The sequence below is a fragment of the Melanerpes formicivorus genome, unplaced genomic scaffold, assembly GCF_026170545.1.
Source record: "Melanerpes formicivorus ecotype bairdi unplaced genomic scaffold, bMelFor1.0.p_v2 SCAF_37, whole genome shotgun sequence".
NCBI lineage: Eukaryota > Metazoa > Chordata > Aves > Piciformes > Picidae > Melanerpes > Melanerpes formicivorus.
The window spans coordinates 4,559,758-4,630,777 of record NW_027142389.1 but is presented as its reverse complement, the minus strand read 5'-3'; the positions used below and the strand labels follow the sequence as shown (position 1 = coordinate 4,630,777).

General features: G+C 44.7%; 2 protein-coding genes across 5 annotated transcripts in view; one reads left to right on the top strand and one right to left on the bottom strand.

Annotated features, from left to right (window-relative positions):
- The window catches only part of LOC137450774 (connector enhancer of kinase suppressor of ras 2-like), a 199,007-nt gene extending 194,822 nt beyond the window's left edge, over positions 1-4,185 (bottom strand). The window contains exon 1 of the mRNA XM_068157671.1: positions 4,111-4,185. Within this exon, the coding sequence (XP_068013772.1) occupies positions 4,111-4,177 (67 nt within the window). The 5' untranslated portion in view covers positions 4,178-4,185. The remainder of the gene's footprint in view (positions 1-4,110) is intronic.
- Positions 4,186-27,326: 23,141 nt separating this feature from the next.
- HDX (highly divergent homeobox) lies at positions 27,327-66,926 on the top strand. Of its 4 annotated transcripts, none has more exons than XM_068157657.1 (10): positions 27,327-27,469; positions 33,551-33,697; positions 37,460-38,587; positions 43,036-43,089; positions 51,870-52,016; positions 56,552-56,759; positions 59,905-59,984; positions 61,762-61,845; positions 65,561-65,683; positions 66,283-66,926. In XM_068157657.1, exons 2-10 carry the CDS (start codon positions 33,551-33,553, stop codon positions 66,406-66,408), a joined length of 2,097 nt encoding a protein of 698 aa, XP_068013758.1. In that variant the 5' UTR covers positions 27,327-27,469; the 3' UTR covers positions 66,409-66,926. The 4 variants fall into 4 exon arrangements, with proteins under 4 accessions (XP_068013758.1, XP_068013760.1, XP_068013757.1 ...); XM_068157656.1 differs by lacking the exon at positions 27,327-27,469 and adding an exon at positions 29,527-29,937 and having other exon boundaries at positions 61,765-61,845; XM_068157655.1 differs by lacking the exon at positions 27,327-27,469 and adding an exon at positions 29,528-29,937.
- The last annotated feature ends 4,094 nt before the right edge of the window (positions 66,927-71,020 follow it).

Here is a 71,020-nt window from a genome sequence, read left to right as displayed (position 1 = left end):
TAATTTTCAGCTGCTTAATAGCATTCCATTCTCCTAAAGTCACAGCTGTATTTCATCTCATTGTATTCCATTTCACTTCACTGGATTGCTCTGGTAAGTTAGCATTTACTTGGACAGAGGTGTCACTTCAGTGGAAATGACTGCGCATTGTAAATGACCTGCTTGTAAACTGCTTCACTCGGGAAGCACAAAATCTCCAATGCTGCTACTTGTGATAGAGCAAAGAACACCTTTTAGATTCCACCTATGGTGAAAACACAAACTATTGTGCTTTTACTAATTATGAGTGAAAGCAAGAGGCAGCAGTAAGACATCATGCCTGCCAGAGGCACCCCAAACCCCCACATTCTGGCCAGGATTATCAGCCATTGTGCATGCCTGCGTGTTAGAACAGCCAGCCTCTGGCTTAGCAGTGTTCACTCCAATAACCTGTTCACAGCTGCCAAGTGTCACTGAGTTTCACAGCAAGTTCACAGACCAGAAAGCAGTCAAAATCTCCAGGTAGAAGCACTGCACATGTAAAAATTGAAGTGCAGATTCTCATTTACTCACACTAATCTATCAAAGTGTTTAATAGGTTGCCCAAGGAGGATTGCACAGGGAGGTCATGGATGCCCCCTCCCTGGAGGTGTTTAAAGCCAGGCTGGGTGAGGCCTTGAGCAAGCTGGGCTGGTGGGAGGCGTCCCTGCCTATGGCAGGGTGGTTGGAGCTAGGTGATCTTTAAGGTCCCTTCCAACCCAAACCATTCTGTGAATCTATGAACCTATCAAAATGAACGACAATGAAAACTGACCAAGTCAGAAAACTACTCTGATTCTTCCTGGACTTGCAAGACTGGTGGGCGATGTTCATCTTCCCAGCAGTGCCAAGACAGAATTTGAGCCAGGCAAAGTTCTTTCACTTGCAGTACCTTTTGGGTCCATAGAACCTATCCCCAAGAAAATATTTGAGTTCTGTATGAAATGTGTACAGCCCAGGAGGAATAGTGGCTTGCTTTCTGAAGCAAAAGCTAGTTAGAGACATTTAAAATACTGCAAAATGTTTTGGGGAAAAAATGACTGGTGACTGAAAGCTGTGCTTAAAAATGGCTTCAGAGTGCATGGGTCTTGCTCCTTTGAAAACTTTCTTTTTAACCACTGGGCCTTCTGCTCTGCATTTGCTAAACTTTACAAAATGTTGTTGTACAAAGACAGTTTCTTCTACACAAAGGTATCTACAGCCTTAACTTCTAGACCCTCTCTAAGCCTCCAGGATCAGTTTCTAAGGACTCGCGTGGCCTTTTCAGGTTGTCCATGCCATCAGTTCCCAAGCCGGATTCCAGCTGAATACACTCCCAAGAGAGGAACTGTGGATAAATACAAGATGCCAACTTGTCATAATAATGTTCCTTAAAGCCTACCAATTTTTACTTTTTTGGCAAGTAACATTTCCTTAAGGAAAAGAACAGAAGGGTGTCTCCTCTCGGCTGGGGCTTCGGCTACAGCTGCTCCTCATAACAGCGTGCTGCCAGCAGGACGCATTCTGGGTAGCCAGGTCTCAAATTATTAACATCATTTTCATGGCTTTCTTCCACCCCCTCCTCGACAATTTGATGTTGCTGGTACTGACTGCTAGTTAGTTTCACAACGTGTACTTGGCTAAAAGTAAGTTACAACAGCTTAAACAATTACAGTAAGTTCAAGTTTAAAAAAGACATATTGCTCTCATTCCCCTGGTGGGATGTAATATATGGATTTCAATTTTATTACAAGCAAAATTCTATGACAAATAAAGCTAATTGACTGCATACTTGTAAGCCAAAAAAAGAGTGGAAAAAAACCCAGAAAACCAAAAAAAGGTGTACTACACTTGCAATATTTGCTATAGTCTTTGTTAACATGTTGCTTTCCAGAGCAAAGATAACCTTCAACATTCCCAGCAGAGGCATTTTCCTGAAATACCTTCCCCATATCTGTTAATGCTGTCCAAGTGTACCTGTCAGTATGGAAGACATACATAAAAGCTACCTTATCACTTAAGAATCACTACCCATGCAGACCTTGGACCTCTCTAATGCCTTAATAGCTACTTAGCAGAATGACTGCAGCTAATGGAGCTGACATACAGGATGTATGTAAATGGCAAGCAAGCAGTGGGCACAACTGGGTGATTTTTGTACAGTAGGGCATTTAGAAGCAGTTTTCAACTAATCCTGGTGTGCTTCCATTTGTGTGTGCTTTGCATTTCTAAAGGGGGACACTGAGTTGAAGAAGGGACTTGTGATGCTGGCATGGAGAACACAGGCAAATGTGCAACTTTATTGTTTGTGGATCTGTAGCGCTTGTGCTGCCAAGGAAAATATCTATCTTGCGAATGCTTCAATATTCCTTGCATTATCCTGAGTTATGCTTAAGCCCAGAGGCACATAACTGCCAATACTGTCTACTCCAGACATCCCTACGGATGCTGGATGCAGTCTTTGTACAAAAATTGAACTGTAAGGCAACTCCATACACCTCAAAATCTTTTGCTTGTGTGACCTTCTTGCCTCTCTCATGGTATGCACTGCATATGTCATGGATCAATGTTCCCCAAGATGTAGTTAGTTTGTATTAAAAAGGATTAAAGACTAGCAGGAAGTATTTTTAAATGTAGCAACAAGTATTATAGCCACCCTGACAATAAATCACATTGCAGTTCCAGTAATGAGCTAAAACAGCAGAAGGATCTCTCCACTTTTTAAAGCTTTTAGGTACTGAAATTGAAGGTGTGGAGCTGAAAACTCTCCCCTGCATGTACATTAAGAATTGATTTCGAGTAATGACATTGGAGTATGGGAATGAATCCTGTATCTAATGGATTTTGGGATCCATCCCAATGACCTGCTTAAGACCATCCAGTTAATCTGACTTCACAAACACCTGAGAAACAAACTACAGACACTGCCTTTGATACCCTTAGCTTCGTAATGCCTCGTGCTTGTGAAAGAACAGATTGGAATGTGTCTGATGAGCACCTAAATGGTCCAACTTCAGTTAAGGTTGGAGACATAGCTCAGCAAAATGAAATCAAACCATTTCCTTACTAATGATAACGCTTAGAGAGCTTTAAGGATATTATAGCGGGTGTCCAATTCAGCCCTGCAGTAAGTTCAGTAATCACATTACAGAAATTATTGCCATGAGTAACAGGCAAACAAAATTTGCACCTCTTCTTCTTACATAATGGAGATCCCCTGTAGCAGGAATTATTTGTCTGTAAGACAGACAGCTCCTCAGCAGCAATGTAAAACCTCAGCGATGCATCCCGCTGCAGAAATTCATTTTTCCCCATTCAGGAGAAATTTCAAACACTTATCACCATCACCACCAATCCGCCACCCTCCCCGCCGACCCAGCCTGCTTGCAGCACAGCCCAGCATTATAAAGCAAAACATGTCACTGCTCCTGGTTGCGAACGTGCAGGGAAAGCGCCCTTGCTGTCAAGTTGTGGGGAAGAGTTTCTCCGGGAAGCGGAGCTCAGCCCTGCGCGTCCCTCCCCACCCCCCGCCCCGCACTCCCCACGCGCGGCTCGGGCTGCACTGTCCGCGGTACCGGCGGCGGACGGGGACACGAGTGCACGGCGCACGGCAGCCGCGCCAGCCCCAGCGGCTGGGCAGCCTGAGCAAACCGGGACATGGCACTGTAGGCGCAGAATCCCTCGGTCCAGCCCCCGGCACCTTATGCTCCTTGTGGTCCCCTAAACTACACGCGAGTGCTGCACAGCCACTGCATCAGATCACCTGATGTGAGCGAAACAGACCTAATCAGGGCAAATTTAAAGCAGCCAAACGTAATAACGTTACACTGTGCAATGCATAATGGAGCCAGCAGACACAAACACTTTATGCCTGCATTTATCAACGGACACATTTGATCCCCGCTCAGCTCTCAGCAGAAATTCCAACAACATGCTGCACAGCTTAAACAGCCTCTCTCTCTCCTCAGTCGTGGCTCTAAAAACTACTGTGCAAAGCAGCATAGGGATTATTAGAACTGAATAAACTCTGCCCAAAACAAAGAATGCAAAGAGCAGGTATGTAAATTGCAAGGATCCAAAGTACAGACAATACATGGTAATAAATGATCATACCTTTCATCCAATCCACTACTTGCTTGGGCGTCCACTTGCTAATAGGTTCCATAACGAGAGCCATCATCAGATCACTTTATCATTCACACCAAAATCAGAAAAAAGGAGAGGAAAAAATGTCTCAGAGCATGGCTGGGCTGAGAGAGCTGTAGGATTTTACAGTGCAGTCCAAAGAGAAGATGATGCTTTGTCCCTCCAGGTTTCTCCTGCACTGATTCAGTAATGTATAAAATTACACTGCTTGATCAGCCCTGGCACCTCCCCCACTGCACACAGCCTGCAACACGCTGGAGCAGAGAGCCAGGAAATGGTGCAGTACGTATAGACTTACTTACAAAAGCCTCTACCCAGTGATCTACTTATTAGACTGGCACAAATATCATTTTATATTACAAAGAGAGCAATTCGAGCTGGAGCTATTCCAGACGCTGAGTTTTAAGAAGCTTTATTCCAACAAGCTCTGGGATCTTCATCAGGGAAAAATATCACTACTGTAAGTTGATAGCAGATTGTCTTGGCTTCATTGTGAATATGCTGACTGTCACTCAGTTTAAAGAGAAGAGAGAAATATCAGAATATCACTTGGCATCTGGCAAAATGCTGAGCATCTCCATCTTCACAATACAGAATGTTGCTGGAGTCTCACACTAGGCAATCATGCAATCCAGAATGTCAAACGCAGTACAAAAAGTCTTACCCATGAAAAAAACTGTTGGAAGGAAACTCTTTTTTTCTGGCCACAATCAGAGCCAATATATTTCCCCCTATGAGCTGTTCATTTTACAGTGAAAGAATGACAGCAGCGAAGAGTCAATTTCACTACTACAGCACTTTAATGTAGACAAGTATAGCAAGTATTGTGATTCAAAGCCCTGGGACCATTAGTCAATCTCTCCCTTTTGCTAGGGAAGGGGAAAAAATGTAACAAATTCTAGTGCTGAAGTTTAGCTCCCTTCCATGAGATGAAGGTGAATGACTTTAATGAGTTGTGCCAAACAGCACCTTTTGGACCCCTTTGTGACTCTTTGCTCCTCATGCAGAGCAAGTTCTGCATCATGTGGCTGAAGAAGTGCGGGTTTTCTGTTTGATCCATTGTCTGAGATATGCAACCCCACTATTTTATCTTAGGGGGAGAGACTCAAATTCCAGAAGGAAAGACAAAACAAAGCAGTTCCACCTTTCTTTTCAGCAATCTTTCATCTGTGCCTTTTCTTACTGCAGCTGCTCTGAGTTCCACCAGCACATCAGGGTAAGGAGATGGTACTGTTACCATGTCTGCCTCACTTCCCTAGAGCTGTGTTAATGTACCCAGGCTAAGATCTGTCCTCTCCTTCTCACATGGGGGAGTATACAATGCAAATGGCATATTTATGCAGTGCTGTTTCAGGGTTCCTCTTTAAGGCTATACAGATGAGGATGCAGGCAGGCATCCTGTTTTTCTTCCCCCAAACATCTCCAAAGAGATGTTCCAGTCTCAGTTCAGTGATGCTCTCTATCTTTTTTTTTCTTTTCCTTTTTACTTTTCTTTGGGAAGTAATGTGATTAGTATTCTATGATGTATTTTGAGTGCTCAGAGCACAGATCTCCTTTACAAAAGGATTCACATCAATTCTCCTTCAAGAAGGCTGTTTCCAGCTGAACAGCATGTCAGCTTCCTCTATGAGCTTTGGGAGACCACTTTCCATTGCTTTAGTTCTGTCTAAATAGCTGTTTACAATGGACATAATAATGACAAATATTTCAAGTACACAGTTCTTCTCCTTTTAGGCAACAGTGGATTAGAACTGAGATACAGAGAGCAAATATTTCTGTTAGCTCTTGGAAACTGTAGAAGCCATTTGGTTTGGGGCTATGCTTTCTTTAAACCATTCTCACAAAATGATCACCTCTCTTTGATTCTTTTAAGTTCAATATGAGCATGGAGGAATTTGAGATAAGACATGCTGTGTGTGAATTTAGTCTTTGGACAGAATTCCATGAAATAATCTTCATTCATGATTGTTTGGACTACTTCCCTAATTCCTGCAATGTGACAGGCACCCTGTCAATGTCCTTTTGTCTCTCATTTCCTGCCCTGGCTTGACTGGGCAGACTTCTGGTTTGTTTGTTTTGTTACATATTTTGACATATCTTTGAAAGAGGATGGAGCCTAAGTTCAAAGCCCAGCAATGTCAGTGGCCATCCTGCCATTCATTTTAATTGTCCTCAGATGACAAAAGAATCCCCAAGTGATGACTTTGGAATCAGTGATTCCATTTTCAGAATGAGAACTATTTAGAACTTCTCCATGTCCTGTGACTGAGGCTCCCCACCACAAATCATGGAATCATAGACTCCATGATGCTAGAACTTCTCCATGTCCTGTGACTGAGGCTCCCCACCACAAATCATGGAATCATAGACTCCATGATGCTAGAACTTCTCCATGTCCTGTGACTGAGGCTCCCCACCACAAATCATGGAATCATAGACTCTATGATGCTAGAACTTCTCCATGTCCTGTGACTGAGGCTTTGCACCCCAGAGATGGTTTGCAAGTTAATTTACTGTGGTGCTAGTTCAGGCAGTAACCATAATTTGCCTGGAAGATCTTGACTATTAGACAAACCCCTGTGGTTTTCTTTTTTAACAGCAGCCACAGTTTGTCTGTATTTTGGGTGGGTGCAACCTTCTGGACAACTGTCTGCCTGTTTTGTTTATTTGTTTGTTTGTTTGTGGTTTTGTTGGTTTGTACTACTTCTTGGGATGAAACATTTGAAGTTGTTAAAAAAGGTAACTCTGTTCCTGTCCTTCCTGAGCAGACGATTTATTCAGCCTCGTTAGCTGTTGCACAGATTGCGTGCACAGCCATCGTTTCTCACAAATTATTCCAAATCCAGACAAATTCTTCTTCAACCTTTACTTTAAAGACTTGAACCTAACTTTAAAGACACATAAATGTCTTTAAGGGACATGGTTTAGATAGAGTTAGAGAATGGTTGGGCTTGATGATCTTAAGGATCCTTTCCAAGCAAAGCAATTCTATGATTCTATGAGTATGTTCATAATGGTAGTCCATGGACAAGTGTACCTGGCCACTTCCTCTGTTTCTTGCTATCTTAGTTCAAGAAAGATTTATTTCTCACACACTGTCATAAGAGAGTATCACAGAAACATGAGAAGCCTTTGCTACATTGGAAAATGAACCTGTGGCTGACCACAGATCTCAGTAACGGATACAACTGAGCTATAGCTGAGGCCAAATGGAGCCAAGATATGCTCAGACTATTTCTGTAACCACAGTTCAAGTCAGTTCATAGCACTTTTTAATATAGGCTGTCCAGTATGCCAGTTGAGGTAATGACTCTGAAATGAGTAATCACGGAATAAAGCCACCCATCGCACCGAGCTATCGGCCTATTGCTGACGTGCTTCTAAACATAGCTGGGCTAGAGTTAAATCACCTGGCAGTTACTGCCAGCTATACATCACTGGACTGAAATCAAGTTTGAGAAGTCACTAAACAGGGAACTTTTCTAAAATGTAAGCAAAACTCTGTAATCCCTGAACCTATTCCATGTGGTTTGCTGCCCATTTATTGCAAGGCTTCTGCCTAGATCAGTCCTCTCAGTCTGCCTTGCACGGCTTCCTAATACCACCATAAGAGACAATGCATCCCCATGATTGTGTTTTTCCTTCCAGGCTGAATATCCAAACCAACAAAAAAAAGAAAAAAAAAAAGATCAAGGAACATCTTTCTCACTATTATTCTATCTAGGTCATGTAAATGAGAAATACTTTCTGACTGAAGTCTGCATAGGCATCAGAGCAAAGTAAGGCATCTGAGACAGAGGCAGGAATCAGAGCTTTCACTATAGGATGCAGTGCTGTTGTCAAAGGCCTATATGAACTAATATGGTAATTCAGGCCATAATCACTGCTATCATCTTTGACAGCAAAGGCCTAGGGCTGAACAGACTGGTGGAAAGGTTTTGAGTCCCTCCTTCCCAGCAATAATGCTGGTAATTCTTCAGCTTTTGAGCACTGCCTGGTATCTCTGGGATTACTAATTAAACCATCACTCTCTGTATTTTCATGGTCACTGTGGGAGGCAGTTAAACATTCTTGTGTATTTCATGGCCAAGGATAACTTTCCAATTAATGATTATGTTCAAACAGCTACTCTAACTCTTAGGGCAACCATCTATTTCTTGCAGTTTTCATTTGGTCACAATTATTGTCACATCCTCTGCTGAAGAAATGCCTGCATGTTGGGAACTAAATCCTCTGCAAGCGGGTTAAGGAAAGCCTCGACATCGCATTTGATAGCCACAAAGGAAAACATAAGCACACAGTTTCAGGTTAAATAAGTGATGAATTCCCTGAAAAAAGCAGGATGCAAGGTTTTAACATTTATAATTCATATTATTAATGGAAATATGAGGCAGAGCTCGAAGGAGGTGACTGCTGAAGGCTTGGTTCTCGTTGAAGGGGTTTTATCATGTAATATTCACGCATCACACAGCTGCTATTTTTGTGGGGAAATACTTTCTGGATAAAGCAGAATGTAGCTGAAATACTGGGTTTGATCAGTTAGCTTCCAAGGGGGGATCTGCCCAATGCTGCTTTTATGCATCGTAACCTTTGAGACTCTAAACCTTTGAGACTCTCATGTTTCAAAGATGGAAGAAAGAACACTGCCCTTGGCAAATTCATCTGAGAAATGAAGTTTGTGCTATGAGGAACAAGCCCCCAGTTTACATTTATGATAGGGATCAACAGACATTCCTATTTAATCATAAACTTTTGCCTTGCTTAATACTGAATTTACAGGCTGAAGGGTTGGCTTTTGGCTGTCCTTGCTTTTATGTTCAGAACAGCTGGAGAAGGCTTCCTCTGCTTTGAGCAGCCTATACAAGGGCTGTAAGGAAAGGGTAAGTCCAGATCCAATTCCCAATGAGTGTTAACAAGAAAATGCTGCGTGATAGATCATGGAACTATTGGAGAGAGTCCAGTGGAGGCTACAAAAATGCTGAGGGTACTGGAGGGGGACTCTTATGAGGAGAAGCTGAGAGACCTGGGGCTGTTTAGCCTGGAGAAGAGCAAACTGAGAGGGGAGATCTTCTCAGTGCTGATCAATAGCTAAAAGGCAGGGGTCAAGAATATGGGGCTAGACTGTTTTTAGTGGTGCTCAGAGACAGGACAAGGGGTAACAGGCACAAACTAGGATACAGGGGGTGCCACTTAAATATTAGGGAAAACTAATTTGCTGTGAAGGTGCTGGAGCACTAAAAGAGGTTGTCCAGAGAGGCTGTGGAGTCTCCTCTAAAAACATTCTAAACCCATCTGGACACAGTCCTGTGCAGCCTGCTCTGGGCAACTGCTTCAGCAGGGGGGTTGGACTGGAGGATCCCTAGAGGTCCCATCCAACCCCTCACCAGGCTGGGATTCCTTAAAACCAAACCAAACCAAACCAAACCAAACCAAAACACACACACACACACACAATATCAGGATTAGTCCTACAGATTGTACAGTAACTTCCACAATAGGTTGGATATACTTTTCCGACGCATGCATCAGCTGTTACAGGGAGGTATTTTTGCCCTGTGGAGGCATTAATCCTTATCCTTCTTTCTCCAAGCATCTCGACTGGGACAGAGCGGTGAGGGGCTGCCAGGGGAGGACATTGCCTGCCCAGGCATCCCGCAGAGCCGCGGGTGACGGCGTTAGACATTCTGGAGTGCCATCTACTGGCACCCTGCTCCGGGCACCTGCCACGGCGAAGCCCAGAGCTGGGCAAAGCGAGCACCGCCTGCCCTGGCGCAGCTATCCCAGCAGCTTCTTCCACCCGCACGATTTTGGTTAAGGTGTAAGGATGGGTGGAAGCAGCCCCCTGCGACCTCACCTGCCTCCACTCTCAGCCAGGTGAAGCTCATTAAAATTTTGAATTTTGCAAGCAAGAAATGTTTTGCCTTGTAAACTAGGAAGCTGTTAAGCAGTGCGTGTTTATTTACTGCTGATGTTTATCATCACAACATTTTACAGTAGTGTTTTTCCCTTTTTTTCATAAGAATTCACTGCTGTCTCTGCAATTCAGGCACAGGTATTGTGTTTCTATTCCAGGTTTACATGGAGTTTCATTAGAGCTGCATCTTTTTCATGCTCCATTAGGTGATATAACTGTTTCATTAATGTGTTACTGATAATATATGGTATCTGACAGTAATTTGGAATTAAAACACCCATAACAAATAGTCTGGAAATAAAGGCTACCATTGCAAAAATGCAACACTCATTTTTTTTTCAGGACCACAGAAAAATGATTTCATAATAACTTGCTAAAAAAATGTCTCTTGGCATTGCTGAGATAGTTTTGTGCTGTGGTTTTTACTTTGGCTATCTTAGAGTTCCCAAAGCTCTGACACCTCTGGAGATAAAATTCTTCTGTTTAGCCACAAAACATGTGTAGTACGGTCAGAGGTGGCACAAATTTCATCCTCCTTTGTCATCACTTTTATCATAAAATCACCTTTTATTTCCAGAAGCTACCCTTTGGGTTTGCTACAATTCCTCAACATCAATGGTGGTTTACACAGGATAGATTCTCCAGCTTACATATCTCTAGGGGAAAAAACCTATCACATTCTGCTCCCCTCGTCAGAGTTTCAGTGTACCCCAAGCATGTTAATGTCAAGGGTGTCTAAAATCACACAGAGAATTAACGGAGATAATATAGTTCTTGTGTAACTTCAATCCCCTGACTGAAGAGGACCATCTGCTTTTAGTCCTCTTGCTAATATCATATCACCAACATGTTTACAGCCTTCTCAACAGCTCCAAATAAGAGGGCATGCTCAAACCTGTGAATCACTGTGACAGTCTTCAAAGCATAACCACAGGAAGAAAGTACCTTGAAGAAGCACCTGTCAAATACACTTCTACCTTGCAAAAGGAAAGGATGCTTTCATCCAGGGGCTTGTACTGCCAGAGCTAGTCACAGCTTCCTCCCTGCAGACAGGCAGACTTCCTGAAGATGCAGGTATTTGGGGAAGGCTTAACTTTTAGCTGCTGGAAAACACAGAGGAGTGGTAAAGCAAGGTGCCTCGTCTGCATAATTTACCCCTTCGGTTTGCCATCTTGGTAAACAGAGAGAAACTGCACAAAGATCCTTTGTTATCATTTCTCTGCACAGAATTCCTCTGGGAATAGCTATAAAGTGTTGCTAATTTGGGAACTGGCTGGAGAGTGTAACTAAATTAAGGAGAAACAGGAAAATATCTTGCAGCAATTCTGTTTGAGTTTCACATGCAATTTGTTTCCTTCATTCCTTCAGAGGGGATTCTGTTGCACTGGGCAGACAACTCTATGCTCAGAATGGATTCACTCTCCCAGTTCGGTGTTCCAAACCCTTGGGCTTACAGTTTCAACAGTCACAGGGAGAGCATGAGAATTTCTGAATGCAAAACTGGACAGTCTCTGTACAAACTCACTCCAACTGAACAGAAATCATCAGTCTGATGGCACAACTGTTACATGTGCATTGGTGGCCTCTGTTCTGTAGGTATTATCTAGATCAGACCACAACTTCACAACACTTCTTTTTGGCCCTACAATCTTTGCATCTATGAATACTAAAATCTGAGCAGCTGTTAACCCCAGCTTCTTTCAAGAAACCAAGACATTAGGATATTTATTGCTATGTTTCATTTCCTGTCATTATATCCATATTTGTTTGCATACAATATCATTTATATTTGCTTTCCTCCTTCTTCTAGTAAATACATGGAAAATATTTATGTGATAAAACCAGGAGAAGTGTTCAATCTATTTCCTTTGCAAGAATCATACAGCCATGCATAAGCAATAAACCATCTGCTTCTCACAACATTAGGTAAACCATATTACTTTGGAAAAAAACAGTGATAACAGCAAATTTGACAACAGTAATAAACTTCCAAAGTCTTGACACCAGATTTCCCTTGTTATTCATTACCTGCTTGCTGGAAAGTAGGCTTTGGAACAAAACTGTCCCATGCTTCCTGGGAACTTGGTCTCTACTCTGCGTAGCATCTACTGTTTGAAGAACAGTCCATCAGCACTGGAGCCCAGAGGAGGGCTGTGAAAATGACCAGTGGGCTGGAGCACCTCTTCTATGAAGACAGGCTGTGAGAGCTGGGGTTGTTCAGCCTGGAGAAGAGAAAGCTCCAGGGAGCTTTAATAGCAACCTTCTAGTACCTGAAGGAGGCTATGTGGAGGATGGAGAGAGACTGTTTCCAAAGACCTTCAGTGAGAGGACAAGGGGCAATGGCTTCAAACTAGAAAAGAGCAGATTTAGACTGGATGTTAGGAACAGGTTCTTTACTAGGAGGGTGGTGGAACACTGGAATGGGTTGCCTGGGGAGGTAGTTGACACCCTGTCCCTGGAGATGTTCGAGGTGTGGCTCGACAGGGCTCTGGGCAGCCTGATCTAGTTGAGGATGTCCCGGCTGACTGCAGAGGGGGGTGGACTGGATGACCTTTGGAGGCCCCTTCCACCCAGACCATTCTATGATTCTATGAGTTCATGATTCTATGATTCTGTGGCAAATGGGGCTTGTTTTGCCATGGAGGGACACTCAGTCTGGTGGTAGAGGAGAGAAGCTCAAGTTGAAGCATGCATCAGATCCTTGGGGTGCAATCTAGTCAGTGACAGGGAGAGGCATTCCACTGGGAAAGGACATTTTATTCTCCTGCGCTTCATCATTTCCTCCATCATCCCAGGGTAAAATTTGCCTTACAGAAATATTTGAACACAGGCTTAAATATTAAAAGAGTCATTTTGCCTTGCAGAGCTATCTGATGGGGTCACTCAGGATGTGCTGCCAAGGAGAATATCAGGTTCATAAAACTGTAACAATTCTCACTGTGCCATCTTCATTATTTCCGTGTGACTGTTGGTCCAGGCTTGTCATTCATGTTGCCAAGTGACTGGTGACAGGCAAAGCTTTTCTTGAAGGCATTCTCAAGATGGCTTTTTCTTTATCTGAGCATCTCTGCAAAGCCTTGCTATTATTAGGTCTTTCTAATGCCTTGGATAAAACCTCAGAGATTATGCTCCTACTTTATACTCCAATAGCCTCTTCATTCACGATGTTTAGTTAGACTAAATATTTGCTTGGAGGACTGGCTGTGCAGTGCCCACAGAGATATTCCCAGAGCGTGACTACAGCCATATTTTTTGTTGCCTTAATATTGTGAACATAAAAGGAGATATAATAATCTGAAAGCTAGAAAATGAAGATTCATGTAGGCTGCTGATACCTGCCAGACTAGCCTAATATCAAAACATTTGCTGCAGCCTTCACCATGTTTGCTTTAGAGAATTTAACAGGTGAAGATTTCTGTCCTGCCCTTGGTGAGTCTGAGAAGGACTGGTGCATGAAACACCAGCTTTAAATGCAGAGCTGGAAGTTTTTCATCCTCTCTGTAGTAACTGACACAAGTAAAACATTAATACAATAGAAGGATGCAGACCCAAAAGGTCTCTTCCCTTCAGCCTGTCTTCCCAAATTAACTTGCTTTGACATTTAAAGAGACCAAGAAGGTGATGCTGATGTGTCCTGTCGTATTTTCTGCTGCCTCCCAGAAGCACGCTCTTTGCTCTGAACCAGGAGCCTTTCCATTAGCAACCAGTTTTCCTCCTGTAATTCTCTTGTCAAGACTCTTCCTTTGCTCTTTCTACTCCACACAGCTCTGCTCTCTCTTAATGGTAGCTTTATTTTTAAAGAGCTTGGGAAGCAAACAACTTGGTGTTTTCCTTCTCTCTTAACAATGCACTTGGACAACCCAAAACCATTTCAGACAGCAACAATAGATGCTCTGATCAAGCAGGGGTAGGTATAAACTAATTAACAAGAACTGAAAAGCTCTGTAGCTGTGTTTCAGGCCCAGCTTTCATTTCTCTCTAGCTCTCCTGTAGTCACAAACAGCATGAGCTCTGCTCCAGAATAAAGAGCTGCCATCCAGAAGCCTTGTTTATAGCAAGAGACGACAGAACCCCCCTGCCATCGGCAGCTCTTTCTCACCTTCCTCGTCCACCCCGTGGAGTTTCCTCCTTTCTGCTGAGTGTCTGTGAGACAAGGACAGTCTCAGCAGTAGGTTCTTCACCCAACAAGGCCATCCACAGCCCTGACATTAAAATCTTGGAATGGTGTTTTAAGCTGTCCTTGTTTTGGGGGTTTTCAACAGTTATGGCAACTCTTTAAATACTCTCTAACTTCTGATGATAGCCAAACTACTGAGGGTTTCCTTCGGACTCGTGTCCTCCAAGTCCTTCTAACAGCTATTTTCTATCCAGGTCTCCATGAGGAGTCTGGCTTCTCTTTCACAGAATCCTCGGGGTCAGGGAAATCCCCATTTTCAGCTCTTCTCTTAGAGGGGCTTGCTTTCTCTAAGATAATGTTTAGAAATGCTCCCTAATAGCTCCCAGTATCAAAATGCTCAATCCTAAGAAAAGCAACCAGGACTCTTTAACAGAGATAAGACCATGACCAAACCTTGCCCTTGGACTCCTGCTGCATGTCCATCAGCAATTCCCCATGTCACTGAGTTTTACTTATTTTGTTCCACAAGCTTTTGTTATTTTCCCAGTCAATTTCAGCCCACCAGCTGCAGGACAAAGGTTTTATCTGAAGAAAAACAGCTCCTGTGGTTTGAGTTGTTGTGGTTTTATTTTTAAGTTCAGGGCAGTGACAGCAGCAGCAGCAACAAATTTTGGCCACAAAACCTCTCGATAGGTGGTTAGCACTGTGAGCCAGTGCTGGCAAAAGGTGAGACAGATAAAAAAAACCTGTTAAGAGCCTGACAGCTTGATCCTTGTTTCACAGTCCTTGTAGGCAAGGCCATGTGCCTTCTGCCTGGGAAAGCTCGGTGACTTTGGTGACTATTTCACTCTAATTTCAGACTGGATTCAGCTTCCAGTCCTCATGCCTTCTTGGGTCTGCATTTTGTTATTAGGGAGACAAAAATAAATCATAATAAACATAGCTCAAACCCTTCTCCCTAGGTTTAGCTGAGACCAGGACTCCTGCAGCTTGATTCAGCTCATGTTCCACCTTCTCACTCACTTTCAACTCAGTCCCAGTTTCCTCTTTTCTTTGGGATAGGTTATGTGCGTCCAGGGACAGTGCTGCAGTGTGCTGCTGGCTGAAGGCATCAGTGCTCACACCTGCAGCATCAAGCTCAAGTTTAAATAAAGATTTAAGCCATATATTCCAGTGTTATCTCCCTCTTCATCATAGTTCCTCCAAGGCTACCTCATGATAATAACTTTTCATGGTGTAAGCTACACAGTTAACATTTCCTTAACTCTTGGGGGAAGGAGAATAGCTGTGCATCTAAAATTAATTAGAAAGAGTGCCAAAAAAATATTGATTTCATTCATCTCTCTGTAAAACTATTAGTAGCAGTTCTGGCTGTTATTTAGAAACCCATTTTGCATCCCAAACTCAAACACACACCGTCACTTGTGTTTAATGCTGCCTTCACACCTCCCTGATGAAATGCCACATTTCTGCTTTATATCTTTGGAATAAATCTCTACATATCTTTGGAATAAATGTCCACATTTCCACAACCACCTCTCCCTCTAAGTTCTCACACCTCCTGTACAGCTCACCAGTTTTGTTGTATCGCTGATTTTCTCACACTACATCATCACCAAACTCAGCAGAACATTTTTCACATTAATTGAATGTTCTGCCCATACACACAGATATTTATAATCTCCTGGGGGAAAAGCTGGTTTAGTGCTGTTGGGTTTTGCCTTTTCTTTTTCACAGCACAATTAATTTTTGTATTTCTACTTATTCACACAAAACACAAGAATTAAAAATAGCTTGGGCTGAAAACCTTCTTGAAAGCTCTTTCCCCTAAAACTTTAAATTACATGATTTTACACTCAAACAAAATATATGGATCACTGTCAACTGTGAAAAAAAGTGACAGAAAAAAAATATGAAGTTTGAAATATATTATTTTATTGCACATAGTGATGGCATCTGGTTGTTAGTACAGTTTGCATGATCTTGCATCTGGGTCGGGCCAGTCCCAGGCACAAATCCAGCCACTTCAACTGGATCATGTTTCTAGCTGGCTTAGGAAAACAATATAATTCTGTGTTAACAATTATCACAGTAAAGCTAAATTTATGTCCATGAGGAATTTTGTTGCCTGGAGTAAAAATTCCTTTGGGTTCATAACTTCCCCTTTTCTTCCTACAGGCATAAAAATGATGGGCTGTGTCACTTGAAATGTATTCATGAATTAATACCACTTAAGCAAAGCATAAGGGCCTGGTTTGACTTGGAAAGTGGTTATGCTAATTAGCTTAAATTTGCAAGAATTTAACTCAACTTGACATTTAGTTTGAAAGGTCTACATTTTCCTGTCAAGTTCAGATAACAATATTGCTGGTAGGATATTCCTTTTTACCCTCTGTCCCAAATGATGCAACAGAGACAAAAAGTTCATTTGCAAATGTTTACCTAAAATGCAGTGACTTCCATGAAGGCCTATGCAGGCAGCTGACACAGATCCCAACTAGGTTGGATCCCTGGCAATAGCATCTGCCACAGAAGTTGGGCTGTTTGCTTTGCTTGAATCCTCCCTGGCTTTAGATGCTTTCAAATCTTTTCCTAATCCTTACTGAAGGGCATAGCTAATTAACCTGGGAATGGTGCTGTGCTGCTGCTGTTGCCAGCTAAGGTGAGATACCTGCACAACACTGAACTCTCTGTAGATGTATCAAGTAGCTCAAGGAAAAATATGTTTGCAGTGGGCACAAAGCCACCTTTCTCTCTCTTCCTTTTAAAATGTACAAAGGGTATCTCTCTGACTACAAAGCATCAGAGACATACTGTTTGCTGAGCTCTACCTACAATATCTGACTGATGAGAACAGTTATGAATTTGTCTATTTCTGTGCTTTTTACCTCCAAAGCATGTTAGTTCTTCAAGACATTCATTGCCCTGCTTTCCCTTAGCAAACAAAGTGATATTTGGTGTCTCCTTTGTAGCCCAACGTTAACGTCACTGTTAAAAAGCTGTGCTTTGAAATGCTGCTTTCCTCTGCAATGGCATAAGTATGATATTGTGTTGACCACTGCTTCACTCTCCAGTTTTTTAATTCCCAGAGTTAGGAATTGATTAGTTAATGGAGCTAAAGCTCGCTGGCCCGCAGCGTGCTGCACCCTTTCATTAGCTGCGAATCCGAGATAAACACAGTGATTTAGGTCTGCTAAGCAAATCCATCAGCTACGTAGCATGACAGCTTGCTGCTGCTTTTGCTTCTGGATCTTTATTTGAATAGACTGCTGACAGCATGGGCTTTTTGCTTTTTCTTATTTCCCCCCATATTACATCAGAAAGCTTGGTTTAATCTTAATATGATGTGTTAAGGCACAGTGGAGGTAGCTGCTCTCTGGGGGCTAGGAGTAATGGGGCAGGTCTCACAGGTGCCCAAGAGGGGGTGGCAGGGTGTCCTGGGCTACAGGCTTGGAAGAAAGATGTCAGGAAGGCAAGATGACAGTGTGTAAATCTGTCTGATCTTTCCAGAGCCCCCTGCACCTTTTCTGGTTCAAATGATTAGTTTACACTGGGGGTTTTGAGTCATTCCAGGGGAGCTAAGACACTCCCACAAATCAGTGCTATCCATCTATCAAGTGATGCAAGTTGTTGGGTGCTTCATTGCAAATACACATTTCTTTGACTTTTTCAATTGGTATTTTTTGAGGACACTGACAAGCAGCAGGAAACTGTAAGTGGTGGTGGTGCAGACCTTACTCTGCCTTTAAACTGTTGTGTTTGAACATGTCCTGGAAGGGCACCACACCCCAAACCACAGGTCTCAGTTGCATTTAGGAGGCCTGCCCATATGTGTCATGGTGTGTCACTACAGAGGAAGCAGTTAGCACATCATTCTCCACATCTTTCCATCTGTTTGTGCTAATGTGGTTTTTGCAGTCTGGCATTTCTTCAGGAGAAGTCATTTTCCAGAACAAGCCACATGGTAAATAAAATTCTCTTTAATGCAATGTTGCCCTGGTTTTATTCACTGCAAAGTAGAAGAGCACAGCTCACTCCATTGCTGACACTGACAAATCTCCTAAGGTTGGGTTTACCTATAGTAGTTTCAAACAACTTAAAATATCCTCATAAAATATATAATACATAATAAAAGACATATTAATGAGATTTTTTGAAACATGAAGCCTTAAACAGGGGCTCATTTTAAAGCTTACCAGTGCTTTTCTGGCCTTTAATTCTATTTACTATATGGAAAAGATAAGGTGGAATGAAAATGAGAGATGAAGAATTGTACTGGATGAAGCAACAGGATTCCAAGACAGAAGACCTTGGGGGACAAAATGAATCAAAATGACTGTGTGAGTTTAAAATACACTACTATTTCATAATGAAATATATAAAATACATTATGAAGTACAGAAGGTTTTTTTTCATTGGAAAATACAGAGGTCAAAATTAAGTTATTGAGACTGAAGAACACTGATTAACCTTGATTAAGGTTAACCTTGATTAACCTTCATTAAGGTTAAGCTGGAAATTCCCTGATCAGTAATACATTGATAGTGTGTGGAAACTTGAATTGCCACAGGAAATCTCTAGTGCCTTGCAACATGATAAACACAGAACTTCTATCACCTAAACTACTGATTGAATTCCAAATGAGCAGGCTGCTTCATATGTGTTCTTCAGCACGAAACATCAATTGTCAGCCATTGTCAAGGACAGGATATTAGGCTAAAAAGGCTCTCGATAGAGCCCAACACATTTGTCCTGTGTTCCCGTGTCCTTATCTTGCTTTATAAGGAGACAACTCTATTTCTGCACCAAATGCTGCTTTCAAGTGCATCACTGCAGCAGCGTTGCCTTATGATAACAAGAACAAGTGACAGAGGTGAGGCCTGTATCTAAAAATTATTTGGCATCCTGTTGTAACTCAAAGGAGATAAAAGGGCACTTTCCAGATACAGTTGTTCAAGAAGCAGCATCTATTAGGAACCCAACTGTACAAACTATATTGCCATTAGATAGATGCAGTGATTGGGATAAGGGTATACCCTTCCTCTGCTCTTAAAATACCTTCCCTTTAATGTTACATCACTCCATTTGGTCTGGACTAAAATTAAACAAGATATGTATGAAGGAGGTAGAGCAGGTTGGAAATAATAATGGGGTCCTGCCACAAGCAGGACTTAATGCAGCCCAGAAGGTAAATTGTATCCTAGGCTGCATCAAGAGGAGCATGGCCAGCAGGTCAAGAGAGATGATTCCCCTTTACCCATCTCTTCTGAGACCCCACCTTCAATACTGTGCCCAGTTATGGTGTCCCCATCATAAGAAGGGAAGCAAGCCCAGATGAGGGCCACAAAAATGATCCAAGGGCTGGAGCTCCTCTGCTGTGAGGACAGGCTGAGGAAGCTGGGGTTGTTCAGCCTGAAGAGAAGACTCTGGGGGGACCTTAACAGGAAGGCTGCAAAGGGACTTTTCATAAGGGTGTCTAGAGACAGGACATGGGGGAATGGTTTGAGGCTGAGGGAGAGAAGGTTTAGGCTGAATCTGAGGAAGAAATTCTTGAGTGTGAGGGAGGTGAGACTGGAATAGGCTTCCCAGGGAGGCTGTGGATGCCGCTTCAAGGGCAGGCTGGAAGAGGCCTTGAGTAGCTGAGTCTAGTTGAGAGGTGTCCCTGCCCCTGGTGGGGTGATTGGAGTAGATCATCTCTGAGGTCCCTTCCAACCTAAGCCATTCTGTGAAACAGTGATTAATACAGAAGTGCCTGCAAAGCTTTGAAACCAGTGTCTTCTCTCAGTGAACAAGTAATTTGCATTAAAACATGGTTCCATATGTTGCTAAAATAAAATGACAGAGTTAGTATAGAAGAAAAATTCTTTGGCATCAAACCATCGATACTGCATTGTTATTGTTATCTCAAAGACAGAGATGGAAGATTACTTTGTAAACATATTTCTTAATGGGATAATTTTCTAATGACTGATAGAAGCTTGTGATAAGATTTCATCTTGCACAGCCTTTTGTTGCAAAAAGTGATGCTGTGGGATTGGACACAGTAGGGTGTTTGATCTACAAAAGACCAGGGCTCACTCTCAAGGAGAAGAGTCAAGAGTTAGGGCTGGGCTGGTCACTAGACAAGTGACAGATATCTCTATGAATCCCGCTCCTTTCCCAAAGGGAAGGGAAAGGGAATAAGGGACAGAGACTTATGGGCTGGAAAACAAAACTAAACCAGCTTGAATGGAAATAATAATAATAAAATGAAATAGATACAAACCAAGATTGAACCCAAGAGCCTGATGGCAATTGTGTCACTGTCACCACTGAAGCTGTAGCAGAAGTGCCCAACTGGACTCAGCAGCAGGTGGGTCCTGGATTCAGGAGCTGGATTCTCTAAGTGGATCCAGGAACACATAGATTGGGATGGAAAGCAGAATGGATAGAATTCTCCTTGGATGGCAGCCACTGAAGAAGAGGTTTGGTCCTAGTGATCCCTCAGCTTTATACCTTTCTCAATCTGCTGGCCACACTTTTGATGCAGCCCATGAATTGCACTTCTGGGCTGTGAGTGCACATTGTTTGCTCATATCCAGCTTTTTCTCTACCAGTACCCTCAAGTCCTTTTCCACAGGTCTGTTCTCTATCACACCATCCCCCAGCCTGTATTGATAATGGGGATTGTCCTGACCCAAATGCAGGACCTTGCACTTGGTCTTGTTGAGCTTCACTCACAAGGCTCACCAGGGACCACTTCTCCAGGTCAAATTGAGATTCCCTCTGAATCCTTCAGATATTCACCCTTATTTGAGGAGAATGTGGATCTGCTGAGGAACATGAAATGCTTTGTACTGCTGTTTTATTTGTATATTTGATCTCATGGCTTTTGTATTCATCTTTGCTTTTATGCCACTGTGTCTTTTAGAACTAAGTCTATGCTATATTCTGTCATTTGATTTCTTTCCTTTACTTTGGTTTGCTGTGACTGAGGACAAAAGTTAGCTTGACTAAATCAAACAAGATAACAGAAGCAGGGAGAAACACTTGAAGAAACTGGCAGGTGATGGCTATTTACTTTATTCCCAAAGACTCAGGACAACAATTGTGCTTATCCTATTTTTAGAGATAAAAGCAAATGCTTTTCAGACTCTTTGAGGACAGAGAAAGAATCCAGCTACAAGAAGGACAGGCATGAACTTCAACGGACATGCAATAGAAGTGTGGATCTATAGTTAGAAAAGAGAGGTGTCCCTGCCCACGGCAGGGAGGTTGGAGTAGATGATCTTTAATTCCAACTTAAGCCATTCTAGGATTCTGTGAAAAAAATAGATGGGTTCTCTGCCCAATCCTTTGCTCCCTCACGTCTTTACTTTTATTACTTTGGGGTTTTTTTTTGTGTGCAGCTTTTTTATATATTCCTGAAGTTTATATTTTTCACAGCTTGCTGTATGAAAAATTCTTAAGGGCAATAAAAGGAAACAGCATTTCTTATTTCCATAAAGGTATCCCAAGAAATAAAAAAATGGAACAAATCCCTAAAATATCTACTCATCCAGGCCCTTTCCCCCCCCCCCCAGCACCAGCTGGTCTTTGTAAGGGACACATTTGCAGACTTGGTTTGTGGGAGCTTTGTTTATGCACTGGGTAGGGATTAACAACTAATTTTAATTAACATGGCAAAACCAAAATCAAAGAAGATGGAAAAATTTGCAAATCTTGTAAGACCACTAATTGTGGCTGTGTTCTTAGATGGAGAGAAGGCGCCACATGGAATTTTCCATATTAACATTTTTAGCGAGGTTTACAGGCCATAATCCTCTCCCCATCACTATTTCACAAGGAATTTCCTGATTTAGCAGATCTTTAATTACACCCTTGGGCCTCTCAATCTTCCATGTGTCTTTACAATCTTCCTGCAAAGCAGACAAATACCACTGTTGTCATTTCAAGTGTTCATCAAGCAGGAAACCTGTGAAAGAGCAGGCAACAAAACCGAGGCCTTGGTTTTCTGGAGCAGCTGAAACCTGTGCAAAGCCAATGGCATTCGGATGGCAACACATAAATGAGTAACAGGTCACTTGGATTCTGCAAGAAGAAATGGTGTCAAACCCATCTAACTTCCCCTCCATGACAGAATCATGAGCCTCATGGAGACAGGAGGCAGTAAACATTATATGTTTTGACTTCAGGAAGGCTTTTGGCACGGGCAGATGTGGCTTTCTTGTAGCAAAGTTGGGGAAACAACACCTCAGAACTGGCTGAGGGACTGCAGTTTTCTGACAAAACGAGAGGACCAAGAAAGGTTTTATGTGGTCAGTCCTGAGCCTGAAGTTTAATAAATCTCTTCTGAGGGTTTAAGTTATTGAAGATTCAGGATGAATGTTAGCAAAAAATCCCTAGTGGGAGGACAGTCAAGCACTAGATTAACTGCAAGCTTTTCAGTATCGAATTCTCTCATCCGTTTGCCCAAGCACGAGTTTGACACTGCTCCTTTGGGGGCCAAGGGGACAGATTCAATGACGAGATTAGGTCCCTTTTGGGCTGATGCTATAGAACTACATGATTTAATGCCTTACAGCAATATAATAGGCAAATTACTCATTCGAGATCAGGAAGCTTCACACCATATTGCAACACAAATTGCAGGTGAAAAATTCTTGTGCGCCTTCCCACCTCTGACTCTGTCACATCACCCTCGGCTGGAGCTTAAAGATTACATCCCTTAAGGCATCATCAGAATAATGGCATAATGAACTCAGTGAAGCTGTCCCAAGAAAAGTTTCTGTCAGTGGCTTGGGTTTGTCCCACTGGGTTTTTCAGTGTTCTTTAGATTCAACAGAAAGCCAAGACGTGGAAACAGCAGCTGTTGCTCTAAACTGTATGGCCATTGCCTGAGGGTTACACACCAACTCCTCAATCTGGGACACTGCTGGGGCATTGTCAGGGAGACTTCTCTTAGCTGCATGATCTGCTAAAAATGTGAAAATGTGATGAACTGCGGGGAAAGGATCTTGGGATGGGGGAAGAGAAGAAATGTGTGGTTTTAAAGCTGGGTTCCTGACTGTGGAGTATGAAATAGAACTTTTCAGCTATTTCTTATCCCATGTGGGAGCGATAGGACAGGGGCAGCCTGCATCTGCTGTTAAATCAGGGAATAACCATGCACAGCACTCAGGATCCAGCGCACGTCTTCCTGACAAATGCTTTCTCTGCCACGTAGAAGCAGTAACCCTTACTGAGCTAAGTAACTAATAGTAAGCTGAGCTAATTAGTTTAATGAGATAATACAAAGTAGCTACATCAGAGAGTCTCACTTTGATGCTAATTCCCTCATGTAAGAAGTCCTTTTATGTCCTGGGCTACTGTTTAAGCTACAGGACCAATTTACCAGCCTCTGTTGATTTAAATCTGTTATTAATGAATGAGAAAGCACATGGATCTGGTTGCAGAAGAGTATTTGTTTTCTTTCATCCTGCCATCATTTTTCCCTCAAGGTCTGTCTCATTGAGAGGCAATAACAGGGAAAGAAGCAAACAGTATGAAGTTCTTTCTGGAGCTTGTCCCTTTGCTGCTGGAACCTGCAGCAGCTTTTTTAGCCTATATGTTTAGTTTATTCTTCTATACTGTAAAGCATGTGTGGTTGAGCACACCTCTTCTATCTTGTTCCTACCAGTAGCATAAATAGATTTTCTCACATTTCCTTCATCTCTTTCTGCTTTTTCTGTTTTGCTTGCTGGATATCCACTTTTCTGCTCCAGTTCTTAGTCTTACCTTTTATACCGAGGCAAATTGCTGTTACTGTGATCTCTAAATCTTTTATGTGGCCACAAGACTGCATATTAGTTTCTTTGATGACTTCAATGAGCAGCTCATGTCTCCTTTAAGAACAATGCTAAGACTTTTTGATATAAACTATAGCAAAAGCACACGTGAGCCCATTGTAAGCCAGATAAGAGCCCCTGAAACATTACTTTCTATTATCCAACATTTAAAAAGAGTTTAATAAGCTGCACTTCAACCAAGACCACTATATCTTTTTCAAAGGTTTTTTTTAGATACTCTTTCACTGTTTTTTGTTTCACAAGTCTCAGACAATTTGAGAAGAAAATACACCCAATTTTTCTGGACTCACTCCACAGTGAATTCCAAATGAATGTGTTCTGTAGAAGTGGTGTAGGGGTTTTTATGGCTGCTTTATTTAATTTTTACAAGGTAAGCATGCAGTACACAGAGGGAGGGACTTATGTTGAGGGGAAGACTCAGTATTCAGTATCACTAAGGTTGGAAGAGACCTCAAAGATCATCGAGTCCAACCTGTCACCTCATGACTAGATTAGGGAGGACACTACTGCCCACTTCAGGCTTGAACTCACGACCTTCCCATTAAGGGTCTGATGCGCTACCAACTGAACCACATCCTGACTCCCCAAAGGAAATGTTATGTTGTCTCATTTCTCACGGAGCTTGAAGTCACCATCACAGTGCAGGAAATGCTCGGATGCACACCTCAGTGGTATGACTCCATTACCACCCAGAGACAGATTCAGAGGGTACAAATTGAGAAGCAGCAAAATACAAGAGTTAGGGTTTGCAATACACAGGCTGTCCATAAGATTCTGTTATTAAATCCTGACACTTAACTGAAACAATTCAAGTAAGCTAAGATCTTTAGCTCAAATTAAGCTTTACTAATCAATCACTTGATCGATTGGTTGAATTTCCAGAGTGATGAAGGAAATGGAATTACAGTGTGGACAGAACATGAACTACTACTCAACTATTACAGGATGCTTGAGATGGGCATATTTTATTTGTGGATTACAGAACAATCAGCACACCTTGCTGAAACCACAGATGAAACCTTATGTGGACATAAACAGAGTTAAACATGGCAGAAGTCAGTGTTAAAAATTTAAACTCTATAAATATCTTCCTGGGATTTTAAAATACACATCTGCTTGTCTCCTTCCTGCCTACAAACAACCAGGAACAATCCTCTTATTTCAGCCCTGTGGAAGTGTTTACCAATAGTTCTGGTGGAAGTCATTGCACAAAATGAGTCACCTGCTTTAATATTTTGACTTTGTGACTTAGAGTGTAAACTATTCAGGACAAGGACAAGGTGTGTTTCTATTGTAATTAATAGAACATGGCCTCAACTGTGATCCAGACTTTGTAATGCTCCTACAACTGAGTCAATAAATAAAGACTTTACGTGACATAATTCATCAGTCTGGATGAGCTGTATCAGTGTTTCCACTTGTTTGTTGACTAGACTTCCTTTTGGATGGGAGACTGAGCTCACAGGAGGGCTGGCACCGATGCACCTAGTTGTGCTGTGGACTCTCATAACACAGTGTTACAGCAGAAACTGAAAGCTGATTGGTAAATCAGCTGGCTCAGCAGAAATCGAAAGCAGATTGGCAAATCAGCTGGTTCAGCAGAAACTGACAGCTGATTGGCAAATCAGCTGGCTCAGAAGAGCTTAGCAAGAAGCAAGAGTTTGAACAAGTGAGAATTTGAACCAAAACAGCAAGTTAGCTGGCTCAGCAGGGCTTAGCAGGAAGCAAGGTGTCTGGGTAAGCAAGAGTTCGGACTAAAATAGCCAGATGTTGAGACCATGTGTCTTGCGCTTTGGGCCAAGCACAAAGAATTCAAAGTTGCCAAACCGTAAGGTGTGACCAGAGGTCACCCATGACCAAGTAAGGGAAAACAGAGTTAGAGTACACTTCTCCAAACAACCTCCAGGACCACCATAACACTCATAGAAAAAACTGAGCATATGCTAGAACAACTACCTGAAGGGTGGTTGTAGCCAGGTGGGGGTCAGTCTCTTCTCCCAGGTAACCTGTGGCAGAACAAGAGTCTCAAGCTGCATCAGGGGAGGTTTAGGCTGGATGTTAGGAAGAAATTCTTCACAGAGTGCTTTACCATTGGAATGGGCTTCTCAGGGAGGTGGTGGTGTCACCATCACTGGAGGTGTTTAAAAAGAGACTGGATGAGGCACTTGGTGCCAAGGTGTAGTTGATTAGATGGTGTTGGGTGATAGGTTGGACTCGATGATATCAAAGGTCTTTTCCAGCCTGGTTAATTCTGCAATTCCATAATTCCATTGGTAATTTACACGTGTATCCAGCTTTGTGGAAGTAGGCAGGCACTTCATGGAAAGAGCTGAGTATGGCTTTTCCTTGATTCTATAAAAATAGCAATTCTCTTGTATCTTGGTTAGGAGGAGGAAGCCACCATGCACCCAGCACTGCAATAAAGCAGCGTTGGCTTTCTAAACTATCATCTAGTCTGGAGAGTTTCCTCAACTCTGATTTTTGGGTCCCATTGTGAGTGTGTGCAGTTCCCATTGCACTTGTAAGATCAGCAGCCCCAAACAGCACTCAGGCGAGGTGCCTGGCCTCCAAGGTACGTGCCTGTGATGCCCACCTGAAGAGATGCCATCTCTTCTCAGACCAGGCATTATTCACCCCAGGTAACACAAAGTTTTCTTTCTTGACTTTCAGAACATCCACACAGTTGAAATCCTGATCAGTCTCAGGTTTGACCAGATACACCTCCTCATCTGTCTGAAGCAGCACAGCGAGAAGGGTGCAAAACACCGGTTGTAAATTTTATTTAGCTATTTACAAGGTATTTCTCTGAAAAGACTGATACAGCGTTACACGGCCTCAGCATTTCCACGGCACCCATCGCTAGCTGTCCGAAGCGGGCTCGTTTGACGACCCCACGACCCGAGGCACCCCAGGCCCTCGGGGGGGCAGGTGAGGTGGAGGGCACGGCCGGTAGGGCAGCTGCCACAGGCTGAGGGTGGCGCTGAGGAGCCGCTTCCGGCGCGGGGGAATAATGCCGGGCTGCTCTGAGGGAGTTGAGAAGCCGGGTGCGGCGAGGCCGCTGAGGGGCCGTCTACTCCCCCCCGGCCGGTGCTGTGGCGGACCGGGGCGTTATGGCAGATCCTGACAGCGTGGCGGGCGCGGGGCGCTGTGGCGGGCGCGGGGCGCTGTGGCGGGCGCGGGGCGCTGTGGCGGGCGCTCGGCCTCCGTGCCTGTCGCTCCCCGCTGCGGCCCCTCGGCCGGGCACAGCCTGCAACGCGCGCGCCCCCCCGGGCGAGGGGCGGGGGCGAGCACTGTCCCGGCCGGCGCTGATCTTACGCTCCTATTGGCCGCTGTCTGCGCTGACGTCACGATCATGATGAGAATTAATGATCGGAGGCGCTGATTTCATTGTGTGACGCCGGGACCGACCCAGCCGAAACCGGCTGAATCCGGAGCCCCGATCCCCCCGCAACAGCCCCGCACAGCACGGTAAGCCCGGCGCGCTGCGCAGGGGCGGTGGGCGGGCGCGACTGAGTCCCGGGGGGGCGGTCGGGTCCCCCCGCCCGACAGGGGCGCGGCGGACAGGCGGGAAGGAGGGCGGCGATGATGGTGATGGTGATGATGATGCCCCTGGGCCGGCGAGCCGGCGGTGGGGGAGGGCGGCGGCGCGGGCTCACGCTCGCGGAGCCACCCCGGGCGCGCAGGCTCACTGCGCCTCCCCCGCGGCCCCGCAGAGGCAGGGGCTGGGCACCCGCCACGCTGCGGGACTGCGCATGCCTACGGAACGCCTGGAGGGCCCGCGTGTGCGGCTTGTGCCGCACTGCGCCTGCGCAGTGTGCTGCGGCCCGGGGGCCTGCGGTGTGGCTGAGCGCATGCGCCGCGCGGTACTAGCTGCTGCCCGCCGGCTAGGAGCAGTCACCTGCGTCTCGGTCTTCTGATTTCCCTGAGCTCTGGGCCCCTTCTTACTGCTCATGTCAGTGCTGGGGCAGCACATTGAGGGTGGGCTGATACACCTGAACGCTTTGGGGGGACAGCTGAGGAGGGTAAAGTTTATCTTGGTCTCATGATGCGAGGCCTGCGGGATGCGCCCAGGGCAGATGGCCACCCCACGTTAAGTGGGCGAGAGGTGGCCAGGCTAGGGGGCTGACGGAGAACCGCGTTTTCCTTGAGGACTTAAGCCTCTCACAGGTCACACTGTATTGGTGCCAGGCATGGTGGCAGTTCAAGAGAGGGTCTTCTAGCTTCCAGTCTTTAGCCCTCAAAGGTTTGTTAGAGAATGACGGCATAAAAGTGCACTGGTTGTACAGTCTGCTGATAGACCCGGGGGCGCTCACCTCTAGGAGTACTTGTTTTGCATGTCGGCTTGCCCTATTCTGTGAAACAAGAAGCCATCCCCAGCCCTCTGCCCCTGTATTCCCCTGGCCTGGTGCTTCTGATGTTGGGTGTAAGTTCCTGTATAACCAAAAGTAGCTCCGTATCTTCTGGAGTCAAAGCAGCTCATCAGAGTAAAACTATTTTAGTATGGCATTCCTTTTTTCTGACAGAGTCTTGGAAACTTCAAACTCTTCATTTAGAACAAGGCTAATCCAGCTGAAGTCAGACATCTCATTTGCATGAGTAAAGTGGCATGGGGTGTGTAAACCTGCAGAGTTGTGGTCATAGGTTATTATGTTATTAAGTTAACTGAGGGCTGTCTAATTTGTCTCTTAACAAAAAGCTGAATTTTATGGTCAGAACTGTAAATACAGTATTACAGATGCTGTACTTAGTGGAGAGGGAAGCAATTGTGCTCTTGAGTCATGGATATTGAAAAGTAGTTTTATAAGTATAATGTACTGCACTTAGAGTTGTGGAGTTGCAACAGTTGTGGCCTGTGTGGGACAGAGGCAGCAATTAAAAATCAGGGTGATTAACCATTATTGCTTGGTGCATGTCCAGTATCTGTACACATGCTATGTAAGCTGGGGGTTGGTTGACAATTTTCTTTCTGTTCGGGGCTTGCAAAATACTGTGAGCTTTTGGCAGACATGGGAAGTGAAGTTGGTGATTGCTGGTACAGCTCAGGTTCCTAAGGCTGTACTAATAGTGTCACTACTGCAGTCTTATTTATGGACATAGTAGCTTTCTTAGTCTGGGTGCAGTTTTTTCCCCCAGATGTGTATCGGCACTGAGTCTGTCTTGAACCACTGGAGATCTGGATGGGGGGAGATAAAAAATCTAGACTGGGGAGTGTGATGATTTTTCTTGCTGTACCTGCTATGGGTGGACAGAGTAAAGCAGTAACAAGCTTACAGGCTTTTATGAGATGACTCTCTTCCAATCAAGTGCTTGTTTGGTGCTGAAGTGAAAAACCCCAAACCTCTTGGAAATGTCTTGTTGCATGTTAATCCCTGATGATTTAACAGGGTTTCATGTTTACATTTGGTTACTTTGTGCTGGTTTTTACTCTTGAGTGAATTACTGTTTTTTTTTTAATTGTAGTTTCACATCCAAGACTAATTTCTGTTAGTGTTTGAAAAAAGACTATCATTAATATTTTAATTTCCTGGTTTTCAGATTAATTAGCATTAAGTAGTATCCTACAATGACTTAGCTTCTAAGTAAGTTTACTTGGTTCAGCAAGTAAAGAGTTTTTGACACTAAGACTATAATACTATGCACTGTAAGCAGACTTCAGGCCACAGAGTTACTTATTTTTAATTTCTTTCTTTTTTAAGGCTTCTTTTTTTTTCCCTCCCTCCAGCTCTTCGGGTATTCCTTGCAGAAAAGTTCAGTAACTCTTGAGTTTATTTTTGATTCTAACCAGGGGATCCTTAATCCAGGACTGTTCACATTTCCTTGTTCTTTCTTTTGTGGTACTCCATGACACCAAGTTGTTTTCTTTAGTGTCTAAAAATAAATCCCTGGGCCTCACCAAGTCTCCCTGGAGAACTTCTTCATTTTGGATGTTGAAGAAAGTAAGTAGAGTGGAAGGAGTGGGCATTTGCAGTGAACTGTGTGGGATAATTGTTACACTAAGTACCTTTCTCATAAAGTAGCTGTGGTACCGCTTCAGAAGCAAACTCAGTTTTAGTTCTTCTTTGTTCTCCACTTGTCCTTGCTCTTGCTATGGAAGCAGGGGAAAAGGTGGATGCTGTCAAAGAAGCTGCTCAAGCAGCTGATGTCTAAAGTCCATCTGTAAGAGTAACCTTAATCTCACCTGAGAAAGAGCCAAGGTGACAGGTTGCAGTGTTAGTAGGATTGTCCTCTCTGAGGCTCATACTCAGCAGTCTTGGAGAAACTTTGGTTTCTGCAAGACTGCTGACTCTCAGAGTTCCTGTCTGCATTCTTATCACATACCAGTCTTTGATCTCTCACGTGTCCCCCATGCCTGGCTTAGCACTTGGGCTACATTGATGACTCCCAAACCACTGTGTGGAGCAAAGAGATTCTTCTGTTGCTAGGATTTTTTTTCTTTTACATAGTATTCGTTTTAGAAAGGGAGTGGAGAGCAACATCTTTGTATTGGTGGGTTTACAGAAGGTTGAGAAGTGGGAAGCCACCAAAGGAGAAAGCTGAGTGGTGTTAGTTGGCCCAGGACACACAGCAGGGGTGGAGAAAGTGCTTACAGAAAACTTGCTTTTTTTCATCCACAGTGGATTATTCTCTGCATTGTCACATAGACAGCAACATGCCTGGCCAAGGCTGACTTACTTTACTAGTAGAGCAGGCAGATATTGAATCCTTACAAATACTGCTTTGCCATGGCTTCCTCTTATTGAAATAAAAATACAACTTACATTCCTGGAATTACAGTTTGCAGAATGCTTTCCCTGAATTAATTTCACAGAGTTTCTTTTCTGTAACAAACTCTCTTTTCAGTGCCAATGTGTTGCTAGCCAACTGGACACCTGGCTTCCCCAAAGCTCAAATGCATGTTTTCTAAGCTTGGCAAGTTGAGATCAAAGGGAAATTATGGTAAAAATCCTATGTGGATTTCCAACTGGGAGTCTGAGGTTCAAGAAAGGGTGAGAAGTCCTGCAGGAACTGGAGTGCTTCACAGATAACACAAATTGGAGAAAGGAGCTTATTTCCTTTGAAGTTACTGAGATTGTTTGGAATAACACTGAGCCCATTGTGTGGGGCAGGACCTGCTGATTCCCTTGATACAGAATCATATAGAATGTTAGGGGTTCAAAGGGACCTTGAAAGGTCATTGAGTCCAACGCCCCTGCCAGAGCAGGATCACCTAGTGCAGGTCACCCAGGAATGTATCCAGGTGGATTTTGAATGTCTCCAGGGAAGGAGGCTCCACAACCTCTCTGAGCAGCCTGCTCCAGGGCTCTGTCACCCTCAGTGAAAAAGCTTTTCCTTGTCTTCATATGGAAGCTCCTCTGCTCCAGCTTGCACCTTGTCCTGTCACTGGACATCACTGAGCAGAGTTTAGCTGTGAGGATGTTGTGGGAGATGGTGCCAAATGCTTTCCTGACATCAAGATAAACCACATCCATTTCACTGCCATCATCTATCCACTTGTTTATGTCCTCATCAAATGCTATCAGGTTGGTTAAACATGACTTCCCCTTGGTAAAACCACTCCTGACTGCTCCCAGTGACCTCCTTATCCTGCATCTGCCTAGAGACAGTGCTGAGGATAAGTTGCTCCATCACCTTTCCAGGGATGGAGGAGAGACTAACCCAGATCCTCCTTTAAGTTTTACAAATTGGTAGCTAGTAATGTTTTTGCTGTCTGTTGAGGAAAGTAAACTCTGAAGTTTAGCTCAGGCCTAAAATATTTTACTCCAATTCTAGACGTGAATCTCTTCCTTTCCAGAGGTCTTCTGATCTATCTATTACCATTACATGGTATACTCATCTTGATTAATGACATGAAAGGAGTTGAGTGTCTGCTCATGCTTTTAAGCCCTTGACAGTTTTGTTTGCTCTAACCTAGAAGCAGTTCTTGTGCAGAGGTTGCTACATATTGCTACTCACCTCCTTTCCATACAAAATTTCCTAAACCCATAACTAAAACTTTGTAGCTACAAAAGCTTCCCTCGGCCCCTTTATTCTCCTCCCAGGTGATGGTATGGTTTCTTAGTCCTTAGTTTGTTCTGCATGATTTTGAGATGTGATTTTGCTCTCCAAGGCACAAAGTCAGATGCAGGGTTGGTTTTGGCCCATGCTTATGGTGTCTCAGCTGCTGGCCTTCTGTTTGGGGCAAAATTAAAGGCCCCATTCTGGAAGTCCTGTGATTGTGGGGCTCATCTATTCTTACATATAGCTTGGGGATTATATTCTTTGCCTTTGTAGACTGATCTATACAACAGGAGCATAAAACTTCAGTTTGCTATCAGGGAGTCTATTCTGTAGATGGTAATATTCAGCTGTTTGCCTTTTCCAAGCCCAGGGTATGAATTTTCATGTGTAACAAAGCCAAGTGTGGTTCAATGTGTTCCTTGAACTGCTGCTGACAGGGCTGCCTGATCCCCTGTCTCTGTGACAGCCTGGTGTAACCCAGTGTTGAGCCTGACACTGGTGGGGACATGGTGAGGGGCCTGTGTGATGGCCTGCTGTGGGGCAATGCTGCTTGCATGGAGACCACACCATGAGGAGTGTGTGAGCCCGTGGGCTGGCTTGCAGGGGAAGCTGCCCCCAGCAGGGCATCTGGGATCCCCAGTGGCTGGACCTTTGTGTCCTGGGGTGGCTGCCTCAGCATGGGCTACCTGGTCCCCACACAGCAAAGCTTTCTCATGGGTAAACCCAGGGCTGGGCTGGCTTGGCAGCCTGAAACACACACCCGCAGAGTAGCTGTTAGCCTGGGTGGAGCCGTGGGTCTCTTCAGTTTGGGTGACTGTGCTGCAAAACAAAGCAAAAGGGCAGGAACCTACATCCTGAGGTCCCATAGTGAGCACTGACTTGTTCTGCTGTAAAGTAGCCCTTAAGTGTTCTAAAAAAGCCTGGTTTATAGCCTCAGGATATGGCTTCACAGCAGCTTGAACCTTTTTAAGATCAGATTGTGATCTGGGAGGTTCTTTTGTGTCCATATTAGCATTGGCATTGAGGTGGGCTGGACCAGCACTGCCTAAAGCCTCTCTCTTTGAGTTCTTTTTCCTCAAGTTGGTCTTTGTTTCAAGTCCTTCTTCCTTGTGACTTCGCAAGAGGGACGTGCCAGTGCTGATACATCTTAGATCTCGTGCCTTCCTTTGGTAGGGGAGGGGAACCAGACCCGGAGCTGCTGGTGTTACTCTGTTTTGCCTTGTGCCTTTATTTTTATTTTAAGGGAGAAACTTTTTCTCTGGAGCTAGGGTCTCTTGGACTGAACAAGAAGATGTAATACTTGTTTACTTACGACAGGCCGTCGGTGTTGTTGCAAACATGCAGCTCACCTCTGCAGCTCCAGCCTGTCACAAAGGACTGCTGATTCTAACAGGCTTTGGGGGAAAGTAAGTCAAAGTGTTGGTAAAGGACTCTGTAAAGAAAATGTGCCCACCCTTAGTGTTCCCACAAGAAGTGTAACTGAGAGGCTGTGCGTCCTGCAAGTGTTACAGTTTTTATTCCAACTTTCAGAGTATCTTCTTTTATTTTTAGATGAATCTGCGTTCTGTATTTACTGTAGAGCAACAAAGGATATTGCAGCGTTATTATGAAAATGGAATGACAAATCAGAGTAAAAATTGCTTTCAGCTCATATTACAGTGTGCACAAGAAACTAAACTGGACTTCAGTGTAGTCAGGGTAAGTACTGAGGCCTTCCAAATCTGTATGTTAAAGTTATACCCATTCATTTCTTTACATAAAATTCTCTCTAGGGGACTGGAGTCTCTAACCTCATACCTGTCTTAAATCAGACTTCAGTACGTGTGTCTGACATGTCCATTGTTATCCAGTGAGCCTGTTTATGGTTTGTTTTCACGGAAATGTTTTTGCATGATTGCTGTATTTACCAGGGGCCTGGATTGCACAAGGAATGATTTTTGGTTGGTTGGTTTGGTTTTGTTTTTCTTTTGGGTTGTTGTTTGTCTTTTGATGATGTCTTGGTTTTTTGGGTATTTACTAAGCTGCAACTTAGCTTGCCCTATAGAAACCTTGTGCAATGTAGTCATGTTGTTAGGAAACTATTCTGAAGTTAAACAAATTTCTATAACCTGATGTGTTTGGGGGCAATAATTCTTTTGACACACTCTGCCACACTTGTATTTTATGTCACAATCATTAATATTGTGGTCCCCTGTGGTCATTTACAGTGAGTACATTCTTTTCTTATAAAAGAATGTCACTAGTGCTAGCAGGAGCTCTTCCAAAGTCTATGAGTTCCATGGGAAGGGAAATAATAATCCCTTTGTGAAACACTAGACAACAAAATGGCTGTTGTCTTGGAGCAGAAATAGAAATCATGAGGCATTGGCTGAAAAAATAACAACAGCAGTGGAGCTACCAGAAGTTTCTGCATCACTGGCCACTGAAGAGGTAGAAGTAAGACCTGTCTGTGGGTTTTTTTTCAAGTGATGTACCAGTGATGTGTTGACAACAACAACCACCTCTCCTGCTCCCTAATTCTTGTCTGGAATTCTCACCCACAAAATGCTCTGCAAATACTGAAGCTTTCCAAGTTTCAGGTGGTGGGAAGCTCTGAAAGTCAGCCAGAAGTGTAGACTGCCTGTAACAGACAATTGTAACAGGAATCTGGATGCTGATAATGCAGTCAGGGCCTATATTTGCTGTTTTTATTCTGATTGAAGGACCTAGAGGAGGCAGCCAGTCTTGTCTACTTGCAGTCCTCCTTCGCTCCCTGTCTTCGTATTTCCCTTTCCCTCTCTGATTCCCTTACTGCAGTAATGTATCATAGATTATCTTCTTCAGTTTTATTCCATTATGTGCAATACTTAAACTTTATTCCTACTTGTGAAGTGCAACGGAAACAGACCCAGCATTTGATCTGCATATGTACTATCTTTACATGATTTTACCTTTCTCTTCTTGACACTCCTCCTTTCTGCCTCTCCTAATAGCCCTCTTTTTTATCTTTTATTTTTTCCCTATAAAACTCCTGGAAAGTGATTAGTACCCTTTTTTGCACAGTATCTAGCAGAATGACTCTTCGGGTGCAGCTGGCACTGTGCAGATAGCACAGAATCCCAGCATACTGGAAGTTGGAAGGGAGCTCTGGAGATCATCTAGTTCAACCCCCCCCGGTAAAGCAGGGGCACCCACAGTAGCTTGCCCAGGATCACAATCCAGGCAGGTTTGGAACTTCTCCAGAGAAGGAGACTCCATAACTTCTCTAGGCAGCCTGTTCCAAGGCTTTGGCACCCACACAGGAAAGAATTCTTTTTCCTCATGGTCAGGTGAAGCTTTCTGTGTTCCAGTTTGTGGCCGTTGCCCTTTGCCCTGTTACTTGGTACCACAGAAAAGAGTCTGGCCCCATTCTTTTGACCCCTGACTTTTATGTATTGATCAGCGCTGGGCAGATCCCCTTGCAGCCTGTCCTCAACAGAGAGATCTCCAGTCCTCTCAGCATCTTTGTGGCCTCCTTGGGACTCTCTCCAGTAGTTCCTTGTCTCTCATGAGGTGGGGAGCCAGGAACTGGACACCCAAATGCTTGGTAGTGCTAGTAAGTCATTTGCATTTCTTTTTAGGGGAACTGTGAAGAAAAACTTCAGATTTTAGTTCTAACCAGTTGGAAAAGTTGGGGATGAAATCTCTTTTCCCAGTGCAAAATTTACAGTACAGCTATTTAATTATCATTTCTGCTCATTCAGTAAACTTACAAGATAGAAATGACCAAAAATAATCTCCTAATTTTGTTTTATGCAAGGAAGGAAAGTAGCTCGAGATCTGTGCTGTAATGTCTGTGTTTAAATTGGCTTTCTAGCAGAAAAATTTGATTGCTAGTAACTGAGTTTTTACTGTGTGCAACAAATCGTGCCTCGCAGTAGGCATTTTGTAAAACAGGACAGCAAAAGTGGGTCAAATGGAAGGGAGACTTCAGTGTACTTCTGTATGGGAGAGGTGCGTATTTTCCTGTAGAAAAACCTCTTAGCTTCCTTAGCAGGCACTCCTATGTGCAGAAAGCTTTCCTCCTGCCTTGTGATGACATGGAAGCACAAGACAGGTGTGCAGTGCCGTTTGGTTGTTATGGAGAAAGGGAGTTTATTGGTTAAACCAACTGGTTTGGGTTGCTGGATGTGGAGATGTTGGTTTGCTTTGGTCTTAGGTGTGCAGCAGATGATGCTCGGTGTGGTGCAGTGAACAGTTTCACTGTATCTCTGTGTACCTGATGTGTATCTGATCCTCCTGGCAACCAGCATAAGCAGGTGCCAAAACTGTTGCTCCTTCTTTGGCGCTTGTATCTTCTTGTTTATACCATAACAATCATTCAGGTTGGAAGAGGCCTTTTGCATCATCCAGTCCAACCATTAATCCAGCATTGCCAGGTCACTGTTAAGCCATGTCCTTCAGTACCACACCTATACAGCTTTGAAACCCCACAGGATGGGGGGGGACACACACTCCACCACTGAGTGCAGACGCACTGGTGAAAGAATTGAGCAAATCTTAACTCTCTGATCATGCAGATTGCCAGGAATAGTCAGCTAATGCTTATACTTCCAGTGTGAACACTGATTCTTCCACCAGATTGAATCTTTATCTTGAAATACTGAAGTTAATGTTTCCCTTTCATTCTTTCAGCTATATCTTAATGTGATAAGGACAGGCTTTCCTGTGTGTGCAGAGCAGCAGTGCAGTTTTGACTTGTGCATGTCTGCCATAGTGCCTGTATTTGACAAGGTTTTTTTGCACTGCTGTCTTACACAGAACCATGAACTGTCATTGCCACTTTTGGAAATGTCCATGATAGCAAACTTCTGTTTGGATCTAATCCCAGTAGCCCTAATCTTGTTGTCTTTCAACAGCAGGCTTTGACACCCAGGTCTTGATTTGTGCAACTGGCAGAGAAGGCTGTAGTCCATAGGTCTAAATACTTCACCAAATCATTTTGTAGCTGTCTGACAGAATTCTTATTTTTCTTCCTCTTGTCTAAATCTAGGAGTTGGCAGTTTCTGTTCAAAGCTGTTTTGAAGGTCTCAGCTATGTGGTTACAAAAGTTTAGCCACAAACCTCAGTGATGGGTCTGCATCCCAGGGTGCTAGATATTAGAAACTCAGGGGGAATTAGCCACAGCTATGTCAATGAAATGCATCTTAAGCACAGCTTTGGTACAGGAGGCATGGCACAGTCTCAGGAGTTTTCAGAATCTGGGGCTGTGGAGCTACAATTTGGGTTCTCTTTTGTGCTAGTGTATGAATCCCAAGTGTGAGAGTCGTGGATTTCCAGCCTGTATTGTTCAGATGCTGCATAATCAGTGAATGATTTACATGTTTGTAAACTTAGGTCTCAACCTGAACACTGAACATTTCATCAGCTCTGCTTCAAAATGGAGTTGCCTAATTTTTCTGCTTATTTAATGCTTTGCTTGTTTGTTGTTGTTGTTTGCAGACCTGGGTTGGCAATAAACGAAGGAAGATGAGCAGCAAGAGTGCTGTGGAGTATGGAGGCACTCCCCCAGGGACTGTCCCTACCACTCCCTCAGTGCCTCCAGAAGCAGCAGTTAGAAACGTGGTAAATATTGCTCGATCCCAAAGTCAGCAACCTTCTTGGACCTCTTCTAATAATAACGATGTAATAGTTACTGGTATTTACAGTCCTGCTAGCTCGTCTGGCAGGCAAGGATCCACCAAGCAGGCAAATGCTTCAGTGGCAGAGCTCCACAAAAGCTCTGTTCCCCGGCTGCCAGGGAAAGGCGACTCGGAGTTCCAGCAGCAGCACATCCCCCTAGGGCGCCAGGTACCGCACTGTAAGAATGCTTCCCTCTTGGTGGGGGAAAAGACGATTATTTTGTCTAGGCAAACGAGCGTGCTGAATTCTGCAAACTCCATCTACAGTCACACTAAAAAAAGCTATGGTGGCTCCTCAGTCCAGACTGCAGAGTTGGTCTTACCTCAGAAACCCATGATATGCCACAGGCCCTGCAAAGCTGAGCCCATGGGATGTCAAAGGTTACAAAAAGCGGATCACGCGTCTCTCTCCTCGCACGTGCCCCCTGGACAAAGGGCTAATCCCAGGGACCCTTCTTGTAGCACACAAAACCTGGAAATCCGGGAAGTTTTTTCTCTGGCAGTTACAGATCAACCTCAAAGAGTGGTGGGAGGCAGCGCCGCGCAGAAGCACTGCTCGACGGAGGGCAGCTGTCTGTCCATCGCGATGGAGACTGGCGACGTGGACGACGAGTACGCCAGAGAAGAAGAGCTGGCATCCATGGGAGCACAAATACAGAACTACTCAAGATACTGTGAAAGCAGCAGTTTTGTCCGAGTGGAGAACCAAAGTGCAGCCTTGGCTGGGCCAGGAAGAAACGCCAGCTGTAGTTCACAGCTGGTGAATGCCAGGGACATGCCTGACAATGTTCTGTATCATAACAGAGACTACCACTTGCCTGCACGGACCTCATTGCATACAACATCCAGTACACTGTACAGCAGTGCTCATCCCTCAAGAAGTACCTTTTCTCCTCATTTTACGTCTTCAAATCAACTGAGGCTGTCACAAAACCAAAATAACTACCAGGTAATGAATCAATTTCTCTCAGCTTTCATCCCTTGAAGACAAGACTGTAGGGAAGCACTGTTTTCCCTGAAAGGTGGTAGCTGGGTTCACTTTTCTGCAGGCCGTGCTCCCTTTACCTCTCGCAGTGGAGAGAATTCCTTCTTGAACAAAGATGTAGGTGGGACTAAAGTGTGGTAGCACTCCTACCTGTGTAGCTGAGCCCATGGCTGCCCTGGTAGCAGTATATTGAGGATCAGTGTGGGTTTCATCAATGGAATAGCTAAATTTTGGCCACAAGAGTTTCATACCTTAACTGTTGAGGCATGCTCAAGTCTGTGCTGTCCTGACGTGGCTTGCCAGTGCACGTCTCAGTGATGCCCTTGGTTGTTCCTGGCACAGGGATCATTTGTGAGCTGTACAGTTGCTTGCCCCTGTTAATGTTATCTGGGATTAGCTCTTCCAGCAGCACTGCTTGTACCCCCTGTATAGTTAACAGTCTCTTGGGTCTATTCTCTATTAAGGATTAGGAGCTCCTGCAAGGTTGTTCAGATGGTGGGAGACACTATGTGAGCAAAAGCTCTTCCTCACAGTGTCTAATTCAAATATCAGTTTTACATTCAATCCCATTATTTCCTCATCCTGTGACAGAGTCCCTTCAGTAATCCTGAGAGGGGAGAATTAAATGCAGGTAATTGAAGAACAGAAAAATGTTCAGAATGAGCTGCACCACAGCCACAGCTAGGTTCTTCTATTTTGGGTTATAAATAGGTGAGAGAATTGTGCAGGAAACATCCAAATTGATTTTTCCTCATGGATTTTTATGCCATCTGGTATGACATAGTCTAGAAACACTGAGGTAGAAGTCTGAAGGCTGGCAGGATGTGATAGCACACTTTTGCCTCTTAGTACCTCTAATTTATCCTGAAGGTGAACCATGTAAATAAACACCAACCCACCTTTCCTTCTGCATTGCTCACCACTGTGGGGAACAGCACTGTGTGAAGCACCTTTGCCCTTTTTGACTTTATTTTCTGACTTGTTCCTATTCCCTGAGGATTTGAAAGCAGGCTTTTGAGGCCAAGTGTGTGCCACTTTTCACTAGAGTGACTGCTTTTCTTGGGAAACCTGAGGCTTGAGGACCATACACACTTGTGGTGGGATGAAATTCCTCCCCTACCCCCCTGTACACAAGGGACAACAGGCAGAAGCAGGGAAGTTAACACAACAGCAGTGCAGCCAAGATCAAGCAGAAGCAAGTTAGTCTCTCCCAGAGCAAAGAAGCAAGAGAAGAGAGAGATTGTTTTGGTACAACTAGTTCCTTATTCTCTGCCAATGGGTTGTTTAGAACTAGCTTCATTTTCACTTTTACACCCCATAGCAATTTATTTACATTTTACCACTTTCTGTTCAAGATCTGTGAAAAACTTTTAAAGACCTAGCCTGAAACTGCCACAACACTCTGGAGGAGATTCTGTGCAGTAGAGGGGACATCTGCAGTTCTTATTTATGGCCTTTTCTAAGATGAGCACTTTAGACAAGCTGCTCTTCCCCTTTCTCCTTTCTCTTGGAGAGCCTGTCAGTATTTTCTCAGTTGAGTTCTAAAATTCATTAAGTGCTGTTTGCTTTGGACACCCCAGTTTCATAGGAGAAGCAAAGCTGTAAATGGGCTCATCTGTTTAATGAAGGGCTAGGAAAGCTGCAAGAGTTCATATGGTAGTGGAAATGGTTCTGAAGTTTCATAAAGTGAAATACATTATTGATATTTGGGTATCTCACTCTTGAACAAGCATCAGGAGGATGTATTTTTAACTGCTTTTTGAGGTTTGAAATGAAATCTGAAATAACTTTGATTTGGGATTTTTGAAGGCATGGACAGAGTCTTTAGCTAGCTAGAGGGCAGTTTATGTAGGTGACATTTTAGCTGTCCCTGTGGTGTGTGATATGGATCAGAACAAGGACATCTCTGTACCTCTTTTGTTTTACTAACATGCCTGGTTTTCTTATGAATGAGGAATTCATCTGTGCCCTCTTTGACTTCCATGCCAGTCTCTCAGGTGCCCTGTTCTTTGGATTTGAGTGAGCTCCCATTTCCTGTGGTATCCCCTTCCACAGTTTCAAACCCTGGAAAAACTGGATGGGTTGCTGTTGATTCACACATTGCTTGCAGCAGCCGTGCTGAGACGGCACTCCAGTGTTGGGTAATTTCTAACAGGGTGAAAGCTGCAGGGTCAGGACATTGTAGTATCATGGCTCAGGGGAAGCTGCAGAGGAAGTGTCCTACAGCCTGGCCACACACTTTAGTATCTTGAAGAAACAAGGGTGCTGATTTCTCCAGATCACCACCTTCCTTACTAAGAGTTTTCAGCACTTCCCAGAACAATGCAGAAGTAAGTTCTGTAGCTGAAGAGGTGTTAGTAGAGGACACTGACACTTCCAACACTCATTTACCACATTGACAAGGAAATGTCACCTGCTGCTTTCAAAGTCTTGTGCAACAAAGAGTGTACCCTGCTGGGCTGATAATGTGGTTTGGTTTAATCATCAGTTGTGCACTAGTTTAACCCCCCTCCTCCAACCCTCCCCTTGAAAATTTAGTCCATGGGCTGGCTATTTCATGTAGACACTCCCCTTACAGCTGAGGAGCATTTATACAGCAAGCTTCCAGAGACACAGATTTTGTGACAGGTGCTGTCTGAATCCTTTTGGACTCTCACAGGGCAACACTTGCATCTAGTCAGTCTCTGTTGATTTTATTGCCTGTATGTAGTCAGTCTCTGGTAATTTTATTGCCTGTGCTTAGCTAATTTATCCATCAGCACAGGAATTAAAACCCTTAAACTCAGGGAAATCTTCCTAAATTTAAAAATAGATTAAACCTGAGCTACATGATTATTGGAGTAGTTAAACATCCAAGCAGATGCTTCTTCAAAGTCAGGACTGTGTGATTTGTGTTGTGATGAAGTAATTACTGTCGTACATTGGTGGGGTATCTAATTAGCAATTAGTTATAGCTTCCTTACTGGGTCAATTAATCAAATTCATGTTAGTGTAACTTAAGAGTAAATTGAATCAAGTGATCAATTTTAATGCCTGAGCAGTTTGAGTAAACAAATTGTTCAACCTACTTCTCTTAGTCTGGCTTTGAGCATATTAAACCAGGGAGGCTATTCCTGCTGCTCCTCGAGGCTGAGTCGGGACTTAGGGAGAGTTTCCTCCCCACAACCCCAAGGTTACAGAAAGTCTGTTGAAAGTCTGTGTGTTTTTAATGACTATGTTGTACCCACTGAAGCACAGTTAACTAATTTAGCCCTGCCTTCTTCAAGGGAAGATCTAAGCCTTGCAGCCAGTGTGTCAGAATAGGATCTGGATAACAGCTATCACATGTATTTATTTAAGATTCACTTCAAGGATGCTGCTGTATATAAATGAGCTGTGAGTTTGCTTTGTTTGAGGAAATGAAACTCCTTTTTAAACTTATTAATGTTTTGGATGTCTCAAAGTGGTTTATTTACTTCCCTAGAGATTTTTTGAAGGCAAGAGCAGGTCTTTTCTTGCTAACTCTGAGCAGCACAGTGTTTTGTTAGGGCGACAAATAGTCTTCTGTGAAGAGCCTTGAACGAGGTGTTTCCTGACACTCACCCCTGCAACAGAAGCAGAATTAACCCTTCCTTGTCACAGGAGTTCCTCCATTTCATTTCTGGGATGGAACATGTGCAGCTGCATGAGCAGGGAGAACCTGTGGGGCTCAGAGAAGGACAGCAGCTGTGAGCATGCTCGAGTATGGCTTCAAGTAATGCAGGGACACAGCAACCAGCACCTGGCTGGGCCTTGGCTCTTGGTTTGTGCCAGTGCCCTGACTTTGGGACAGTAAATCTACAGGTGAATTGAGAAGAGATTTTGTAGGGATCTCAGGTGGTGTAAGCACTTTAATTAAGGTGCAGCACTGGCACAAGTGGTGCAGTACCTTTGAACTTTCCCTAGCATCTACCAGACATTGCTGTTTCTGGGACACAGCATCTTTCTGGACAAGCATTTTAGCTTGGCATTTCTGCAGCTCATGGTAGCTGTCTCACTTGGACTAGGACTGGAGTTACAGCTGTGGGTGCAGGATACCTGCCCATCTCACTCAAAAACTAAACCCAAACCAAAAAGCCCCAACCTTTGTGCCTCTGTGACAGAGCCAGGTTAGAACACTCCCATGTGTGTTGTCTTTGAAGTAGTTATACTGAGAGAAAGTTGACTTTGTTTGGCATCATACCTGTCAGAACTTGGCTGTTGGGCTCTCAAGTAACTGTTAATGTTCTACCAAAGCATTTTCACTTAGAAAAGCACTTCCCCCCCCGTATCCTCACATTATATTTGTGAATTGAATGCACAGTATTGAAGTCTTGTGAAAGCTGCTCAGTATTAGCTGTCATGGCATCCTAAGCTGCTGTTGTTTTGTTCTGTCTTCTCCTTTTCCTCCACAGATTTCAGGAAACCTTACTGTGCCTTGGATTACAGGTTGTTCCAGAAAAAGAGCAGTAAGTATCTTTTCATTCAAGTGTCTAATACACCAACTGAAGGAATGAAGTGTAACAAATGCTTTTGTGTAAATGTCACTTCTATTCACCTTGTGTGGGTTATTTTTTTCCCCTCTATACTTTGGCTAATGCAAACATTTTCTGCAGGTATAGTTTCAGTTAATAAAATTGGTGCAGCTCTGTAAAAGCAGGTCAAGGGTGAAATCCTGTGTCAAGTAAAATGATGCCCAGGTATATGAATTGTGCTGTTAGCTGAAATGCAACACATGAACTCAGAAGGACTGAGAGGTTAGAGCTCAGAATGTGGGGTTTATGTTGAAAGTGAAATGGTTGTTAGGTGAGGCAACTGAATGCTTACCAGAGTAATTCCTTCTTCAGCTGTTCCACACATGCACAGATTTAGGCCATGCTATCTGTAGTAGCTATAGCAAGTCTAATTTTATCCACATGAAAGTAATTTCTCATTAAGCAGAATCAGCCATGTTGGTGTCCTGAATTCACAGGTTGCTCCAAACCACAACACAAGCAGCTTTTGTCAGGAGGATCCCTCTCTGCAGCTCTTGTTTGCTTACTGTTCAGTGTGTATGATCAAGGGTGGTCTGCCAGCCTCTTTTTGAGGAGCTGGTCAATTCTGCTTGCTTACCATGCAGACATGCCCTGAACCTGCAGGCTGTGTGGTACAACCAAGCTTTCAAGAGGCTGTTGCATTTTAGGCCAGGTCTATCAGAAGCAATAACTTAGGGAGATGGTCATCCTCATGAGCAAGCCTAGCCCATCAGCCCCCACAAACCACTGAGCTGTCAGTATCATGCATGTTGCTGTGGCAGTGATGTCAGGTAGTGGAAGAAGCTCCTCTTGCCTTCTCCCTGCTGTGCTCAGGGATTTTCCCTTTGTATTATTTTCAGTTCAGTTTGGTTGTCAAAAGGTGAGATTTGGCAGTGTGTAGGTAGGAGTCTTAAGGATTGCCATGTCCATTGTGTTTGCTCCCAGACTGTCTCAGCTGTAGCATCCTTCCAGTTTCTGCAGACTTTGGTAGTATCCCTTATTCCTGTTTACAGAGAGAGCACTTCACAAGAGCATCTTCCAGAGGAACCATATTGTTTGACACAAATGCTCTTGCTGCTTATTCTATTTTTTCCCCCAATTTTCTCTCCTAAGTCCTAGTTCTCTTGAGCTTGTCTTTAATGTAACCCTTTTCTGAAAGGCACCTTTCCTCTGTCACTTAAATGACCTTCTTCAGACATCTGGTGAGTGTCCTAGAGTACAGTTTCACTGGGCTGATTTTATAGCACATCACTGTTCCCCCCACCCCGCCACTTCCTGCTGGTGCACTGCCACCCCATCCCTAGCAGTGGTGCCAGTACCTAATTCCAAGGTAACCCAGGTCAAGTGTCTGACCTGTCAGATGCATCCTTCTGTTGAGTTGTTCTTTAGTGGGCAGCAGGAGCCTGTGGTTGGGAGCAGTGAAGGGAGCTGATAGGATGCTGTCCCCTCCTTCCCAGCACCGGGTAGGTTGTTGAGACCTGGTGGTCATTCCAGATAGCTGACACAAGTTGGAGAAGGGATTTCTGCAATAAATGTGAAGCCTTCAAGGATATGAAAGTGCCTGCTTATTAAGGATGGTTATTAGAGAACTCTTTTTCCTTTCCCTTTTTTAATCACTAAACTCCACCCTGTTGGTTAATAGAGTGCAGTTGGACAACATCTGTTTCCAGATTTGTGGATGCATTTTCTTCAGTTTGAATGCTTAATTAGCCTTTTTCAGGAGACTGAAACTGCTCTTACACACACAGGTGTAAGACAACAGAGGGAAAAGGATCCTACTTCCGAGGAAACTTCCGTTTCAGATACAAATTTCCTTTGAAGAAGGAGCATGAGGGAACAGAAATAGCATGGATGGAGTTGTAGGAGTGCGATTATGGCAATTACTGCCATTCACACAGCAAAAAGGCTGATCTGTCTTTGGTTTCAAATGGAGAAGATCAGCTCTTAGATGCTCTGAATTTGTAATCTTTTGCCTTGATGTTTTGTTTTCCTTGCCCTGTCCTTCAACTGCAGCAAGAAAGAAATAGAAACTGTGTGGTTCTGCAGAAAGTCTTTCTAGTCTGCTCAGCTCTGCTGTGAAGTGATGTCATCCTGTCTGTTAATGAATGTTAGTCCAGAAATACCACCCTCAGCTATTCATGAGAATGTCTTTGGAAATCACAGGGTTCTGTGTCCTGTCATGGTGCATGGGCAGTGCAGTGACCTTAGGAAAGTACTGATTTTGGGGGTTTTCAGAGAGGTGCAAGAATAACAGGGATTCAAAAATTGCAGTGAAAACCATGGCTGAAGAGAATTACAAAGAGGAAATTATCCTGGTGCTGTTTTTCCTTTGAGGCTGAATATTCACTCTTTAACAAACTAGTTCAAAATCTCAAGAGGAGAGGTGAGCTGCCAGTCTGTGTGGGTAGGAAGGTAGGTTGGGAATCACAGAGTGAGATAACTGAAGTGTGTAGTAGAGTGTAGTTTTTTGGCTAGACTATTCTATTGCACTGGTCTCACTTTTATTTTTCCCCTCCTTCCTAGCTGTGTTTTGTTTAGAAACACATATTAGGAGAACATATGCAATCTTGGCTGAGTGTTGAAGCAGCTACAGCTCTTTTCAAGCTGTGTACTATGAAATATTTATTAGTTCTGCTTCCATCAGATCAAACTTCAAGCTTACCCAGCCAGTGGGGAAAGATGCAAAAAGTCTCTCTTCCAGAAATCTAACAGTTTGTGCACTCACAGTGTGTTTGCAGTAATAGTTTAAGTGTGTCTTCAGCTGGCCTTTGGCTTGCAGTCCATTTCCAAACACCTTTTTGCCTTTAGGCTGTGCAGCTTGCTGCTGTATCTTCAAAGCAAATGACTGGGAGAGAGCTGCTACTGCTGGTAGGTGGTAGTAGCAGCTCTCTCCTAGTCATTTGCTTTGCATGTGGTCTTCAGGTACATTTCTTCTTAGAAGATTGAAGTTATTTTGTGCTGGGTATTTATCTCCTCATATGATGAGAGGGGAACTGTAAAGACTTCTGGGAAGGCAGTGTCCATGTGCCAGCTCTTTGGTAGTTACAGCCACCAGCTACCTTCCGTTCCCCTCTGGGAGAATCGTGCATGGCCTGGGAGTCTTTGGGCCTTTGCTGAGTGGAAGTGCATGCAGTGTGCCTGTCTGCAGGCAGCACAGTTCTGCCAAGAGGCTTCCTTTCCACTGCACTGAGTGTGAGCATCAGTGTGGGGCCAGAGCAGCAGGACTGGTCCTGTATCAGGGGGCTGGGTGTCACTGAGAAAGGGAGCAGCTTTGTGACAGTTGTGAAACTTGAAATTAAAACCTGCTGACAGCTCCATGATAGAGTTTCTGAGCAGTAGTGCCCAAAATCTGTGGTGTAAGGTTTGTGTGCTAGAACTAACCATTACCTTGAAGCACTTCATTACAGAACATCAGAACTCAACTCTGGATTTGATTTCACTGCAATTGAAGTGTATGTATTTTTGACACAAAATGCTCAGCTGCAGCATAAAGCAAATAATGATTACATTTATACTAAAGCCTTACTTCTTTCATCTTTTGAACACCTCATTTATTAGCAACCTGAAGGTGGTGTCTGGCTTTTTTTCTGCATGTGGCCTGAAACGTTTTCGGCTCACGCATACAAACTGAGCTAAAAAAGCAGGCTGTAATAAAAGGCAAGATAAGGACACTCCACTGCAGTGCAATTATTCATACCAATTATAGGCACCAGATTTGCACCACAAATATTGCCTGCACAGTGGGTATTGGGAGGGGCTGGGCAGAGTGCCAGGAATTCTCTAATAAACTGGGTCATCTCTTACAAGAATGTTGTTATTACACTCGAGGGGTCAGGGGATAAGCAGGATTTAACCCTGCGCTCGGCAGAGCTGCTGATGCAATTTGCTCCCGAGGACTGCTTTTCAGTTTCAGTTGATGGGTTATTTTCTGCTGGGGGAAGCTGCTCTCTGCTCTTCAAAGTGTGGGCAGCAGGGCTGCTAAAGCACTCAGCAAACAGTTAACAGTGTTGAGGATAAAGCCCAGCCTTGAATCAGCAAGCAGGGGATGTGAAGAGGGGAAATGAGAATAGTATCATTATGGTTGTTAGAAGGAAGTTAAAATAAGGACTGAATTACTGGCTTGTCTTCACATGGGGAAAGTGTTGTCTTAAATATGAAGGGGTTTTTTTATCTTCTGGTATTTTTTCCTATGCTAACTGATGCTTAGCCATGAATGTTGTGACATTTATAGGGCTGTGGGTTCTTCGTTCTTCAGTTCCTCTGATGATACTAAGCATGATACTAAATTGGAGTTACATGTTCAGGGGAGGAAATCTGCCCTTCATTTCCTCCCAGAAGTCATTGGCTTTTGTAAAAGCATTATGTAATTTTGGAGCAGCTCATAATGGAGCAGTCACACTTGGGTATAATCTTCATCAAGGGGATGATCCTGTCACTGAACATGGTTTATGATTTCCCCAAGAAATCCATGAATAGTCATATGGCACAGCCAGTTACCCACAGGCAACTAGTCTGGATAGAGATTTTGGGCAAGCTGAAGTGTCATTTGCATCAGTGAGCATAAGGCTTGAGTCTGATCCTGTTAGGATGGTGCAGCAATTGAGAGCAAAGTAAGTAAACCACTTTCTTCCTCAGCACTCTCTGAGATACCATAGAGCAGCTCACACTGTGTGCAGGAGGCAGGCAGGTGGCTCCTGTGGGTCACTAAATACAGTGACCTGCTGCCCTGTTAGCAACTTCTTTGTGAGCTGGAGACCTTAAATGTTGAGAGTCTTTCTTCTGGGGCACTGGTAGAACTTCAAGTCCAGAAAGCTGATAGAGCCTCTCTTCCATTGCTGCAGAGACCTACCAGCTGTGTTACAGTCATCACCCACTGCCAGAATGTGAGCATCCAGCTTCTCAGAGGCTCAGTCCTACCTGCTTAGCTGTTTTCAGTAGGCTACTCAGTGCTGGTCTTGGTGGGGGAAAAAAAAGGTAGAAAAATGAGACAGAGGCTCCAAAGCAGACAAGGTGAAGTGGGATGAGAAGTACTTATTGGAGAACACCCTGAGTTTGCCAGGATGGGTTGAACCAGGCATCTCACTAGGGCTGCTCCTCTCAGCCCTGAGGGAGCTGCGACTTTTCATACCATCTTCTACCTACCTGCACTCCATTTCCCCCTCAGCTCTGTTCCTGCTTTCTGAACTGTTTCATGTGCTGTGTCTTGTGGGGTTGTTGTGTTTGTTGGTTTGGGTTTTTTGTTATTTTTTTCCTCTCATATCAGTTGACTGAAAAAACTTGTTCTTCATTTCCCTCTCTGACCTGTGCTCCTTATCAGAGTGCTGCATGTGCTCTGCACAGGCTCTTCAGGAATGAGTGAAAGGATGAAGTACCTGATGTGGCAGTACCTGCAACATCAAATTGTCATCTGGAGCACTAGGGATTATTGTTGGTAGGGAGCTAAAATAAAATCTTTGGGATTTTGTTTGTTTGTTTGTGGTGTGTTCCCCCCCACCTCCTTTCTACAGCAAGTGGCTGCAAAAGACTTCTTTGGGAATTTAGCTACAGCAGAGTTCTGTAACTTTAAACATCTGGTGTCCTCATCTAAAGAAGTACACAGAGCTGTTGGAGCAAGTCCAGAGGAGGCCACAAAGATGATCCAAGAGCTGGATCACCTCTGCAATGAGGATAGGCTGAGGGAGCTGGGGTTGTTCAGCCTGGAGAAGAGAAGACACTGGGTGGACCTTAGAGCTGCCTTCCAATAGCTGAAGGGATCCTACAGGAATGCTGCAGAGAGACTTTTCATAAGGGTGTCTGGAGACAGGACAAGGGGGAGTGGTTTGATGTTGAGGCAAAGCAGGGTCAGACTGGATCTGAGGAAGAAGCTCTTCAGTATGAGGGTGGTGAGACTCTGACATAGGCTGCCCAGGCAGTGTTGCAGGCCGGGTTGGATGAGTCCTTGAGCAGCCAGTCTAGTTGAGAGATGTCCCTGCCCATGGTGGGGAGGTTGCAGTAGATGATCTCTTAGGTCCCTTCCAACCTAAGCCATTCTATGATAAATTTTCATCTAAATTGTTGCAGCTGTGCCTACAACCCTGCTCTTGCAGCAGAGCTCTACAGCAGTTGTGAGGTGACAGCCATTGAGCAGTGAATTAGCTAACGAGATTTTTGTTAAAACACTGGGAGTAGATAATCAGAATGAACAGGTACCCCCCTGAAATGGCAAGGAGCTGACACTGCTTCTTTGAGTGCAGGTTTGGAAAGACACTTCCCAGGGTTCAGAAAGTAAAAGCTGAGCAGCCTCTGCACCCTTCTGGCAGTACCATACTTCTGGTATCTCTCTCTAGTCAGTCATTGTGTGCTTTGTGTCTAACATGGGATCCTTTTCATACTGCAAATATAAAGCCTTTCTCTTGGCACATATTCTTGCCCTGTGTTCTTTCAGTAGAAGCAGCAGGGAAAATCTTGTGGCAAGCAGAAATCTGACCTTCCTCCAGCTTCAGCTCTGCTTTCCTTGGGGTTTGCTCTCATCTGACTGTTGCAATAAGCTAGGTGAGAAAAGACAGCACTAGCTGGGGTTGCTGCCTCACATCTGCAGTAGTATTAGGCAGATTTCCTTTAGCTGCTCTCCTTCCAGCCCTCTGCTGTGGCAGGGCAATTTCTGTGGCATGTTCCTGAGGCTTTTTTTAAGTTGTGCTTATTAAATATGCAGAAATTCTCTATTTTATTTTCCTGATAAGTGCAGATTGCAGTTAGCTGTGTGAGTGGTGGGGTGTTGTCAGCATGAACTCTCCAGAACAAACAGCTAATGTTACTTATTTATGTTTAAAAGACACTCAGTCTACTTTAGAAGGTGCAGCTGCCCTGAGCTTTCAGGACAGCAGGATGCACCAGAGTGACTTTTTCCTTTGTACAGTTTAAGTTGCTGTCAGGCTCCTTTCTGCATTCCATCTGAAAATGAGGGAAAACTTTTTTCCTCTGAGAGTGATGGGCACTGGAGCAGGCTGCCCAGAGAGGTCATAGAGTCTCCTTCTCTGGAGGGATTCCAAACCTATCTGTACATTGTGATCCTGGGCAAGCTGCTGTGGGTGACCCTGCTTTAGCAGGGGGCTTGGACTGGATGATCTCCATAGGTCCCTTCCACCCCCACCATGAGGGATTTCCTTTTCCTCAGTGCTTGGCTGGCCAACTCCCTGCCAGCAGAGCAGGAGCCCTTACCATCAGTTACAGAAACTGCAATCCATTTTGCCAGCAGCTCTGAGGGGGATTCTGCTGCAGTGATTCGGGAGAGAACTGTGCTGTTGCTCTTTGAAAATGGCTTGTGGGGAGGAGGAACTCAGGTCAGGCATAGAAGGAAAACTGGCATTTGCTAAGGGTGAGTGGGCATCAGGGATTTAGCTTTGCTCAGCAGGGTGCTCCTGAGGTGAAGTCTGCTTACTGCACTTCATTGCTCGTCCTGGAGCAGGCTTGAAGTGTGCCAACTGCATTACCTCTAGATCAAAACTGGCTGCAGCGTGCGGGCTGGCAGCGCATCTCGTGCTGGCACTGCTGCTGGCTGCTCGGTGTTCAAGTCTGGAGGAGGCCTGCTCCAGGCAGCCCACTGGCTTGCTGCACCTCCCTCCCTGACATGGATGGGCAGGAGGGAAAGAGCTGCTCTGATCCTGTGCTTGAATGTGTGAAATCATAGCCAAGAAGACACCTGAGTGCCTAGGAGCAGCGAGCGATGGGTTACGTTGGAGTGTAGCTGGTACTTTGTTTGTGCTGCACCACCTGGGATTAGCTGAAGGATCCTAGTGCTGCACAAATGCTTTTTACCCCCTTTTAAAGTTACTTCATTCTAACTTTTAACAGTTTTTGACCCAGCAAACCCAGATACTTGCTACTGAAGTCATGATTATGTCTTAAAAAAACCTTCAGCTGTAGAAATAATGACAAATTGGGGACAAGATGGCTGCAGCTCCCTCGTGCAGCCTTGGGTGGTGACTTTCTGTACTCCTAAGGGCAGGGGCACTGACAAACACAGGGTGCCATGGAGAAACTGTAGGTTTCAATTAAAATTCTGGGCTAGAAGGTGTGGATAAGGTTTCTAAACTCTAGCAAGTGGTAGTGTGTGCCCCCAGCAGGTCAGGAAGTGATGGATAGCTGGGATTTGATTTTCAGTGTTACTCCTTTTATCAGTAATTGACTATCACATATTTCAAGCAATGTACACAAAGAGTCAGGGAACTTGCAAATAAAGAGTGGAACCAATTTAAACTCTGAAGCTTACCAAATAAACATTAAAGTATTCCCTTTAGGAACTTGGAAGCCTTTGAATTATGCATGTATTGTAGTTTGCAGCAAGATAAAAGGATCCCTAGGTGGGGGAGGGTGAGAAACTTGAAAGGCCTTAAGGAATAATTTGCATGAATTGGGTGGAGAGAGTAAACAGCACAAGGGGGAAAAGAGTTATTTTTCAGTGAGGCCTTACAGAATGAGATAAAACAAATTAAAAGGAAAAAAGCTCAGGTGGGGTTGAAGCAAAGCTGAAGGGTTTGAAACTTGTGTCAGCACTGCCACTGCCCTGAGAGCAAATCCCAGGCAGCTCTTGTACTGCTTACACCCCACCCCAGATTCCTAAGGGAGTGTTAAGAGAGAAGCCAAGCCATGGAGACAGGGCAAGATGTGTGTCTTACTGTAAGCAAGGCTGTGGAGAGGAGAGGAAGAGCAGGAGCAGAGTGTTTCCCAATCTAACGGTGTCGGTTTTTATCCTACAGTTACAGGACCGCACGCAGTTTAGCGACCGAGACTTAGCTACCCTAAAGAAGTACTGGGACAATGGCATGACCAGCCTGGGCTCAGTCTGCAGAGAGAAAATTGAAGCTGTGGCAGCAGAATTGAATGTTGACTGTGAAATAGTGCGGGTAAGAAACCTCCAGTCTTCCCTTTGCCTGTCGCAGGAGCACAAACTAGGCCAGATGAAAGCCTTTAAAAATTTCATGAGGAAGCTTGAAATAGATTTCATGTATTCCATAATGAATGACCATGTTGGGAAGTGCTCTCTCGCTCCTTCTGCACTCTAGATATAGGAAAAAGCCCTCAGGTAAGAGTCTGTATTGATCAGCAGCAGAAGGAGCACTACAAGCTGTTTGACATTCCTTTTAGGTTGGAGGAAGATTTGAAGGGGAAGTGTTACTTTTTTCTTTTAGGGGAATCCTAGAAGCCTGCAAAGTGCTATTTATAGTGTTACTAAGATGCAAAACAACCCTTTCTAAAGGTGCAGGGAAAATAGTTCTCTTTAAGGCTTATAGGGGAAAAAAATCATTGTAAGCATATGAAAGAAATGGCTCCAGAACAGGAAACAAAGGCTGAGAGGTGATAGAGGACAGGATTCTGGGTCACTTGACTTTGATAGTCTGTACAGGTGGTGTTGAGGAAGCATTGCTTTAGATAGCACAGGTCTGGTGTAGATAACCTGATTCCTGACAACCACTCCAATCATCCCTTCCTGAAGCTGGGAAGCTTGGTACTGCATCAGTGGTTGCCACTGTTCCCAGTTAGCAGACATTACATCATCACTCTGTCTCATTCACTCAGGGTGTTTCTCAGCCCAACTGTCTTTGCAGTCAGGTCAAAAACATGATTAGAGTCCTCCTCTCCCCCACCACAGGCATGACAATTGTGACTAGTCCTTTCAGCTTTCATCCTCTTGTTCTCTCAAAATGCTGACATTTCTCCAAGAGCAGAGCTGGGAGCCCTTACTTGAAACTCTTCTTGTTTGGAGACCTCTCTAGGGCTGACATAGCAAACTGGTGGCAGAGCTGCTTTCAGTACTGGATGCTGTTCTGGTTATTTACATCTTGCTTTCTTGAGCACATGTGAATTATGAAAAAAGAGGTTAAACTTTTGGAGGCAGAAGATGCTTCCTCTCTTCTCTGTAGAGAGCAAAGCTGCTTTGTATTTTCCATGCTCTTCGGTTTGCTTTCTGAAGGGTGAAGCTGTGTCCACTGACAGGATCTGAGTGGACTCCTGCATGTGGAATAACCTTATTCACAAGATAGTTAGACTTCCATCCATGTCTCCCTGCCTTCCCTTAGCAACATCCTTATTTTCACACATGGGGGGACTATTATGAAGCTCTACACACATCTTTCAGTAGCATCTGCTTGAAATGCTTTTGTCCTGAGGGCAGATGCACCAGGAGGTTCTGGCATCACCTGTATTAGAACACACAAATGAACAACATATTTCTTCATAGGAACTGGTGCTGTTACCTGTTACTCTGGTTCCTATATGTGGCAGACTTTAGAATTGTAGCTAGAATTAGGTGGAGGTTGGTCTTGCACTGTACTGTGCTTTTTGTTTGTGAGGGCTGAGTTAATGCTGCAGGACATGTGTGATCCTGTTGTCCTTTCTCTAAGGACACATTGTGTGTCCCAGCTGTAGGACAGGTATTTTCCATCATGAGCTCTGGAGGATCTGTCCTAAATTTGGTTTAGGATCTATACAGGCACCTTGTGTTGTGCCTCTCTCCTTACCTTCCAGCATGCATTTTCTTCAGTAGGGAACAGTGTTTGCTGGAGGTCAGTGTGCAGCAGGGTCTCCTAAGGAGCCAGGACGTGGCAGTGATGCTTCTGGAATAGCTCCTCGCTTGCAGTACTTGTGCTTGTTGCCTTTGTATTTCACTGGGCCCTTAAATCTAAGTAGAGTGCAGCTAGTAACTGTGTCTCCATTGGTGGTGTGAAAAAATACAGGTAGCATATGTAAGAGAGTCCTAAGTACATATATGAACCCAAGCAAAGCTATGTCAAACACCACAACAAATAGAGTGTAGCAAGAATATACATTTATAGAAATAGATGTGAGCATGTGTAGCTGACCTTGAATATCTCAGCCACCTCCCTGGGACAACCTGTTGCAGTGTTCCAGCACCACCATGGTGCAGAACTTGTTCCTAACATCCAATCTAATCTCTGATTTCAAACCATTGCTCTTCATCCTATCCCTGCAGGCCTTTGCAAGCAGTCCCTCTGCAGCCTTCTCGTAGCCCCCTTCAGGTACTGGCAGGCTGCTATTAGGTCTCCCTGGAGCCTTCTCTTCTCCAGGTGAACAACCCCAGCTGCCTCAGCCTGTCCTTGTAGCACAAATGTTCCAGCCCCCTGATCATTTTCATGGCTCTCCTCTCGCCCTGCTCTATCAGGTCCATGTCCTGTGCTGAGTGCTCCAGGGCTGGATACAGCACTCCAGAGCAGAGTGCTGTATCCTCTCTCTATCTGCTGGCCACACTTCTTTTCATGTAGCCTAGGATGGGATTGGCCTTCTGGGCTGCAGGTGCACATTGTTGGCTCATGTCCAGCTTCTCACCCACCAGAACTCCTGAGGAATAGTAATTAAAAATATGACTACAAGGTAAAGGTTTTGTACATAAGATGTCAAAAGCATCTCCTGAGCACCCACCACAGGCCAAGGACACCTCCTTCTCTTTCCCAGCAGCTCATGAGATAGAAGCTGGATTATTGAAGGCAGTGCTTCTGAGTGCAGTGGCTGCAGAAAGGCCACTCATGCTTCTGAGCTGACTGATGCCCCTTCTTGCTAGGGGCTCTAGGCCTGATCTGGATGCAGTTTATGATCAAGAGAGACATTGGGAAAAAAATCTCAGACTCTTCCATCTTTATTTTTTCAGTGAAGTGGGAATTCTGAGGGTTTCAACCTGCAACCTTTCCTGCACATTGACATCCTAACCTCAATCTCTGGAAAGCTGTAATCATGCTTTTTAAGTGGCTCCCTGCCAGCCCATTTACTTATAAAGTGCCTGAGGGCAGACATATGCTGGCTGCTTCTGCCCTTTCTTCCCTGCCTCTTGCTGGCCATCTCTTCGGCAGAAGCTGGGGAGGTTGCTGTGCTGAGTTCCTTGCTGGCTGCTCTAAGCCTGATCACATGCCCTTGGCAGGTGTTGTCTGAAGTTTTTAAGGAGGTAATATTTTAGGAATATAATTAGGACTATTAAGATGGTTTCCTGCATGGAAATGCTGGTCTGCTCTTGCACTCATCACTGCACTGCTCCAGAGTGTTCCCTGTTAAATGTAGCACACAGGATATGGAACCTTATTTCCATGATAATTTGAGACACTATAAAAATATGTTCATCTCCTGTGACATATTCAGTGGCTAGGATGAGATTTCTCTGCTTTGAAGGCTATGTGAAAAGACAAGATCTGCCTTTCATAAGTGCCTCAGGTGGTGATTTTGAGGATTTCTTAATAAAGAAGAAGCAGATTTGCTTTTACATTTGATTGTTGCTAGCCCTATTTGTTCCATCATAATATTAGGAGAAGTTTCAAGGAGTGGCAATACACTGCCCTGGAAAAGGGAGGCACAGGTCTGGGAGGGGATGACTTGTATGCTGGTTGTTTTCCCTTTTCTCCCCACACACCCTATCTAATGCACAAAAATACCTAGGTAGCTCTCTGTGTGCCTGTTTTGGAGCCTTCAAAGAGGAAAACCAGCAGGCTGGGAAAGCAAATACCACCCAACAAAAATGATTTGCTAAAAATAGTGTCAAGCATGACATCTTTTAGCTAGTTAAAGAGATTCAGCTTTAAAAAACATCTTTTTTTCCAAGGCTAGCACAGCATGAAGCTATCTTTAGTAGCTGAGACTGCTGCTAATGCTTCCTAAGTTTTCTGTTTGATAATCAAGGTATTACAAGCAAAATATATTTTGCTAAGCTCCCTCATGCTATGTATCAAAAAACCAACCATATCCTGGCCTGCATCAAAAGGTGCCTGGCCAGCAGGTTGGGGGAGGTGATCCTCCCCCTCTGCTCTGCCGTTTTGAGACCCCTGTCTGAAGTATTGTGTCCAGCTCTGGAGCCCCCAGCACAAGAAGAACAAACATGGAACTGTTAGAGCAGGTCCAGAGTAGGCCACGTAGATGATGTAGGAGCTGGAAGTTGCAGACTGAGAACATGGCTCAGAGATCTTCTGTTAAATTTGCTGAATAATTTAGGTGGGGAGAGACCTTACAAGGTCACCTAGTCCTCTTTGAGGGCAGGATTGGCTTCAGGGTTAGGTTTCTCAGGAGATTGTCCTTCAAAACGTTGAGCACCTCCAAGGTTGGAAGTGCCAAGACTCACCTGGACAAACTGTTCCAGTGCCTCACTGCAAAGCATTAATTTTTCCTTAGTTCCAGTCAGAGCTTCCCTTGCTGTGACTTGTGGCAGTTATTTCTTTTCCCTTTGCTGTGCACTTCCCTTTTCCCTTGTGCTGGAGGACTGAACCTGGACACAGCATTCCAGGAAGCAGCCTCACGAGGGTCAACTGCAGGTGAATCATCACCTGCTTTGGATTGCTGGTTACACCCTTGTGCTTCTAGTTTAGTTGTGCTGCTCTCACTTGGCTGTGGGCCTGTTGCTTTTGTTACAGTTTCTGATGTGGTTCATGTTTATTTCTCTTACAAGACCTGGATTGGGAATCGCAGACGGAAATATCGTTTAATGGGGATTGAGGTCCCACCCCCTAGAGGAGGTCCTGCTGATTTCTCTGATCAGTCTGAATTTGTTTCTAAATCAGCACTTAATCCAGGAGAGGAAACTGCTACTGAAGTGGGGGATGATAATGATAGGAATGATGAAGTGTCAATCTGCTTATCTGAAGGAAGCTCACAAGGTATTTGAAATGCAGCTACTACTGTCTGTGTATTTCTAATCCTGTGCAGTGTGCATGCTTCGGGCTCTCTCTTGTACACAATCAAAAACGTCTGAAAGAGTGTCTAACAGTCACAAGTTAGCTCCCTCAGCTGTACTGAAGGTATGGTTTGGTCTCTTGCTTCTGCCTCTATATGCATTTTGTTGGGTTTGTTATCAATAAAAAGCTTCCAGACAACTTCTATCAAAGCCATCTGCTCCTGACAGGTTCTTCTGAAGCTAAATGACAGGTTCACAATTGCTGGTGCAGCTGTGAGATGGGTAGACAGTGCAAATGGCTAAGTCTCACTTCCTTAGGAAGCCAAATGCTGTTTTCTGGCCAGTTCTGCCACAGCCAGCTTGGCTATCCATTCCTGTTCAGCTGGATCACAGCAATGCTCACCTAAACAAGCACTAACGTGTGCACACTGCTCCCTTGGAGCTGGCCAGGGCTCTGTACTTAAGGCTTTCCTGATACTAAACTGATACTGAAGAGGTAAGCTCAGAAGATAATTAGCTCAGACTTGATCCTGAACTGGGAGCTCCACAGTATGCCAGAGCACAGCAGAATGTCTGCCATTCAGCTGGCTGCAGTGCCTGTGTGCTCTCTGACAAACAAATACAAACCAACAGGACAGATCAAAGCTGGTAGCAAGGGACCTCTCAGAAAGCCTTAGAAGTGCACAAAGGAGGTGCCTCTGTGTTCTCAGTCCATTGCATGGTGGTGAGTGATAAGTGTCTCAAACTTAATTCCCTGCTTCTCCACCTCCCAGGGTTGCCACCTGACCACACTGAATTGATCTCTGCCTTCCCTCTCATCCATTAGCACCGTGGGCTGGGGCAGATGAGCTGCCACTCAGCACATCCACTGCCTCCACCAGCTCAACTAATTGCTCCCAGTGCTTCTGATTAGATGAGATCAATAAAGCCTTTGCTCCCTAAACTGAAAGAAAGGCTGATCTAGTCCATGCTATTGCAGCTTAATATGCCAGGCTTGATCTTGTCATTCGGTCTGAACAATTTAAAGGAAAGTGCTAGAAAAATGGAGAACTGGGAATGATTTTGTGATAGCTTTGTCATGTTTTACTGTAAAGAAATGGGCCAAGTGATTGAAAGCCAAGCCAGGTGCAGGATCTGAGAGTCCTTGGTTTGCCTGAGGTGTGGAAGGAACTGATTTAGTCAGACCTGCTTGAAAGAAAATGGTGACATGGGAAGAGTCTGAATTCTCTGTGAAGTGAGGAATAATACATTTATTGAAGGAGGCTGTGAGCCTGACTACATTATTACAGTCAAAGCTTAAGGAAGTGCAACAAAACTATAGGATACCCACAGCAGGCAGGAATCCCTCTTGCATTCCACTCTGCTGCCACCAGAACACTTTCTGTTCATTTCTCCAGTTCAAAGGAGTAGAGCTCACTGCTGCAGCTCAGCTTATTTTGAACTTCCTGGAAACTATGTCCAGCAGTAATGATGTGTACTATTCAGTCACAGATGTTTGGTAACTTTTGGTCCTAATTTGTAAACAACAAAAAAACCCACCCAAACCCACCACCCCCACAAACCAAAACACTTTCAAAGGCAGGAAAAAAGCTATTTTCAGTCACATAATTAGGATCAAAGTGTTGGGGCCATTTGCTTGCAAAATGTAGGGTAAATGTTTTTAAAGGGCTGTATTCTGGTGCAAAATCGAAGCATTAAAGTTCTCTTAACACCTTCCCTTTTTTAAACGTGTGTTAATTGAAGCCATGCTTTGTGTAAAGGAGCACAGCTCTGTGGAGGCCATTATAGCTGTGCCACTTGTTATTAGCTGAGGAGGAGTACTGAGAGTTGAAAGTGCTGTAGACACCGGCCTCAGTCAGCTGTTGAGTCCAAGTGGTGACTGCCAAGGTTGCTGAGTGACCATCTCAGAATCCCTGAGGTGCATCTTCAGTGACTTTCATTCTTCCAGGTGTCACCATGGGGTTGTTTATTGCTCCCTGCTTTACAGTTGTCTCATTTGGACCCATTTGCTCTTGCTGCTGGCAGAAGTTGTGATAAGTGGTAGATGAAATTTATTTGAAACAGCCTCAGATAAAATTGTCTCCACTTAGAGACACTTAACTAAGAGAAAAGTTACTGAAACCAATGCATTGTCTCTGCTGGGTCTGGCCTAAATGCTGTCCTGTCTTTGCAAGTGTTGGTACTCTCCAGTTAAATCCTGTTGCCACTGTTTGTGGGAGTGATCCACCCCTGCATCGTTACCCACCCCCTTTCAGTGTCCCACATGAACCATGCTGCCCTTCCCTTGCCCTCTTTAGATGGGATAGCTGGGCTCTTGGACCCTTTTAGTGCAAGCTCTGCCCTCTGCAGAGCTCTAACTTTCCTTGCCCTTGGGGGGAGTGTATTTCCAGTGAATAGCCTAGCTGTTAGTGACAGCCTGGAAGTTTTTATCATAACTCTCTTGCCTCTGTGTTTTAGCAAGCATTTCTCAACAGTGGAGAATGAAAGGAAACCTGAGAAACCCACTTAATCATAGACTTACCTGTCTTGGCTTTTCTCTCATTTGCCTTAGTTTGGGCTAAAAAAGTCATCTGTTGCTTGTGTTGGAAAGTAAGGCTAAGATTTGCTCAGTTTTCAAGTGTGTGCTTTGCTGATGCATGCCAAGTCCACTAGGAATAAACACTTGCCAAACAAGAATGAAATGCTCTGCTTGACTGTCAGGTTTTTGGTTCAAAACTAACCAGTCTGCAAGGAGGAGGTGGGATTCTGCTGTGTACCCTGTGATGTCAGGGCATGCAGGATTTTCATCTAGGCATTTCTTTTAATGAAGACCCCAAAAGCTATGCTCATCTCTGATGTGAAACTGTTCATCACTTTTGAATACCCCAAGCTGAACCTAAAAGGAGGGAGGGGTTTGTGCATCGCAGGAGAGTTGTTTCAGGTAGCAGCTGGCATAAGATTGGCCTGAAAGCCTTGTGATGGGATGGCTTTTTTAGTAAGCCATAGAGTCTTTTTTAATGTCTAGATATTAATAATGTGACTTTGCTTTTGGCTCTCCCAGATATGACATATTTAGTGCTAAAGTCTATAAATGTTCCTTTGGCATAAAATGTGTGAATGAAATCTGAAAAACCAATTTATTTCTGCAGAAGAGACAAGTGAAGCTCTTCAAAATGAAGAAATTGGTCACAAAGATGATGACCAGAATCCAGTATCTGCTGATAATGTGGTATGTACAGCTCTCCTTTCCCACTAACGTGACCTCCTTAGCTGCAAATGGCGAGGCTGTTGTCAGACCTTAGTGTTCTTCACTAAGCAAAAACTCTGGTCAGTGCTGAGAGGCCTTGCTGATTGCTTGAGCACTGAAAGGAGCTGCACTGAACGTTGTAAAAGCTGTTCAGTAGAACCTGATGAAACAGCTCTTTCTGCATGACAGCCACCATCTTCTCCTGGAGTGCAGAGCACAATGCTCAGGTAGTGCTCTCGAAGTACCTACTGAACTAAACCAGAATAACCCCCCCAGAATGATCAGCAGAAGTGGGTTTCTGTAGCTCTAAGCAAGTCAGGTGTCTGTGGAGCTCAGACTGGAGTGGATGTGTACTGCTCATTCCCATACCCTTGACAGGGCATTGTTCAGGTGTCCCTTGTGTTCTCACTTGCATTCACATAGAGTCAAACACAGCTGTCTTGAGGTTTTAACTGACTTCAGTGAGACAAGGAGGAAAGACAGAGGGAGGAGTTATGGCAAATAATGCAAGATCCCCCCCTTGCTTAGCCTGCCTCTGATTGGCAGAGAGGAGAGACCCCAGTGTGGTCGGGCTCTGTGCAGAATGAACAGGTGATGGTTAATTTCCCAGCTGCACTTCTAGTGCAGTCAGAGAGTAAATGACAGGAAGTCAGGAAGTGACAAGATCATTTGTGTGGCATTAATCACACAGAACCCAAACTGGGCAAGTGAACAGGAGACTCCCTTCCCTCTCTGTATTTATAGAGTAGAGAACATTTTCTTTCTTTGCTTAACATATGCTCATCTTTTGTGTAAACTGAAACCCCACAGCTGTATTTTCTGTGGTGAGCTGAATAGACACAGCTGCCTCTTCCACTTCTGTTTACCTCATTGGCCTGCTGTGACCTGAGATACAACCACTCTGAGTTTCAGTCTGATGCCTTTACCATGGAGATGCAGACTGTAAAATGACAAAGGTAAAAGGTTTGCAAAGATGGTGTCAGAGAAGCTTGGTTCTCTGATCTACCTGAAGCCCAGTATTCTATAATTTGATGCAATAAGAAGGTGTGGGGAAACAGGAGTAGGTTTGTCAAGCTCTGCTCTGAAAAGTAGCAGCATTTGAAAGCTACATGTGGTTTGGATTGGACACACACACACGTTGGACACCACTGAAAAGAGCCTGGCACCTTCATCGTGACACCCACCCCTCAGGTGTTTGTAGCCATGCTAGGATCCCCTCAGCTGCCCCTTCATATGGAACACATCCTCTTAGGGCTTTGGATTTGCACTATGGCCACAGAAGGCCAAAGAAGACCTCTGCATTTGTTTAGGCAAGAAATAGGTCAGTGGGGACTTGCCTGTCACTTGCTATAATGTCTGCTTTGCTCTGGAGGAATAAACTTTCATAACCTTCTTGGCCCTGCAGGAGGTCTCCAACAAAAGGCTGACAGAATAAAGAGCAGGCTGGTGCAGGCTGTAATGAGGTATAATGTGCAGCTTAATGCCACAAACATGGGGACAGGGAGCTCCTCCTCTGTAAACAGCCTGAGTCACCATGGCAGCAGCTCTCAGTGCCTGCAGTTTCAGTTTGGATCCTTCCTTGGATCTTCTGGCTGAGGCACATGATTGCCATCTAATGGGGGCTACACAAGTTAGAATTTCTCACGAGCAAACAGTAAGTCCTGTTACCTTCCTGCAGTTTCCTGCCAGTTTGAGATGAGGCTTGCTGTGTAATCTCTGCCTTCAAATGTTTGAAATCAGCTGTTTCCTTCTCTTTCAGAAGATAGAAATCATAGATGATGAAGAAAGCGACATGATCAGTAACTCTGAAGTGGACCAAATGAGTTCTCTTTTGGACTATAAGGTGAGAAATCAGGCTAGAGAGTGGTAAACAGGATAGGCCACAGGATGTTCAGATGGGCATGTCTGCAAGGGCCTGCATGAGGTTCAACAAGTCAAAGTGCATCTGGGTCAGGCCAATCCCAGTCACAAATCCAGGCTGGGTGCAGAGTGGGTTGAGAGCAGCTCTGAAGAAAGAGGCTTGGGGGTGTTGGTGCTGAGAAGCTCCCCAGGAGCCAGAAGTGCCCTTATGCAGCCCAGCAGGCAGCTGTGTGCTGGGATGCTGTCAGAGGAGTGTGGCCATCAGGGCAAGAGAGGGGATTGTGCCCCTTGACTCTGCTCTGCTGGGACCTCATCTCCAATACTGCATCCGGTGCTGGTCTCCCCAGCATAAGAGTGAGTCTAGGAGAGGGCCACAAAGATGATCCAAGGGCTCCAGGATAAGCTATGAGGGTAGACTGAGGGAGCTGGGGTTGTTCAGCCTAGAGAAGACTCTAGGGGGAGCTTAGAGCTGCCTTCCAGTACCGGAAGGGATCCTACAGGAAGGCTGCAGAGGGACTTTCCATGAGGGTGTCTAGAGACAGGACGGGGGGAATGGTTTGAAGCTGAGGAAGAAGCTCTTCAGTGCGAGGGTGGTGAGTCTGGAATAGTCTGCCCAGGGAGGTTGTGGATGCTTGTAGGTGTTGGAAGGCCAGGTTGGATGAGGCCTTGAGCAGCTCAGTTTAGTTGAGAGGCGTCCCTGATCTCTGAGGTCCCTTTCATCCTGAGCCAGTCTATAAATTCAGCAAAGACAAGGGGGGGGAGCCTGCAGCTCCTCTGCTGTTTCTCACAGTACTGCCCATCATACCCTAAGCCATGGCTCCTCATCCCATTTGCAGACAGATTACCTGTATTTCAACCCAGAGGGAGGCAGGAAAAATCCCATTTCCACAGAGCAATCACATTACCTTAGCTGTAGCCATCTGCAGCTCCCACCACGTGTCCCAGACAAAGCAATTTATTGAGTCTCTGAAGCAAAACTTCCTTTCTGTGCCAGGCTTGTTCTTTGCAGTGCTGTGCCACACTTGTACATGCAGCCTGCTGCTGCCAGCTGTGGAAAGGTACAGAACAGCTGGAATCTTCTAATAAAATGGGTAGATCTGAGGAGTCATTCTCCCCATGTAGTGCAGCACATGCCTGGAAGCAGTAGTTGTGGGAGGGAGGAGAAGCAGTTGGATCCCTGGAAGCTGCTGTCTTCTGCCAAATGGTGAAGGTTATGCATGTCTTACTGCTCTCCTAGGAGCAGAGTTCAGGGATGAATATTGAGCATGGCTTTACCTATGAGGCTGATTTTTTAATCCCTCAGAAGATAGGCAGGTTCTGCTAATGGTAATTACCAAAATCATGAGGAGATCAGCTCTCCAGAACAAAACCCCTCCTTCAAGCAGTGTTTTCCTGGTAAGGGCAGTAGAGAATGAATATGGAGAGGGAATGACCTTTTCTTAATGCCACCTGTCACCACAGTGAAAGGCTTGTTGTGACAGCAGACCCCACAGAACCTTGTTTTGTTGGTCTGTTGTTTGACATCAGTGATCAGCCTTTGTGCCTGTGTGCTTTCTGGCTCCCTGCTCTGGCTGGGCAAAATCCATTACTGAACAGGAAACTTCTGAGCTTCCATGTAAGAAATGCATCCAGCTCAGTTGCTTATGAAAGCCTCCAAATCACAGCCCAGATATTTCTCTCTTCCTCTCAGAGCTGTTACAACCTGAAGCAGTATGAGGAGCAAAGTTTTGACTGAAGAAATGTGAATTGTATGGAGGAAAAGACCCCAAACCAGCAAGCGTTTGGGAAGGCTTCTTGCTAACCTCCCAGTCTCACCTTTGCAGAGCAGCTGAAGTTGAACTGGGGGCTGACTAGAAAATGTGAGCACAGCTGGGTGTCAGAGCACAGCTGGGTGTCAGAGCACAGCTCTATGTCAGCATAGTTCTGTGGGTGGGTTTTTTTTTTTCCCTTTTTTTTAGAAACCCCACAACTTTTAAAAGAAAATTTCAGCTTAAAAATCCCCTCTTTAAACTGGCTTGTGAAAGTATTTGCTGCCACCCTGACCACTGTATGCAGAGCTCTCAAGCTAATGAATGGCTACATAAGCAAGGGTGGCTTTATTTATAGCTTCATAGAATGGTTTAGGTTGGAAGGGACCTCAAAGCTCATCCAGTTCCAACCCCCTGCCATGGGCAGGGACACCTCCCACTAGCACATGTAGCTCAGGGTCTCATCCAACCTGACCTTGAACACCTTCAGGGTGGGGGCATCCACAGCCCCCCTGGGCAACCTGTTCCAGTGTCTCCCCACCCTCACTATCAAGAATTTCTCCCTAATCTCCAGTCTAAATCTGTCCTCCTCAAGCTTCAATCCATCCTTTCTTATTCTATCACTACAAGCCTTTGCCAAAAGTCCTTCCCCAGCTCTCCTGTAGATCTCTTTAGGTACTGGAAGGTTGCTGTAAGGTCTCCCTGGAGTCTTCTCCTGGCTGAACAGTCCCAACTCTCTCATCCTGTCTCCATAGGGGAGGTGCTGCAGCCCTCTGATCATCTTCATGGCTGGACCACACAGCTTTGTGTCATTCCCAAACTGGCTGAGGCTCCCTCCCACTGTCCATGTCACCAAGAAAGATGTTAAACAGCATTGCTCCCAGTGCCAACTCCTGAGGGGCACCACTTGTTGCTTGTCTCCATTTGGACATTTAGCTGTTGATCACAGCTCTGGGTGCAGCCACCCAGCCAATTCCTTACCCCTGTTCTAGCCTCTGATACCTCTCAGTCAATGCAGCACTCGTGAGCCTGAACCTTCCCTTTCTGTGTGTGTTGTTCCTTGCTAACAAAGGCAGGGTCCATATTTGGTGCTCCTTTGCAGGCACCTTTGCAGGAATGCTGTGACTTTGACCTTGAGGAGGGAACCTGTTTGTTTAGGTTATGTAATCTTTGCAAAAGTAAATAACCAGAGAAAATGAATTCCAGCTCTACACTGATCAACAGATTTAGCCTTTGCATCTTGCATACCAATCAGCTGCTACATCTGAAGGAGAAGAAATCTCTGGTATAAACTGAAGTACCAATCAAAGATGGCTTTTAATTAAGTTTGTTGGTTTTGTATGAAGTGATTTGCAAGTCCAATAACAGATTCCTGCAGAGGTTGGAAATCCACCTTTCCAGCTCCAGCAGGCACAGTGTGGGCATTTCCCCCTTTGGTAAATACATTCCTGTTCACTGTAACTTGAGAGATCCTGGGGAGGTTGGTGAGCTGACACTTAGGATACCTGACACACCCAGGGTGCTCTGTTGTAATTTGTGGTAGCTCCCAGGAATTTCCAAGCTTTTTTGCCTGTCTTTGTGTCCAGCCTCCTGCTGTAATGGTCAGATAATCACAGAATGGTGGGGACTGGAAGGGGCCTTGGGAGGTGATCTAGTCCAACCCTCCTGCTAAAGCAGGGTCACCCACAGCAGCCTGCCCAGGATCACAGTGTCCAGGTGGGTTGGGAACCTCTTACAGAGAAGGAGACTCCACAACCTCTCTGGGCAGCCTGCTCCAGGGCTCCAGCAGCCTCACAGGGAAGTTTTGCCTTATGCTTAGGTGGAAGATAATGGAACTTAGTTGCTGTCTCTCCTCACAATCACTCTGCCTTTTCAAAACCTCTTCTGGAGACAGACCTGGGCTTTGTTTTAATTTGTTTTAAAATGAAATTTTGTCCTTTTTGTCCACAGAATGAAGAAGTCAGATTCATTGAGAACGAGCTGGAGAACCACAAACAGAAGTATTTTGAGCTGCAGACGTTTACTCGGAGTTTAATACTTGCTATTAAATCAGATGATAAAGAACAGCAGCAGGTAGGTCTGGAAGGAGGTTTCAGTAGCAGCAGGGGTTTGTCATGGTGTCTTCTGTCACTGCCTTGGGTTTATTCCATAGTGCCCAGAGGCTCAAATTATTACTAGGGCAGCATTGAGCTTGAAACAAAAGAAAGGTTCTGCAGTCTGCACAAGCAGTGAGCTGGGGAAGGAAGAGTGACTTCTGCAAAGGAACAGGCACAGCAGTCTCCAGCACAGCAGTGCACACTGAGGGACTGGCATCTGTCTGGGCAAGATCGAGGGAAAAACTGCAAGCTGCTTCAGATGCACTGCACTGCATTTAATCCCTGGCACTTCTTCTGATGCTTGGGTGGATCATGCCATCTGTGGGTAACAGTTTGTGCCTTATTTAGGAAGAGATTGTGTTACTTCCCTGTTCTTCTTCCTTTTGCCTTTAAGACACATCCTCTTGGACGCTGTTTTTCCTTTCAATATCCATCAGTACCAACTTTGGGTTTTAATCCATCCAATACCAGCACTGACTGAAAAGCTCAGGAGAGTTGTTGCCCTGTGTTTCAAAGATGCAAATCAGACAGCAGACACACACCTAACACTTATTGTTATATTCTTTTTACTCTCAGGCACTGCTCTCAGACTTACCTCCTGATTTAGAAGAAATGGATTTCAATCATGCATCCCCAGAGCCTGATGATACCTCATTCAGCTTGTCGTCTTTATCAGAGAAAAATGCCTCAGACAGTTTGTGATTGATCTTTTCTAACTGACAAGAAGCAGCCCCACCTTGTGGGTAGGTTTCAAGAGAAGAGCATTTTGCTTTCCAGTGTTCCTCAGTCCAAAACAGAAAGCCCAAGGTGAAGTAGACTCTCCTGAAGGATGACTGTAGTGTGTCATGGCTACAGTGTGCACTGTCAAGCGATTCTGAATGTTGGGTTTTTTGGTAAATGCAAGAACTGTGTGAGGGAAGGTTTCACTTTCAGCAGTTTGGCCTTGGTTAGGGTAACTTCTGCCTCTCCAGAAGAATTCTTGCTCTGTAGCAAAGTCTTTTTGAGCAGGGATATAAGAGTGGAAAACAAATGACCTGTCATAGAGATGCTCAACTCTTCAGAGTTGCTTGCTCACCAGTCCTCTTTATTACTTTTTTTCCCCCGTTTTTACTCAGGTAGGTGGACTAAAACTTGGGGCTCCAGATAGGAAATAATGAGCTTTTTAAGAGTTGTGCTTTGAACCCTTGGGAGAATCTGAAATTAAACTCTGATGGTTTTCATTTGTATGACTTCAGATTGTTGAATCTTCCATTTTCTGACCAAAAGAGCTGAAACAGCTTTGAAAGGCTACCTGAAAAATTGGAGTTCTCATCAATAAATTGTTAATGTGATGAAGCAGTCCTCAGTCTGGTAACAAATGAGATGGATCTGGGAAACCTGATAGCTGCAGAACACAACCTGCTGATGCTCTCACCATAGCAATGGGATTAGGTCTCTGTGCTCCTAGTCAGAGTTTTCTCAGCGTAGTTACAGGTTTTATTTGTCAAAATCTGGATGCTGAAGGTCTGTTCTTTAAGTAATTCAAGTGTTTGGAATTGAGTTTTGCAGATCTAAGTGTGGCCTGGTTTTGAAGTAGCCCTGTCTGACAAATGTTTTGGCAACTGCCAGGTGCCATTTCTAAACTGGGAGCTGACTGCAGGTAGTGGCTGAAATTAATTTCATCTTTCCTGGCTGTCTTGACATTGAATCCCTTTCCTCAGCTGGTTAAATGGATGTGCAAACACATCCAGAGCTGCATGCCCACATTGTTGATGCTCTGGAACTTCCAATCTGAATATTCCTCAGCAAGTGTTTTTGAAACAGATCCCTTCACAGCTTGGTAAAAAGTCTGATCTTTGGGGTTTATGCCAAACAATCATTTTCTTTGGTGAATCTTTAGTCATTCAGTACACTAAGTAATCCCCTTACTTCAGGTGTAGCTCTGAAGATGCAGTGTTGGGGAAATGACACCTCTGGGACACCTTTAATACTGGGATTCATTCACAGTTTCAGTTTGTTCTGTCTGCTTTATTCTCCCTAGCAATTCCTTATTAGGGTTTTCTCAGTCTGATCTGTTCCTCTTCATCATTTCTCCAGCCCTTTTCTTTCAGCAGCAGTAGTGAGCTCTGTTATATCTGGGGGTTTGCTGTGTCTGTGTCATCCTTGGGCATGAGGAGCTCTTAGCAGTGCTGTGCCATGCCAGCTGCATACAGGATGGCAGCAGTTCTAAAAGCTGGTTTAAAAACCAAAACAGTTCCACAGTTCTCACTACTACCCAATCCAGTTAGCTCCCAAAAGACCTCTTACCAGCTCTTCTCCTGAGTAACCCCACAAAAGCAAGCTGCTGTACTTGAGTGGAGTGGAATCCCAAGAGAGAGAGAAGGCACCCAGTGTAACCGGGAGGTAAGTGGTGTGTTGCTTATCCTTCCACTGCCTGAACCTAAATGTCCCATCCTGGCTGGCAGACACATCCTTCATCCCTCCTGGAAAGAGGAGTGGTGTTTTCCATGCCTGTTGAAATGACCACCCAGTTAAAATTAACGTAGGTTTGTGTGCAGAGCTTACAGTGCTACCCTTCAAATGGAAGACAGAGCCTAGCTGTAATTCTGCTCACTGAAAAAGTCCTTGATAAAGGGGTTTCTATACTGGGTTAACAATGCTTTCTATTACTGTTCCCTCTAGATAGGAAATCTGTGCCACTGACAATGAAACCTCTTGTTTTCTGGGAGCTTTGCTGAACTGATTAAAAAAAACACCAGCAGTGTGATTTGCCCCTCCTTGGACCTTGTTTTCCTGCTTGTTCCACTTAAATTCCCAAGGCAAAAGGCAGGATACTTAGGCTGGGAGTTCTTGATTTCATGGTGAGTTGTCATCCACCTTTAGACAAGAAAAACTTCCACTGATGAGTCCTGCTTTTGCTGTGTTCTGCTTCTATTTCATACACCAGACAAAGCAAAGGAATTGTGAACAAACTACCAGATTGCAGCAGTTCCCTAAGTCCCTTTTCTGAAGGAAGCTGGAATCCCCTTCAGGATGTGCAGCTCAAACTCTTGCTGCAGTCAACCCCCACATCATCCCTGTGGGCATGTCGTGCTTTGCTCCTTTTCTCTTGCAGGGTGACAAGACAAAGCACAACAAAGCAGTGATGTTTCCATACCCTGAAACACTTGACAAATGCTACAGGATATTGAGGAAGAAAGAGAATAAATCCTATTGCTCTGGAGGATAACAGCATGTGGCTGCTGCACTGGTGTTTGCAGTAGCAGTCTGTGTTTCCTGCCATATGTAAAACAGATTTTAATGCTGTGTGACCCTTACTGACATTAAATGGTTGCAGCAACAGTAGTTCTGCAGTGCAGGAGCTGAAGAGCAGCTTGTAAGGTCCTGTAAGCTAACACCCAACCATCCGTGAGAGTTTTGAAGGTACCTGTCCAAGTATTGCTCCTCAGAGTAGCAGTGCACAAGTGCTTTGTGACTCAGGGTGTTTTGGGTTTGCTTGAGTCCCCAACAGGATGTGCTGATCCACTTGGCAGATCACATCCCCATCCATGAAGCCTGTTCAGCTGGACCTTAGAACAGTAGGAGAGAGAGGGACTTTTCATAAGGGGAATGGTTTGAAGCTGAGGGAGAGCAGGGTTAGACTGGATCTTAGGAAGAGGTTCTTCAGTACCAGGGTGGTGAGACTCTGGAACAGGCTGCCTGGTGACACCATGGCTGCCTCCTCCCTGGGGGTGTTGAAGGCCAGGTTGGATGAGGCCTTGAGCAGCTGGGTCTAGTTGAGAGGTGTCCCTGCCCATGGCTGAGAGACTGGAGTAGATGAGCTCTGAGGTATTTTCCAACCTGAGCCATTCTGTGACTATGATTATGATGTTTCTTTCCAGCTTCATCTTAGTGGTTGTGCCGACAGACCTCTTGCTGCCAGGCATCACACTCTGGCACAGGTGCCAGGACACTCATTTCCAGATCAAAGTCTGAATGTTCTTTAGACAATGGAGAATGGTGGGGATGGCTCTCTGGGCCCATGGCATGTTAGGCTTTGGGGGGTGGTCCTTTCTTCTGTTCATAGGATGGGAACAGTTCCTCTTTTGCATTGACTTCCCATGGCAGATGAAGCTAATACTGAGTTGTGTTCTGGTGACTGCTCCAGTGCCTCAGCTCCATGGCTCTAACAAACCACTGCAGCGGAAGTGCCACTTAGTGATGGGTTTATCCTCTTTCTGCAAGGGCTTTCATTTGCTTTGTCTGTGAAGGGTGACTTCCTGATGTTTATCCTAACACCTCTTTCTGAAGAAACTGCAGTGGGAAAAGGTAGAACAGAGGCTTCAGAGAGAGACAGGCCACCCCTTAGGGAGCTGTGACAGTCTTTGATACCAGTGAGCCAGCTGCTTGCTGAAGCTTTCCCTCCTTTCATTTCACTGCAGGTGATGCTTCTGTCAAGTCCAGAGGTCTCACAGGAGTGAGTCAAGAGTAAATATTTCAATAAGTGAATTTTTGGCAGGTTTAGATGTACCCAAATGGCTGCACCATACAGGTGTCAAGCTTTGGCCTTGAAGTAGCACTGCACTTTAATCTTTCCAAGGGTTTCTTTCTCTAAGGCAATAAAGAGCCTGCAAGTGAGGAGCAGCCGATGGGCTCTGCAGTCCTCTGGGTGACAGAAGGGATGCACCATGGTGCTCAGCCTTTTTCTTCTGAAACTGGGAAGCAGCTTATAGAGTCCATTCACCAAACAGGGTGAGCTGCACCTACTGTGGTGGTTCTGCAGGTGAAGTGACAGGCCAAGTGGAGAGGATCTTGTGGAGATGGCTATTGCTGCTTAGGTCCAGCAGTCCCAGCCAGGGGCTCTTCACTACCCTCTTGGTAGCATTACAAGGAGCTGATGCACAGCACTCACTTTTCCCTTGGTACTCTAGTCCTAGCTGACTGTTGGTCTCAGGGTGCTGGGAGCATAAGGACAGACAATAATATGCATCAATGGAATAGCACAGAATGCCTGAAACATGAGGAGTTCATCACTTGTAAAGTTACAACCAAAAGCTTCATTTACTACCTCCAGGCCTGCTGCTTCAGCCAACTACAAGGCTGCTTCACGTGTTAGGGCTGGCAGCTGCCCAACCTTCAACTTGATTCCAAGATTCTGCCTTTGCTGCCCCAAATCATCATAAGGCTCAGTAAATTGCTCACTTGTGAGATGCCTGATCAAAGTTAGGGGATGGATGGATAGTGAGAAAACTCCAGGTAGTTAATAGACACAACAGAAGCTGGTTTGTGGTGGGGTTTTTCTGTACCAATATTTCAGCACACTGACCCAATGGGAAATCCTAAAACTCATAGCAAA

What these genes read in the sequence shown, in the direction of transcription:
- HDX (XM_068157655.1), top strand. An exon ending in AAAACCAAAATAACTACCAG is followed by an intron (nt 38,588 to 43,035) that starts GTAATGAATCAA and finishes TTTCCTCCACAG; the next exon opens with ATTTCAGGAAACCTTACTGT. An exon ending in TTGACTGTGAAATAGTGCGG is followed by an intron (nt 52,017 to 56,551) that starts GTAAGAAACCTC and finishes TTCTCTTACAAG; the next exon opens with ACCTGGATTGGGAATCGCAG.